This window comes from Patiria miniata, unplaced genomic scaffold, assembly GCF_015706575.1.
Source record: "Patiria miniata isolate m_02_andy unplaced genomic scaffold, ASM1570657v1 HiC_scaffold_7, whole genome shotgun sequence".
NCBI classification, from domain to species: Eukaryota; Metazoa; Echinodermata; class Asteroidea; order Valvatida; family Asterinidae; genus Patiria; species Patiria miniata.
Window position 1 is genome coordinate 27,143,156 of NW_024037074.1, and position 70,686 is coordinate 27,213,841.

The window sequence follows — 70,686 nt, forward strand, 5'->3', positions numbered from 1 at the left end:
TTCTTCTCACCGGCCTATCCAGGGGCACTAGTTATCTCTAGATTATTTGAGTTTTCGTTTGATATCGGTACATACCTGATGACCGCGGGTTAGTACTTCCATGCACGCATGCTCCGTTTGCACGAAGTAGGCCATAATAAATGGATGAGTGTGCTGTTGAAACGTCCCATTCTATGGTACAAACACTAACACATTCTGTTCACTAAACGAGTTTGCTAGCTTTGAGTGAATTTAAAATTGTTTAAACTCTAATTTTTGGATACGTGTGTTCGTACCACTGTCAATGGCAACTCCACAGCACCCTCATCCGAGGGCTTATGGGAGACATTTGAGAATTGTTTTGGTGGCAGCAAGCGTACCGGTCTTTTGCTATTGTTTGCGTCATTTTGCACATGCGCACATTGACTTAAACATGACATGAACAACTGAAAGTACCGATGGGTGTGCTGCCACCAAGCCTCTCAAAAGTCTCCTATCCATGTAAATGTTTTTTGCAATTGACCTAGCCTCAATTTTTAATTGAAAACGATATTGAAGCGGAAAGTAGTGCCCATGCAATATTGCAATAATTGGTGGGGATATGCGGGCATTTCGCACAAATCCATTTTCTCAATTTCTTGCAATGGCGCAGACGGTGAAGTCCTGCGGAGACCACACAATTCCATCGTTCCCTTCGAAGGATACCGGAGTTGCCTTGTTGGGGTTCTTCAAGGTGAAGTGGTGCAGCAAGTGTGTGAAAAGGACGAATAGCTCTTGCCTGGCAAGATGTTCTCCAATACAAATGCGGCGACCTAGATTTTTTTTCAAGAACAAAACATTTAGGAGAAAAATAAAACTCAACATGTTGTAGACATGTATCTCTCAGTCTGAGACGCATAGTATTACATTGAGAGTATCAAATTCATCGGATATCAACTTCTCAGATGTATTTTGTTGGTGGGTTCCTTTGCATGAGCCTTATGCACGAGTTTGCCATTTTGTCTAGTTCCCTGAATATATTTCATTAATTATTAACTGCTGAAAGGGCTGGCGCCAGACTTTATACTCAGGCATAATGCAGCCTTATTTTACTGTCATTTTTTTATCCGAGTTTGAACATAAAAAAGAATGTTAATTAGGGAAAATTAAGATTTAAAATTATTCATTGAAGCCGATCGACTGGAATAAATTACTTATTAATTTATTTTCATTTCTCTTCGCAAGCTCAAAAATAAGATTTATCCTCGTTTTTAATCCAATATGGCCGACTCTTGCATGCTTAAGGCCCATTGCTCTCAATTTTGTCTTATGTCTGAACAGCGGCCCAATTTATATTTATGCCATCCTACCAGCCTGATCGAGTGTTCACGGTCGTGTTCGGACTCTATCTGTGGCTTTATATTAACGTCTCAGTTTGTTGTTTAAGAAAGTCAAAGTAGCAAAATGTTCATCAAGCTAAATACAATTTGAAACTATCTTTAATGTTTACTTACCTACTCCAAATGGCGTGAGAACCTCGCGCGATTGAAACTGTCCTTCTTTGTCAAGAAATCGCTCCGGGCGAAAGCTCTTGGGCTTCGCCCACACAGATGGATCAAAGTGATTGTGCCACAAGTTGGAGATTACCAAAGTTCCCTTCGGTATGTTGTACCTATTTAAAGAACAGTGCAATACCCCATTTAGAAACCAAACGATTCCTTGAAGAACTACAAGGTAGTAGGTTCAGGAGATCAGGAAGGTCTTGATAATACTCGTCCCAACGGTTCATAAACAATATAGGGCGCTATTCATCTTGACACTTATAACTCTATTGATGAATAGTACAGTGATGTTTCAAAGTGTGATTGCATGAATTCTAAAAACATGACAAAAATCTGCCGTTTATGGACTTAAGCGAAAGTCTGCTGCTTACGTATCATGCACATTATCACATAAACGAACTTTTAAAAGAAGGGAGGGTTACCGAGACGCGAAGGTCCCAACTTATTTCACATTTGCTTTCTTACCGATTCAAAACAATGCTACACACTGCTCAATTAAAATGAATAATCTCTCGTGCCATGATCCGTGGGTTTTGTACAACGTCCACGAATATGGAGCTCCGCATTACCGATTCGCCTTTTACTACCATCGGCAATACAAAACACCATGAAGCACACCACATCAAACTATTACATAAACTCAACACTTACCCCATCAATTTGGTATCCTCGGAACACATGTGCGGTACAGACACTGGTAGGATAGTACCAATGCGCTGCACCTCACTAAGCACTGCCTCGGTGTAGGGCAGCTCAGGCTTGTCAGCGATTCTCGGCATTCGATTACGACTAGTGGCGTCATCCAACTCCTTCTGGACCCGAGTCTGTACCTCAGGATAGGCCATCATGTAAAGCATCGCCCAACGGAGCGTGGTGGCAGTGGTCTCCGATCCAGCAGCGAAAAGGTCGCCCACAATGCGCGGCAAGTTCTCGCTCTGCAGCGCCAGGGACTCAATGCCCTGTTTATCTTTCTTCTCCTTTTCGTTCAGGAAAATATCGATGAAATCGCGAGGGTTATCGTTATCTTTTTCGTGAGTGTGTTCCCCGACGAGGCGATAGATGTGATTGAAGAAATTTTCGACCGCGTGAATGTACCGTCGAACGAAGGGCAGCATTCTTAGCTTGTAAAACACGGGGGACATTTCAATCATGCCCCCGGACCCTGCCTCGACGACGTTGTCCGATAAAACCTTCAAGAGGCGTTGGAATTCTGGATCATTGTACTGAAATCTCTTCCCGAACACTACCGAGCAGATGATGTTAGATACGGCGTTACCTAAAGCGTGTTTGGGATCAAAGGCCTTGCCGTTCTGTTTGCCGATTTCTTCCATGAGGATGTCCGCTTCAGTGGATATGGTCTGCTCAAAGCTTGATTTGCCAACCCCGAGACCTCGAAGCACGGTCATGCAAAAACGACGGATTTCTACCCACTGTTCACCAGAAGAATCCAGAATGCCTTCAGTGGGTCAAAAGAAAGAACAAATATTCACTTTCATTTTAACTGATGTAATTTAACTCTGAGCGCAAAAAGACTGGTTGTTCACGCGAATAAAATAGCCGTCGGTTACATTGGACAGCCTGTTCACACTGTAACAAATTGTCATCATTATACTCCTTACATAATAAATCTTTTTAAAACCCCATATTACCCAATAAGTCGTTCTTCTCAGAGGGGTGGGGTTTGGCCTTTATTTCCATGGTACCCTGGTTCAAAGGGGCTCTCGCAGCTTTATTTAACACGTTTATAGCCTTGTTCAATGCGGTCTCTCGGCTTTTTGTCGAAGGGAGATAATCGGGCCCTGCACCCACAATCAACGCGGCTACGTGCGTGTACCGCCGACACTTGTCCGTACGAACGGTTCGGTACTAACACAACCAGCAAGCACACACACGTGAGTACGGACTGTACGCATGGTGTAAGGCAGTAAATGTAGGCCTACTGTGTTCTGCGTGTGGGTGTACGTAGGTACGTACGTGTGGGGTACGCGCCGCGTGGCTTGTCGAACGACCGCCTTGTTGGGTCTGCAACTTCCGGGTTTAATGTCTTTCTTTATCTTTACGTCCAGTTTTGGAAAAAAAATGGGCGGGCTTCAGGATATGCGGGTATTCCGTTATTATTATGTAGGTTCGTCTTGGACCAATCACACGAAACAACCTTCCCAATAGTATGATAAATTCATTTTTAAGCTGAGCAATCGTAAGCTTCACAAAAATCATGTGACGTCGCGCGGCATGCATAATGCATTAGCCATCATGGCGTCTTCCATGTCTTTTTAGCCGGAGCGAAATGTTCGTCACTTTTTCAACAATTTGACATTGATTCGAGTTTTTCGGCTCGTGTAATGAATCCATTTAAGTGGGCAACGATCGTCTAATGACAGCATTACCTGCAGAATTCGTTGGAGCCTTCAATACTGCTTCGGACAGACTGGGACTGAACGACTGTCACCCACAGCAACGGGCCGCCATTGCAGCGTTTTTTTTTCGCGGATGCGACGTGTTTGTTAGCCTATCGCGGGCTGACCAATGAGAATTCAGTATATACGTGGGGGTGGTACCTCATTACCGTAATAGGTTTTGCTGGGTCAACTCAAAACCATCAAGGCGTTGGGTTACGCGGACTAGCTCATGCATGTACTGTGTGTGCATGGCTGTTGTACGAGTACGTGTGTACGTGCGTACGTACAACTACAAGCATAGCCACTCGCTGTACAAGTTACTTTCTCACTAGCAGCGTACGGACATCGATATGTGCACGCAATTATGCCTTGCCAAGTTGATTAGGGATTTTCTTATAGGCGATTTTTTTTTTATCGGCGAATCGATAGGCCCAACGCCTTGGTCAAGGCTAACACGTTTACGGAACTTGTAAAATGATTTTCCAGACCAATAAAATAGGAATAATATCAAATAAAGTCATCTTTCTTGTTGCATGATCCGAAGTTCAAACGCAGGCATATTGTCCTTGATACAGTATAGGTCTCACCTATCCCGTGTGGACAAATCTTGTAAGTGATGTGTGGCTCAGGTCTGCCGCTGAGTTGATGTTGCGAGAATGCTTCTTTCACTGTGTTGTGCCCATGGAGAAATACAATAGATATGCCACCACCCTTGACATGAATAATATTCCCGTACCTGCATGCAAGGAAACAATTGTTCATAGAACTAGGCAACATACCGCATTGGACAATTCAACTTATCAGGGTCTTTCTATTCGGTGTTACTTCTGAAACATGAGATTACAGCTGTATGCTTCCGTTGTCGGAGGGATTTCTTTTTAAATCTAGTAAGTCTAACTCATGCGGATATGGAGGGTAATTAAATAATTGTGTTCCTTTTAAAATGTATGTTTATAAACTAACTGAAGTCAACCTTACCGCTAACCTTTTCGTCAGCTTTGAAAAGAACTCAAACATGGTGCCCTCTGACGACATCATTTGAGGGAGGTTGCCAAGTATAGGCCATCCCCATGGCCCTGGGGGTAAGTTGCGCGGTCGACGAAGAAAACGGAACAAAGCCAGAAATACCACGATGCCGATCAACAGTGTGCGCGTATTGAGAACGTCGATCTTGGCGAACATATCCATGCCGAATACTACAAGAAAATATCAATACGCATAGGTGGTCAATAAGTTCTGCTTTGATGCTCAGTATGCTACATTATTATACTCCTGCTCATTTTGCACATGAAACATTGCAATCACAATCTCGGCTAACAAAGGAGTTCATAAATCGATGCAGCCATTTGCAGCAAAAAAAAAAATCAGTCATAGTCACCATCTGTGCCCTCACATGCACCCATATACGCAGCGATAAGTGAAGAAGTGTTTTTACCCAAGCCTATATATACCACAGACCTAGGCTAGTTTTGAACTCCTGAACTTTCAATTTGAGCTCAATGCTTCGACCACGAGAGGGCGTACTCTACGAAGGAAAATATAGAAAAACATCAGCAGATTCTGCCTGCCAACAAATATACATATCGAAGTTTCCGGTGGCAGATACACGCTCAAACTTACAAACTAGATCTATGTCTGTTCGAGGAACGGAACATGTTTTGTATGAGTTTATGTGTTTGTTATGGTTTGAACATTAATGTAGTTCCATGGCGTATTTAGCTATTTTTGTAGTTCTCCACATATATGACTTTAAAATATGCAGACGTATCGGGACCCATGATGACGTCATCATGACGTCAGCCAGTTTGTGTCTGTAACACGTCCCTGTCTATGTACATACCAAGTTCAAACCCAATCTGACCTACAGTGCTCTAGATATAAAATCTTAAACATAATCACCTTTACGGATGACGTCATTAGACCATTCATTACGTCATCATAAGATGAATTGTCTGGGCCAACCTAACCTTTGGTTCTTTGTCCTTACCTAGTTTGAAGGCAATCTGGTTGCATTTTATGTCAATATTTTTCTAAAAGAACATGTAAAAGGTTTAACAATTAATAAAGCATGAGGTGATGACGTCATCATGACGTCACCTCGGGATTTGCATATCAGTAGCAGTATCTACCTACCCACCAAGTTACGAAACAATCAGACTTCGCCTTATATGTATTTTGGAAAATCGCATTAATGATGACGTCATCAAGGCCTCACACTTTTTAAAGTTTGTCGGTACATCTATAACCTAACGAACCTTATACAAAAGTAATTTTGAATTTAGCATGTTGGGTACGAGATATATAGTGATAATCTTCAAAAAGTATTTACTTATAACACATCCCAGTCTACTCACATTACCAAGTTTCAACTGACCCACGATGATTATGTCATGATGACGTCCTCTTCTACACAGGTCTTACCTATCTGGTCTTTGTCTATGTTTAGTTTTATGGGAATATGACTTAGTTTAAAGATAAAATTGTCAGGCGGAATAAAACATATACAGAGTGTATGCGATTTGTGCTGGAACAAAAGGGAAAAAAAACAGAAAAAAAAGGCTTTTCCGCTTTTACGCAGTTAAAGCAAATTAGTTGAGCAACATAATGGTACATGCTGATTGCGTTTTTGACAACACATGATATGAAACTTGTACAAACACGTCTCAAAAACAAAGATGGTGAAATCTCTACAGAAAAAAAAAACACTAAAGTCGTTTTAGACCCACTGTTACATTTAGTTTAATAATCCCGACTCTAAATCACCTTTTTCGCTGGTCATACATTTTCGTTCGAAATACAACCAATAACAACCAGTATCAAAACCCTCATGATGCCTAGTCAAGTTCAATTTTGTTTCTAGTCAAATCTTACTTCAGTATGCTGATATGAAGATCGTATACTCAGTACAGCAGGCGGTGTAAGTGGCACACTGATCGTCGATCTGTAAATGCAATGATGTGGAAGAATGACACCTTCATTCGATATAATATGCAGTCTTAACCAGCAATGATAAAATCCAGCTGATCACAACAAAACTCCTATCTCCTGTGGTAAAAACGGGCGTCTGAGATTTGTAAACCAAAACAAGTTATTATACACGCTATACAATCAATCAATCACGGGATATCTGTACCTTGTACCTTGACTGCAAAGTGCTTGAACTTCCCTTGTGAGTTTAATGGATGTATGATGATCTTAAAAAAAAAAGAGGTCACTTTACTATATACTACGCCGGTTGTGTGAAAGTCTATACCATGTTTGTGCAATGACCCGATGTCAAATACAATACATTCTGTAAAATTCGTTCACATGACATCAAGCTTGTACAAACACGTCTCAAACACAAAGATGGTGAAATCTCTACAGAAAAAAAAAAAAAAACACTCCAGTCGTTTTAGACCCACTGTTACATTACGTTTAATAATCCCGACTCTTAATCACTATTTTCGCTGGTTATACATTTTTGTTTGAAATACAACCAATAACAACCAGTATCAAAACCCTCATTATGCCTAGTCAAGTTCAATTTTGTTTCTAGTCAAATCTTACTTCAGTATGCTGATATGAAGATCGTATACTCAGTACAGCAGGCGGTGTAAGTGGCACACTGATCGTCGATCTGTAAATGCAATGATGTGGAAGAATGACACCTTCATTCGATATAATATGCAGTCTTAGCCAGCAATGATAAAATCCAGCTAATCACAACAAAACTCCTATCTCCTGTGGTAAAAACAGGCGTCTGAGATGTGTAAACCAAAACAAGTTAGTATACACGCTAAACAATCAATCAATCACGGGATATCTGTACCTTCCCTTACGGAAATGTCCTGTGGTATTCCTGTGGTACTTCTGTGGTACATATGTTTACCACAGAAATTACCACAGGAAAAGTATATATGATCAGAGTACCACACAAATGTATGTGGTAATGCCGACGCTGTCCTGTGGTATTCTTGTGGTACATGTAGGTACCACACAAAGTACCACAGAACAGTAGGATTTGAGAAAAGTACCACATAAATGTGTGTGGTATTTGCCACATATCCTGTGGTACTTCTGTTGTACTGTACTAAATACCACACAAACTAACACAGGTCAGTGGAATTACCACATAAATATGCGTGGTACCCTCGATATCCTGTGGTACTTCTGTTGTACTTACTAAATACCACACAAACTACCACAGGTCAGTGGAATTACCACATAAATGTGTGTGGTACCTTCGATATCCTGTGGTACTTCTGTTGTACTTTCTAAATACCACACAAACTACCACAGGTCGGTGGAATTACCACATACATGTGTGTGGTACCCTCGATATCCTGTGGTACTTCTGTTGTACTTACCAAATACCACACAAACTACCACAGGTCAGTGGAATTACCACATAAATGTGTGTGGTACCTTCGATATCCTGTGGTACTTCTGTTGTACTTACTAAATACCACATAAACTACCACAGGTCAGTGGAATTGAAACTACCACAGGTCAGTGGAATTGGAGGAGAGTACCACATAAATGTGTGTGGTACCTTCGATATCCTGTGGTACTTCTGTTGTACTTACTAAATACCACACAAACTACCATAGGTCAGTGGAATTGGAGGAGAGTACCACATAAATGTGTGTGGTACCTTCGATATCCTGTGGTACTTCTGTTGTACTTACTAAATACCACATAAACTACCACAGGTCAGTGGAATTGGAGGAGAGTACCACGTAAATGTGTGTGGTATCTTCGATATCCTGTGGTACTTCTGTTCTACTTACTTAATACCACACAAACTACCACAGGTCAGTGGAATTGGAGGAAAGTACCACATAAATGTGTGTGGTACCTTCAATATTCTGTGGTACTTCTGTTGTACCATGCTAAATACCACACACACAAACATGATATATTTTGGCCGAATATATGTAAATAGGCCGAATAAAAAAAAATGTTTCTCGTCCGGAATTTTGGAAAAAAAAGGAGGAAGCTTAGAGGGGCTTTTTAGTTTTCATTATTAATTTTTTTTCAAGATGGCCGCCATTTTAAAATTTCCTGCAATCGTTGGTGTTAGTCCACTGTTCAAAGACACTTTTGAAATGAAAGACAAGTTAGACAAGAGAACTGAACATATTTACATTCATTTTGAGTTGAATTGGTCTACAATGAACAGTTTGCATATGCTTTAACCTGGTTCGGTGTTTTTTTACTGCATTTTTAAAAATTAAAAAATAATAAAAACATTTGGAGGCGGCCTCCAAAAAAGGAAGCGGGCGGGACGAAAAAACATGTCTGGTTTATTTTACTTCGCCTTAGTTACATATGTGCAAATTTAAAAAATACGATAGTTAACTGAGCTACCACATAAATTACCAAAGAAAAAAAGATTACCATCCAATATACAATGTACATAAATTATAACTAAAACACAAATAAGAACACACCGTCATAAAAACATACATGAACAAATATTGCCCCAATGTGTACTGAACAGTACCTGTACATAAAGCCCATGCATACTTGTACATGCACATGTACATGTGTACATGTATATTGCAGGGCACACTGTATCCTGTTCCCTACAACCACATGTGTGACCTTGTGTGCCCTGTGCAGTGTGTGACCCGTGCATGACCCACGCGTGATTCCATATACACAGTGTATTAACCTTGCAGGGGTCAGGTTTCACGAAAGGTCACCCACACAGCTCCTCCACTGCACTGAGTGTGGGAAATTTGAAAACCAGTACAGTTTGAATCACAGTACTACAAGAAGCAGTACAGATGTGCATGGGGCTGGACATGGCAGAATTCAAGACTGAATATTTGTATGAAATAAGTGCCTCACTTCTGCCTGTCAGCAAAAATCAATTGCCAGTATAATATACTGTGTTACTGTGAGCTTGAACATGCTAAAGTAGGAGGCATGTTAAGTTTTCTGGATGATGAAAACTGGACCGAGTGGATCGAGTCATGCTGAATGGGTCTTGCAGTACGTCTGTTCATTGAGCTATTTTTATAGCTCCATGGTCTGCCTAATGTACCGGTAAGTCTGAATTATGATGTCTCTAGCTAGTGCCAATGTAGGAATTTGTTTCAAGACATTTATGTGGATCAGTTAGGAATTCTCATTACAACTTCATAGAATCAATTCCAGTTTGGACAGTTTGCATCCTCGCACATTCAACATGGAAGCTTTTTTTGAAAAATCCCATGCTCTTTATAAACCGTGTCACATATGACTTGATGACAATGCTGTATTTGTTCAGCGCCATCTTTGTTATCAGATCTGCCTCATCAAAAGTATAAACTGTTTGGGTTCTTTGTGTCAAATTGGAAAACTTTGTCTTCAAGTGATTTGACTGGGAATTTAAAAAGGGTAAGAAGATATTGTTCATGAAACGATACCAAACATTAAGATTTAAACATAGTAAAAGTAAAATGCAAACTAATTACTTTGTATATCAAGTATGGAACCGTTTGGACGAACTTCAGTAACATCATCTGCTCGTGACCATGGGAAATTACTCTCCTGGTTTAACTTCTGCATTCGTAAATTACACACAAGTTAATAATCAATTCAGAGGATGTTACCTCAAATATTCCATGCGTAAGTGATTAGTTGTTGCATGCACTCTTTGGTATTATTACAAACGTTGACTGTTCAATTTATTTTAATATGAAACGTATATAACAGAGATGTACAAAAATATTTTTGAGTTTGACTGCAACTAAAACACAACTTAAAAGGGAAACTACATCTGCTCATTTTTTTCCTTTGTTGAACACCATATTGATTCATACAAACTAACAAGTTTGTTTCTTTTCTTTTCCAGCTTTCCTGACTTAATTCCCACCAAAGATGTTGGTACATGTGAAGAGGAAACCATGGATATTCTACCTCAAGGATCCCGTTCAAGTGGAAACAATGGAATCCGATCCAGCAATTACCACAGGAACATTAATACTGCAGGAACATTATTAAATATACATTAATACCACAGCTGCAGGAACAGGTACTGCAGAAACTAACAAAGGAACATTGCCCCCCCCCCCCGGCAACATTGCCACAAAACATTATCCATGGTCAATTTACCACAGGAACAATAACAAATGCACCGCAGGAACATTTAGTTACCACAGGAACATTTACCACAGAAATAATAACAATTGTACCACAGAAACATTACCACAGTAACATTACCGCAGGAACATTACCACAGGAATGTACCACACACAAGTACCACAGGAATATGTTACCACAGGAATATGTTACCACAGGAATATTACCACAGGAATGGTACCACAGGAATGGTACCACAGGAATGGTACCACAGGAATGTTACCACAAGAATGTTACCACAGGAATTGTACCACAGGGCTGTTACCACAGGAATTGTACCACAGAAATGTTACCGCAGGAACAGTGCTGTGGTAATGTCCCAAAAAACCACAAGAACTTTCCTGTGGTAATGTCCTGTGGTACTTTCTTGTGGTAATGCACTGATCGCGGAGACCATGGGGCAGTGTTATGTGCACCACGATACTCGAAGGAAAGTCCGCTAAATGATGAGTTTAGGACGCTGAGGCAATTATTCCAAATCAGAAACAAAATAATTGGAAGCGGAAGCAAAAAGTTTCACTTCTCAGATTGGAATATCAAATTATTTTAATTGATGTCTGATTTTATATACACAAGGCAGAATTAAATAAATGACAATCAGTTCCCCCAATGGCAAGTAGTGTTATATGAAATAAACCAGTGTTACTGGAGCTAGGGTATAGAATTTGCGTACTTAAATTCCAGTACAAAATGCCGTTATCTTTAACTCAATACAATCCTGTTTAATAGAATTCCCTTTGACTTTTATTCATTTAAGTTGAGTTTCACTAAAGTTCCTACCTGTTGCTTAATTTCCCTAAATTTCCTACAGTTCCTAAATAAATTTCCCTTATAAATTTCCTTTATAAATTGCTAAATTTCCCCGAACGCCAAGCTGGGATGGGTTATGGCATCAGACAGGCCAACCTATCACACAAAATATTTTATGGAGCAAGAAACCAAAGCTAGAATTAGACATACAACATTCACTGTAAATTACAGACATGAAACAGTCAACGTGTACGACCAGGTGATTCACTCACGAAAGTTTACAACAGATCGAGAGGACAAATGAACCTTAAGTTACTCTTTTTCCAATCAACACATGAATTCAAGATTTGTCCAGTAGTATCAGGGACAGTGATGTGAGACTATGAGACACAAACCATGCAATAGATCTCAGAATATAACCATCAAAAGCTGAGTTTTGGGACACAAACTATTCTTCAATGTACTCACACATTGGCAGCTGATCCGAAAAGGACGGTATTGCACATCACTTTCCAAGATGGCAAAACACACGTAGATTAATGCGCCTCGATCACAACCCCTCTCCTGATACTATTAGCTCAGCAAAAGTGTCTCTAACAGTTACAGGATACATTCTCACATATTAATAGAATTTTACAAATAAGTGAATTCAGGATTGATGCGTCCAAACTGTTTTAAATAATTACTTTTCTCCAAAGGAACCATTTGCAATACATGTGAATGAATAGCGGTGACATGTCGCTACACGCTATGAATAGAAATGATGAAATCACGGTCTCACACGAAGACTACGGAGTCTCTCAAAAGACACGGACCCCTACAGTAATACCACAGGACATTTTCGTAAGGGTTGTACCTTGACTGCAAAGTGCTTAAACGTCCCTTGTGAGTTTAATGGATGTATGATGATCTAAACAAAAAGGGTCACTTTACTATATACTACGCAGGTTGTGTGAATCTCTATACCATGTTTGTGCAATGACCCGATGTCCAATACAATACATTCTGTAAAATTTGTTCACATGATATCAAGCTTGTACAAACACGTCTCAAACACAACGATGGTGAAAACCCTCATTATGCTTAGTCAAGTTCAATTTTGTTTCTAGTCAAATCTTACTTCAGTATGCTGATATGAAGATCCTATACTCAGTACAGCAGACGGTGTAAGTGGCACACTGATCGTTGATCTGTAAATGCAATGATGTGGAAGAATGACACCTTCATTCGATATAATATGCAGTCTTAAACCAGCAATGATAAAATCCAGCTGATCACAACAAAACTCCTATCTCCTGTGGTAATAACAGAAGTCTGAGATTTGTAAACCCAAACAAGTTAGTATACACGCAATACAATCAATCAATCACGGGATACCTGTACTTTGTACCTTGACAGCAAAGTACTTGAACTTCCCTTGTGAGTTTAATGGATGTATGATGATCTAAAAAAAGAAAAGAACAAAAAGGTCACTTTACTATATACAAAGTGCATACTTATCGTTTTAGCGACAACGTTTGTCATTCAAATATTATTTTTAAAACTGTACATGGGAAAAAGCCACAGAAGAAAATACTACGCGGGTTGTGTGAAAGTCTATACCATGCTTGTGCAATGACCCAATGTCAAATACAATAGATTCTGTAAAATTCGTTTACTGTAAACTCTCGTTATTTATACTCGCCTATATAACTTGATCGTGCACAGGGACCTTTTCGGCCAAAAGCTACAATTGAGGGAACAATAATAGAAGATATGAGAACTGAAGTTTAATTTCTTGCTGGAGCGAGCACCTTTAATGTTTACTATCCAGTGAATGTATGGAACGTCACTTCACAACATGTAATTTAAGCCACCCTACCCTCACAACCAGCCCATTCACCCCTGATTAACCTCTGGCATGTCTGGAGTATCTCTCAGGCCCCAAACACAGCCGTTAAAACCACAGACATAACCCTATTTGACATTCCATTTTGGTCACAGGGGTGATCGAAATAATCCCAATGTTTATAGTGCATTTGTACACAAGCCTATGTAAATGTGCACAAGCACACAGGGTTTTCCCGCCAATTGTCAACCCCTCCAGTAGGATCACAAGACTGACACCCCCTCTGAAGGACGTACTATGGTCCATACTAGGATCTGGTGATAGATGGCTCCGGGTGTGTTTACCACGTGGCCAGGACAATATAAAACATAACAATGCGTAGAGTCAACATTCCCTTTTGAATCCAGGTAAGGAGTCGACCATAAACAGGGCATATACTTACCTATCCGTGACAACAAAAGGAAACAGTGTGGGTGGCATGTCTCAGTGGTGGCGGTTGTGAACAAAGCTGATCAATTGTGTACCGATAAAGAATCGAGAATGACCCCAAAGCTACCTTAGGCGTCTGTTGAACAAATTGTAGGCCAGGTTACCGTCAGATTAAAAACAAAACTATATGAAACAGCATAGTCAGCATTTATCACTGCCCTCGTCATAGTGGCACTCTCGAGGCAACATGTCTGTGTAGCGGTAAACATTTTGGGGACGGGGGACCAACAGCTTGGAAGTTCGGAAGGAAGTGGGGCATAGTGGACTACCCTCCCGGGGGAAGAGGGGAAGGAAAGGGGGGAAAGGAGGGGGGAAAGAGAGAAGTAAGAGAAAACGACGAAAAATGCTTTTTTTTTGCCAGAATGGTTTTGAATCGTGTTGAAATGTAAAACGAGTACTTTTTGGTGTAATTTTTTTTAATTTAATGGATTTTAATGCAATGTTAGGTAAATTAATTGTTCTTTTTTGTATATATATTGCAAAATTAATGTAAATTATATTTTTGTTGGCGTAAATTGAGAGTAAATCTAATAAATTTAGTGCAAACCAGTAGTTTTCGATTAAATTGATGAAAATATATTTATTTATTTTTTTTATTTGGCATAAATATTCATGGCGTCGCCAGGATATTTTTCGGGCGGGGGCCGAAAGCAAATTTTCCCCAAAAATTCCTTAACTTTTTCATTATATTCTCAATTTATATCGAGAGCATTTGCCCTACCCCCCCCCCCATCAAATTAACAGCAAATTAGTGACTCTTATTGTTAATTATTAATATTTCAGTATAAATCAGATCTTTGCAATAAGTATAATTTCATAATTATACAGTTTGGGATTCAAGTTGTCTTTCTGAACATCGCGCTCTTCTATTGGGAACTATTCTGTATGTTTTCTATAATGGTATTATGTGTAAAATGGGGAGGGGGTGTGAATGGACACAAAAAGGTAAAACAGAAGAATTTGTGTAGTGTAATACCAAACATTTATTAGTTAATGTGATCAAATATGCAATGTACCAGCATAAAGTAAAGAGAGGGTACATAATGCCAGGCCAGACAACGATTTGGCTCTCTCAAGGTGGGTTCTTTGGTGCACTAAAATGAAAACCATTGTTTTTTTTACAGAGGGTTGCAGACGCCACAGATCGAGAGAAAATGTCCAAACATGATGACAATTTTTTTTTTTTAGAAATGGGCATGCATCTTTAACACCACTTAAAGCAATTTCAACAGTTAAAGAAAATCAAAAGTTAGATCACAGTACCCAAAAAATACAAAATTTCTGAAATCGGAAAAAAATCCTGACAAAAAGTTCCTGAAATCAAATAAATTGGTCTCTGTATCGACCAATGGAAGATGGCAAAAAGGGTGATATTTATCAATAACTTGTCAAGGAGGCTTTTCTCCAAATTGTTACTGCACACCATAATGGATATTATAACCTTATTATATTTTGTCATGCTTAAAAAGATTGACATATATTGCAAATGCCTGTGTTCCAACTTTCAAAATACACGTAGCCAGGCCTATTTTTGAATGTATCACACGATTTTTAGCACATACAATGTACTTGGATCATTGTAAGAGAACCCTGAAAGTTGTATGAAGAAAAGGTCTTCCAAACTGGAGAAATTGATTGTTAAAGATGTCACCAGCCAACGTGAACATGTCTGTATACATGTAGTTTCATTCAAAATATAGTGTTACGTAACCTTTAGAAAAATCACCCTTTGCAACCACATGACTGTACAAATTCACAAGAGTTATTTCAATAGTATTTTTAGGATATTTCTTTCCTATACCTCATATTTTTCAACACTCTCCAGGAATGCCCACGGAGTGATATTTGCCATCACACAGGCCACTTCATGCATTCTTAAAACTGTCTTTCCATTCCTGCAGGGTTTGTCGTGAACCAGGGCAATACCACTTGCCCCGGAACTGGGAGTGGCCAGTCATTTTGGCCTTTGGCTGCCTGCAATGATGGCACATGTACGGCTCACTTCTCTTTTTATATATATTTTTTGGAGGGCACTCCCCTTTCTTGCTGCTCTCTGTCTTCCTTTTCAGAAACATGCTGTCTCCACCTACCTTGGCGAGACAGTGGTGGGTCTGAAGCAGTAGGGGGCAAGGGCAGCTGCTGAGGCTAGCTGGGGCTGGGCGGCTGGGGCTGGGGCAGCAGCGGCTGAGGTGGTTGCAGCAGGTGGGGTATTTGCAGCTGATGAAGTGGTTGCAGAGGCTGGGGTGGTTGCAGCAGCTGGGCTGGTTGCAGAGGCTGGGGTGGTTGGGGCCAGCCATACAATGGCGGTTTCCCAGACCAACCAAACTGTTGGGGATATGGTTCGGGATATGGTCCCCATCCATATGGTCCATGGGGAACGTCTGTGGTGGAAGTTGAGGGGTCTGATGAGGTTGTAGTGGCTGAGGCTGTGGCCCTGGATGAGACGGTGGCGGTTGTAATTCGTGGCATTCGGACTCGTCGCAAGACCGCCTCTCCTTCCCTGTTGACAGGCTTGTCAAACTCGAGTGGAGTATGACCATGCTCTACTGGATAAGACGGCAAAGCAATCGGAGAAGCCAGGGGCTCACCTGCAACCTGGATGGTGTCTGGCAGGCTAACCCCTCGCAACAAGGCGTCACGATCCGCTCGTTTTTGTCGTGCATATAGCCTGAAAAGATGCAAGGTTAAATTTATTATTATACAAATATTGAGAGGCTCAGAGTGAAATGGGAGGTTTATCGTAAAATAAAATCCGGACTTTTCCACTTCACAAGGCGAAGCCGAATGAACTGGAAAAGCCCCGATTTTACCGAGCGATAATATTCCTCCCACTTCACAATTAAAAGCTACTCTATATTTGTTTTATATAACTGCCCTATAGATCTTTGTCATTTGATATTTGGACTTTTATTTCAATACAAAATTGGTGTTAATGTCTTTCTCTCTTCCAAGCCATCCCTTCACGAAAATGTTTGAACCCAACGCTGTAGCGCCCTCTCTTTGGAACAAGATGCACTATGGGCAACAATGAATGCACACACCAGCATGCATTGTACACAAATATTGCGTCATGGAACAAGAATTATCCAAACTGTTGAATAATATTTCCAATTCCCCATGGGCGACTAGGATTTTTGAGCCCCGGCGTGAATGGGAGCAATAACGAATGTCACATGATGTGAGTTTCAACAATCAGATGACAAGGATATGTGTGTCGGTTATATAATCTGCTCTTTTGTGTGACAGTGTTAGAACAATGGAGCTAAATTAAATGACTAGAGCGCTAACTCCTCATCTGCCACTGATATGTGCATGTGTCGCATTGTTTTTGCAGATTTGCTGATTGTGCGTTTCGGTTTCGGGTGTATTGGCTTCGGTGATGATTTTCAAATAGCTGTACAAAAGCCATAAAAATTTTGGGTTTTCCATAGGTTTGTGTAAAACCATGGATGCGTCCAGCAAGCATAACTTTGTACATTAGTCAGTGCTCTGGTAGTTTAATATGAATAAATGGTTACTACATATCTCACCAAGCACAGACAGTGGTGGTGTTGATGGTGACTAGTACTTAATTTGTCTTCGACTGCACAACCTCGCAGTCTTCGACCAGCTGCTGGATGTGCGAATATGTCTGTACAATGGACTGGGGTATGGGCAGCACCTTGGAACTCCTGTCCTTTGGGCGGTTTCTCTTCTGCTTGTACTCCTTGGCCAAGTGCAAACACACGCACTCAGAGACTCTGTTCGTGTCTGGCTTGTGTGCCGCAACCCAACTTGACAAGTACAATCTGAAACATAGATGAGGAATCATATTGCGACGTTAAAAAAAGTGTTATATTACAAAAAAATATCTCTGCTAGGAGATGTTACTCTTGTTTTTAGCCATAACCATAAATTGTAAACTATTCATCAGATGGAATTTTGTGTTGGGTGATGTAGATCAATATTAGGTTACTTTTTGCTCTTCACCGACATATAACACCCTATACTCAGCGTGTTAGCTCCGAGTGAAAGTTGGGAAAAAATCACTTCAGTGGGACTCGAACCCACGACCTAGTGCAGACGTCTGATGTACATTTAGCAGTGGGTACAGCAATTAAACTGCATTATAAATTTTAACATCAAAATAATTTTGATTTTACCTTTCTGCAGCCTGCTGACCAGGCGCTGACCCGCTCCGCTTACGCGAAGCTCGCCAGGGCCCAGGCAGGTGACGCTTCTTGGTCTTTAAGCTGTATTTGACGGGGGACCTGTCCATTGCCTCCAACTTGCCATACAGCCTCACAACTTCCTCTGCCTCAGTATTTGTTATAGTCCTGTTGAGGCCGACCAGGAATTTGGCTAGATTATCTACAGCTCCCCAGCCTCGGAGACCTCGAGAATCGGGTCGGATATCCTGGAGAAAATATGGATAACAAAATCACACTCATATTACCTGCAGCAATCAATTGCATTAACACAATAATATTTAGATACTATTGAAAAGTTGAATTGTATTATGTGCTACATTAAAGTATCATACTTGAACAAATCAACAGTAATTAAAAAAATAGTCTGTTCACGACTAATTGGTGCCTTACCTCAGGCGGAGATGCGGAGTGGCTTTCAGGGGATGGGGATCGATGAGATGGGGACGGTCCTGGGCCAGTCGGGGATGGCGTGCGGCTCTCCTGGAATGGGAAGCGAGCAGGACGGTATGATTTTGGGGATGGCGAGCGATACGGCGAGCGAGACGGTGAATGACGAGAATGTCTAGGGCTAGATGACTGGGCCACAGGGACGTTCATGTTCACGTCACTGGCCTCACACACAGTGGCATCCAGGACGTCATCATCTGGTGGTTCGTCTGACTGTGGTGCTGGCAGTGTCGAACCAATCTCCTCGTCCGCAACTGCTGTCTGAAGATCCTCCTTTCCAGTCTGGGCCAGGAGATATTGGACAGCAATTTGCTCACCTAAAATGAGTATTTTTCAAGAATACAGAATTTTAGAAATTCATGGGATTTCAATGTTATAGACATATACACTGACAATGAGGTCAGCAGTGCACGTCTGTCCACCCCGAAGGAATGTGATTAACCAGAAGAGGGTCCTTTTTTTCGAGGCCGAAGGCCCAGGGAAAAAGGACCCTCTTATGGTCACTCACAGGATAGGGGGTGGGGGGCATGACCTGCACCAAATTATGCCAGTCCATATGCGTTTATACTTCACCTCTGTCCAAAATTTAGAATAAGGGGGAAAAAAATCGTTTTTATAACTGAACTGTTTAATTCAACCAACCCACAACTCAACTATGAATTCCTTTAGTTTCTCTATATTCAGTTTTTATTCCTGAGTTTTTTTTAAGAGGGCGCTGTAACTAGTCAACAAACGTTGAGGTGCCCGATATCTTGATGCACGTCTAGTTCACGCTGACGTGAATGTTATGTACTAGCTGATATAAGTGACCGTGACCGTGTTTCAGCTAACCAGAATAAAGAACCAGCAAGAGGTGTGTTAAAAATAAAATATGTATAAGGAATTATGCTTTGGTAACTATTCTCAAACTTACCAGTAGGTTTTCCAGGAGGTATCAACGCAGGCAGGAGCTTATGTCCAAGGACACGACTGTTGAGAGCATTGATGCTCGACATCAACCGCACGTCATATAGTTTCGTCTTGGACGTCTTTCCCATCTCCATAGCGTCCTGCCTGCGGTTCAGGTTCCATCTGGAACAGCCCTCCAGCATATACATCTGTGTATGTACAGCATTACACCTAAATCCTGAGAAAAGAAATGTGCATGATAAAGTACGTCAGGCATACAACTGTGGAGTCACAAAAAAGTGGAAAATCAAACTTTTTGAAGACTTTGTACAGTGTTTTTCTTTCATTGTAAATGGCACACAAGTCAAGTAAAAAAAGAGGAAATCAGCTGATCCAAGTTAGAGTTGCATGCCTGGTATGTCCGTTAAAAAAATGCCAAGACAATTTACAAATAAACTTTGTTTATCTTTACATAATATATATCAATAACTAGTGCACTTGTAACATGTAAATTACCAGGAATGAAGGTGCACTGGTGGCGATAAAAACTCTCCAAGGATGAGGAGCCCCTTCCACATCGCAGGACATCCAGGACCTTGCCCCCCCCCCCTTCTCCAGTTGTCCAGTCTTGGTGTAGAGGTCCACCCCGGGGACATCCTGGATGCAGCCAAGGTGTTTTTGCTGCACCTCCCACACGTGCGCCATGCTGTCTGGGTTAAAAAACCGCAGACCAGTGGAATCTGTTAAATCCCACATGGCGTCCAGGAGCCCCTGTATCATGCGGCGGGTGTCCCCCACTCCTCGAGTTTTCCGGCGGCAGTGCCTCGCCAACTCCCCCGTCGTGATGTTGGCAGTGATCTGGGCCTCCGAGGGGGCATGCCCACCAAACTGCTTTCGCAGCTCCTCCCTCTTGGCGCTGCGAAGCCGGGCGATGTCCTGCTCGTCCCACTGGAAAATGCAGCTGGAAAGCTTTGAGCAAAATGTCCCGTAGAGGGGATGGTGCTCAGTGGTGAGGCCGGTGGTGAAGCGATGCAAAAAATGAAATACATCCAGCTTAACCCTACATCTCCATGGCCTAAACCAATGGAGGATTGGCGGTACACCTGTGTTCAATGAGATAAAAAAATTGACAGTTAATGTAGGGACATACTAAAAGTATGACAAGATACAAATTAACCTTTTATAAATCTACACAACATATTACAATCTTTAAGTTACACACCTGACCCACTGCAACAATCCCGGTCAACATAGATGATGTCCGGCTCTGGCTCACCAGCATCTCTATATCGCTTTACAATCCCCTGGCACAATGCCTCCAGACCAGCACCCTCGCTAGTGGTTAGGACGCTGTTAAGAACCTCGCCGTACTCATTGCCCACGTTCGTCATCCATGTGGCAGTGGCATCAACATCACCAGCCAGCTTCTTCGTGATCTGTATTACAAATTTCAATAAATTCTTTATTACATGTAAAAAACAAAAAATATATTTAGTCACCTAATTTCAGTTGTAAAATTTCAATATGTGGGATTTGAAGATTTGGGATATGAGGTTTTGAACGTTTTTGTGAAATGCGTACGTAGACGTACGCGTACAGTATGTACCGTACGCACAAAGTCATAGCACACTCCCTGTGGTATATTACGTCACAGACAGTGTGACAGGGGGTGTACTATGACTCTTTATAAACTAAACACGTGATTGTTCTAGGCCAATGAAAATACAGTATTCAAGACAGAGGTATAACAATAATTGTTCTTACCTTCTTAGTTGAATCCAACTTAAGGATTCTCCCATAGGTGGAGGTTATCACGCCCTTCATCTCCTCCATGTGGCTGAGGATTTCATTGGTGTGAATCGTCTCGAACCACTGGGCCAGGGGTATCGTGATGTAGGGTGGTGGCGACTCATAAACCGTCTCAGCTTGAGTCAGCCTAGTTCCCTTCCTGTGGAGCTCACACTCGGAGAAATACTCTACTGTGCGCCGTGCCCATTCCTCGCTGTGCATTTCCTCCAGGGCCTGGTGCAGGTAGCTGGTGCTGTTGCCCACAGTCCGCGGCTTCATGAGTGTCACACACTTTTTGTCAAGGGCCAACTTGGCTGTGAGTATGGCCGGAAACCTGCTCCTGTGGCAGGGGTCAAGCTGGTCCAGCATGTCAGTGCTCCATGGACAGACAGGAATTTTGCACTTTACGCACTTGAGGTACTCGGCACCGACCAGGTAGTATCTGCTGTCGATATCAATGACTTCCCTCGCCCTTGGGTAGATGCCCCCTTGGTGCATCTTTAATTGGCACTTCGGGCATTTAAATGGGATTTTCCACATCCGCATCGGCGCCCACACAAATAGCCGTCTGCGGAAATAGTGTGTGGGGTCTGGCACAGAGAATTTAGGTTTGGTTGGTGCTGGTGGATAATGCCAGTTCTGGGGAAAGTCGGGTTTCAGCTGTCCCTGGCCGTCGTATAGGCATCTGCCTACCCAATCTTGGTCCCCCTTCTGGAGCACTCGCCTAAACTGGCTGGGTAAAAACCTGCCCCAGTCCAATGAAGGCTGCCTCATCTGGATAGTTGGTGATACAATTGGTTGGATAGGAGGACTTGAGGATGGTGGGGGGACAGAGGGCCTGCTCTTTCCTGTTTGGCTCTCCTGGGGAGAGGGGGGCTGGCTCACCTGACGAGAGGGCGGAGGGACAGTGGGCCTGCTCTTTCCTGGATGACTCTCCTGGCGAGAGGGGGGCTGGCTCACCTGACGAGAGGGCGGAGGGACAGAGGGCCTGCTCTTTCCTGGTTGACTCTCCTGGCGAGAGGGGGGCTGGCTCACCTGACGAGAGGGCGGAGGGACAGAGGGCCTGCTCTTTCCTGGTTGACTTTCCTGGCGAGAGGGGGGCTGGCTCACTGGACGAGAGGGTGTGGTTTTTAATTGCTCACTCTTGTGGTGCACTGTTTTTACATGCTCCACAAGGTTTATTTCTCCCCTGATCTTTTTTCCACACAGTGAACACTTAATTTCTGCGTGGAAATATGCCAGGTGGTCAACAAATGCATCAACTCCGACTCTTTGGAAACATTGTGAGCATTCCAAAGTTGGTTGGCCTGATTTGACATCTGGTGGCTGGCCTTGACAGACGGCGTGCAGCGGGGTGGGACGCACCACTTGTGGCTGGGGAGGACGCACCGCTTTTGACTGGGGGGGACGCACCACTTCTGGCTGGCCTGGAAGCACCACTTGTGGCTGGGTGGGCTGCACCACTTTTGACTGGGGGGGGGGGACGCACCACTTCTGGCTGGCCTGGACGCACCACTTGTGGCTGGGTGGGCTGCACCACTTTTGACTGGGGGGGGGACGCACCACTTCTGGCTGGCCTGGATGCACCACTTGTGGCTGGGTGGGCTGCACCACTTTTGTCTGGGGGGGGGGGGGACGCACCACTTCTGGCTGGCCTGGACGCACCACTTGTGGCTGGGTGGGCTGCACCACTTTTGACTGGGGGGGGACGCACCACTTCTGGCTGGCCTGGACGCACCACTTGTGGCTGGGTGGGGTGCACCACTTTTGACTGGGGGGGGACGCACCACTTCTGGCTGGCCTGGACGCACCACTTGTGGCTGGGTGGGCTGCACCACTTTTGGCTGGGGGACGCACCACTTCTGGCTGGCCTGGACGCACCACTTGTTGCTGGGTGGGCTGCACCACTTTTGACTGGGGGGGGGGGGACGCACCACTTCTGGCTGGCCTGGACGCACCACTTGTGGCTGGGTGGGCTGCACCACTTTTGACTGGGGGGGGGGGACGCACCACTTCTGGCTGGCCTGGACGCACCACTTGTGGCTGGGTGGGCTGCACCACTTTTGGCTGGGGGGACGCACCACTTCTGGCTGGCCTGGACGCACCACTTGTGGCTGGGTGGGGTGCACCACTTTTGACTGGGGGGGGACGCACCACTTCTGGCTGGCCTGGACGCACCACTTGTGGCTGGGTGGGCTGCACCACTTTTGGCTGGGGGGACGCACCACTTCTGGCTGGCCTGGACGCACCACTTGTTGCTGGGTGGGCTGCACCACTTTTGACTGGGGGGGGGGACGCACCACTTCTGGCTGGCCTGGACGCACCACTTGTGGCTGGGTGGGCTGCACCACTTTTGACTGGGGGGGGGGGGACGCACCACTTCTGGCTGGCCTGGACGCACCACTTGTGGCTGGGTGGGCTGCACCACTTTTGGCTGGGGGGGACGCACCACTTCTGGCTGGCCTGGACGCACCACTCGTGGCTGGGTGGGCTGCACCACTTTTGACTGGGGGGGATGCACCACTTCTGGCTGGCCTGGACGCACCACTCGTGGCTGGGTGGGCTGCACCACTTTTGACTGGGGGGGATGCACCACTTCTGGCTGGCCTGGATGCACCACTTGTGGTTGAGTTGTAGCATCCTGTACAGAAAAATAAAACACCAAAATACGTTTATGACTGAAAAATACCCTGATATTGTGTGCTGGAGAGAGATTAGGGGGTGGGGTGGGCTTCATTTAACTTTGCGTGAACAAGTTATTTATTGATAATCCTTGCTCTATTTGACACTCCAAGGCACTTCAATATTCGCCCAAAAAAAGGGCCTATGTTTTTTGCACACCCTTCCCACATTGGCCAATGTACATTGGGCAACAGAGTACACTCAAACAAGGACACTCAAACAAGGACTGTCAAACAAGGACTGTCAAAGAAAGCTTTGCCTTGCTATGGAGGAAACTCAAGAATGATTTGTAAATAGCATACCTCATGGTAAGAACAGTTGCAGACGATTCTGCGCCCCATCAGATCCGTGGTCTGGGGGGTGTTGTGGCGCGGGCAACTCTCAACTTTCTTCAGTTCTGCCTTCCACCTCTTACTCCCCGGCTTTTGGCCAATGCCAAATTGGTAGTGACCATTGGCATATTGTCGCATGATATGCGCCCAATATCCATCACCTCTTCCTTTCTTAGGCATAGCTATAAAGAAACAAACATAAAGATTATGTTATTACGGAATGAAAGTATTATTATTATTGTTATTATTTATTTGGCCAATTTTGCAACAAAGAATAAACATACAGAGAATGTGACAAGTAGAACAAGTGTTCAAGGGTCATGTACATTTTCTAAGCATTAGAGACTTTCTTAAATTCTTGACCATGTGCTTTGATTTTATCAAAAGTTTTTTCCCTCATTCTCATGGTTCACGGGCCTCAGCACATAGTTTGGAGCCAGTAGCACAGTTTTGTTACCTGCTAATCCTTCACTTTGGAGATAAGTGTCTCTCACTTCCTTTGTATCTTAAAACTTGTTTATTGTGTCATGAATATTCATTATTCATAACACTGGGTTGGGGTTTAAGGGTTTCAGTCTTTGGTTGCTAGGGTTTATTAGTCATTAGTTTGATTTTAGGGTTTTAATTTCTTTGGTTTTTAAGTCTCAGTTTTCTTGATTGAGTTTTTAACTTGATTTTCAGTTTTTTCTTGGTCCATTTTGGGTTTCCTTTGGAGCTCTTGTAAGTAAATGCTTTTTGACTTTTTTGGGGTTTCAAATCTAGAATTTGTCTCTGGTCATTAAATTTCCTTGCGACTGTCGGCTTTTTTAGAAACGAAAAACAATATTTGGGGTCTTAATAGCTTGCCTCAGACATTTCAAATTTCACTTGGGCACACTGTAAGAACTAGACAGTTTAAGAGAGATTTATTTTTAGGCAAAATGTGACTCACAAATCGAAAATGTATATTTTTTCTGTGTAGGCACTTATCCAACCTTGCTAACCGAAGAATGCCCACATTTTCAATCTGCAGGTCAAGTTTTTCGTCTAAAAATCTGTCCAAAAGACCTCGTCCAGACATTCCTTACAATGCTCAAATGAATTTTTAATATCTGAGGTACAAGGTAAGCCAAAACAATTGTGACTGTTCTGTTTCTAAAATAGCATGACATTAGGTTGCAACATTTTTTTCCAAGGAAAAATGGGAAGCAAGAACTATTGTTCAGCATGTCTACCGACACTTTATCTCATTCTCAAAGAAGCTCAAAAAAAGTTCTTTTGAGAGAAGTTCTTAGTCATTCTATTTGTGTTTAACCTTTGTCTTACTTAAGGATATATTTTCTGGCCTAATTGTTTTATTAAGAAAGGTTGAAAGCTCATTGGATTCTAGATTGTTTATGTTTTTCTTGTACATTTTCTTAGCATTAGAGACTTTATGAAATTCTTGACCATGTGCTTTGGTTTAATCAGAAGACATTGAATTTATTCTCATGGTTCACGGGCCTTAGCACAGAGTTTGGAGCCAGTAGCACAGTTTTATTACCTGCTAATCCTTCACTTTGGAGAGGAGTGTCTCTCACTTCCTTTGTATCTTAAAACTTGTTTATTGTGTCATGAATATTCATTACAACATTTTCTTATGTGTTTTCTCATTTGGTATTGCTTCATTGTTATATTCCTGCTTGAGTGTTCTTTGAGAGATCAACTATTCACACTGTGTTAGTTTAAGTCTTTGCTTCTAGAGTTTATTAGTCATTAGTTTTGATTTGACGGTTTTAGTTTTTGGTTTTAAGTCGCAGAATTCTTGTTGTTGTTAACTTGCTTTTCACTTCTTATTTGGTCCATTTCGGTTTTCCTTTGAAGTTCTTGTAAGTTATTTCTTTTTGTCTTTTTAGGGTTTGAAATCTAGAATTTTTCTGTGGTCATTCAATTTAATTTCCTTGCGACTATTTTCCTCTCAAAAATTCTGAGTTTAGTTTAGTTTTGTTTATTAATCCCAATAGAGTTTGTTTTAGTGCGAGTTTTCCATAGTGCTTCATTTTTCCAGGTTACAAAAGGACCATAGAAAGGCATGGTTTATGGTAAATGCATGGGTCTGTCTGTCTATGTAGAGGCAAATGTAGCAAGTCAAGGAAGACGAAGATAATTTCAGAATGCAAGAAAAAAAAGAAGAGTCATAAGCAACTTAAACCAAAAACAAAACTATTGAAGGAGAATGTATGTTACAACCTGACGCTTTTTAATAGAAACTGGAAAACAATATTTGGGGTTCTAATAGCTTGCCTCAGATATTCCAAATTTCAATTGAGCAGTGTAAGAACTAGACAGTTTATAGAGATTTATTTTTAGGCAAAAATGTGACCCACAAATTAAAAATGTGTCCTTGTGTAGGTGCTCCTCCAACCTTGCTAACCCCAGAAGGCCTACATTTTCAATTTGCGGGTCAACTTTTCGTCTAAAAATCTCCCCTAAAGAAAGACTTCGTCCAGACATTCCTTACAATGCTCAAATGATTTTTTTTTATATCTGAGTTACAAGGAAAGCCCTAAAAATTTGGACTGATCAGCGTCACATTAGGTTGCAACATTCTTTCCAAGGAAAAATTGGAAGGCAAGAACTATCATCTAGCATGTCTAGAGAAACTTTATCTTATTCTCAAAGGAGCTCAAAAAGAAGAATAATGAAACTGGGTAATATGATATACAACTGGATTTATACAATAACAAGAAATAGTAATGAAAACTCACCAATGACTTGAAAAGTAGAAAAACACAAGCAGAACGGTAGGAGGAAGATGATGATGTATATTGTGAAATTGTATCTCTGCTGGTCAGCCGAATGAATCACTGAGGCTTGACCATGTGGCAGCTTATATAGGGGGACTTGTGGGCTAAAATGAACAAACAGTGGGGGCACACTACCAAGACTAGGAGGGGAGATCTAAACTAAAACTAAAATGATGCTCATTTTTATGGGGGGGGGGGGAGGGGGACTACTCCTTTTTAATACACTATGAAAATTTACAAGTACAACTTGGCCCTACCACACAGGGTCTTTTAACATGACAAAATAGGACTCACCAAACACGCTGAACACCAACATCACTACGTCTATACATGCAGCATGTAACCGCCCCATCTTAGACATGATGACCTCGCCTCACTTGTCACTTGTGTATAGCCAAATTCTGAATTTCTGATGCAGGGATGGAAAAAGGAGGGGAAATTACTTATATAAGATTTTTACAATGTTTCAGGTTTTCCATATGTTTGTGTACAAACATGAATGCACTAGCAGGCAGCAATTTGTACAAAAGCCGTTTCGCAGATACCGCCATCTTTGAAATGTGGTAGGGAGTGGGGAGTTGGGAGGGGGGAAATCACAATGAAAATACACATCCCATCAAGTTCAGCTACAGTTGCATGATGGGAAGTATTGTCGTTGATATGACCTAGAAAATTGTTATAACCACCCCCCCCAAAAAAAAAAAAAAATCAAAGAGGGCGGTATCCGTGAAACGGCTGGTACTAGTTGTAGTAGTAGGTCTAGTATCATGACAATGACTGCTAACATAATAAGTAATAGAATAACTTTATCATTCTATGGTTAGAACATATCTCACCAAACACAGACTATCACCAAATCTAGGTTTATCTCTACTAAAAAGTAAAAAAGAAAATTTGCAACCGGACGCCATGCACTTCCGCGATTGTGTGCAAAATCTATTATGTCTATGGAGAGTCAAGAATTTTTTTAAGGACATGTGGTACTTCCTAAAAAAAAAATGGAAATGTTTTCAGTCCCACTGATTCAAGTCTTGTCATCATTTTCGCACTGAATGACCTTCATTGAGAAGATGTATGAAGAAAAAAGTGGCATCAGGTTGCAACATCTTTCCCCAAAAAGTACCATGCGACTGCTGACAATAAAGAATCATGTAGGCCTACAACTAAAGTAAGTACAAACGGCAGGATCACCAAAAAAGAGCAGTAAAGTTCATGTCCATTCCATAAAAACAACAGCGATTCATGTTCCCGATATCGTCAATCCACCTGAAGCTACGCGGTACTATTTCTACGCGCTCACCTAAGGCTTCATTGCGTTATGCGCGCTGATTTACACCGCAGCATTACTTTAATTTCCCTGCAAAAACATCGCTCTTACCTATCCTCAAAATCTCTGCATATTAGTACCCCAAAATTACATCCAACAATATCCCACCGGATAAAAATGAATCCTGATGTATTTGGAAGTGTGAAAATTTAGTTAAAATATATACGTTCTCACCTGAATCACGGAGCAATTGCGGACTCATGGAGCAATGGCGGACTCATGGAGGCCGCCATCTTTTACCCGGGTTAAAGGTCACGTTTGCCGAAATCCGATATCACTTTCCTAACACCCACTTGTAATTCCTGACCAATTCCTAACCAATTCCTAACCAATTCCTAACACATTCCTAACACATTGTTAGGAAAGCGTTAGGAATCGGTTAGGAAATTATTAGTCGTCCATCTCCCATTCATCACCAAAAAATGTATAAATACATTAACAAATAAACCAATATAAACGCCCATAACTTCACATACATGTGCACGTATCCCATCAATCACAATACATGTGTGAACAATTAATAAATTAATCCTAGAAAATTGCATAGTCCAACCCAGATACGAAGAGCTCCATTGCAAATACAAAAGCCTTCCCACAACAATGAACATTTATAGTCCAAATGTTAGACTCAAAGGTACGAGTACAGACATGTGAACATAATGGTTATATGCTAGGGGTACTACACACAAGCACAGTCCCCTACACCTCTGACCCGGTCGGTATCATGGAAGTTACACTTTCGTTGCTAGTAAAACCCCCAAAATAACAGGAAAAAAATCAATCAATCCCATACCAGCCAGTGCACGGGCTCCAGGGCTGTCTCTTCTTCCTCTGGTGTCTAAAAATACATTCCGGCCGTCGGCTGTAGGACTAAATCGGTCTGATATTGATAAAAACAAGATATCTGCCGCTGATGAACGTACTATTTCTATATCCTCCGAACCCCCAACAAATTTCCGGAAGTTTAACCGGTTAACTTTAACAGCGCCCTGATTTGACTTTATGGGCACAGTAAATACATTATTTCTAATCAATACACATGTATGCGGAGGTAGTTTCGGAAAAGAAAATTCGCAAGCGGGGGGGGGGGGGGGGGGGAGGGGGGTCTCTTTCTTTTGAGGGTGCTGTTCATAGCTATGTGGGTGGTGGAGTATACTTTTCTTTCTATTTTACACTCTATTTGAGACTCCTTGTTAAATAGGAGTATAAGATCCTTTCTTATTAGAATAGTATTTTGTTTCCACTTGCTTCTTTAACTGCTTATTTTTGAGGGGGGTCAAATACATTTTCTTAGTTAAGAGTGTCACACAAATGAGCCAGTCAATGAGCAGCTTACAAGTGAGTGAGCACCTCCATACACTAGCTCAAGCTCTGAACAAAATGCCTGATGCCTCATCCCACTCCTGTTTTTTTTTTTTTTTTTTGGCAGAACTTCAGAGGTGTTGTGATTAAGTGCCATCAGAACGACCCTCTATTGGTGCTGTTTCAATGTTGGTATTATTTCTTTTTTTCCCTAATGAATTTTTGTTTCTCTCCTTGGTTTTCTTGTCCATTTCTTTTTTTTGTTCTTCTCTTCTATTCTTCTCCTTTTCTCCTTTCTGCTCGTCTTATACGGAAATTATTATTGCTTTTAGAGGCCAGGTGCTTAGTTGTTTCAGAGAGGTTTTAACGAACGACTGTTGATTTGTTTGATATTGGATCTACCATTGTACGACCTTCAAATTAATCTGTTAAGCAACCAAAACTTCATTGGGGGGGTGTTGTAAAAAAGGTATCAAGATTTGTCTAGTCCAGTCGAATAAAGTTTTATTTTCCAAATTGTTTGAAATCAACTCAAGTGTTTGAAACGAAAATCTTCCAAAACAGAACAAGTTTGCTCTCCCAACATGTATTTAAAATAGGTTCAAAAGGCACACATGTACGTATTAATCTGTGCATATACGCCCATTATGTAAATTCCCGTGAAAAAAAGTGGTGCACGAACAAAATATCTCACAGTTATTTCACCTTTGGAGGACAGGAACAGTACAATTTAAGTACATTGGGTTAAGACTGAGATACAATATTGGAGGAGTGGCAAGCATTAACATTCCTCGACCAAAAATGTTGGGGAACATGTCGTCCCTCCACCACCTCCATCCCTGGGATCAAACCCATATGGTTTGATGAACACACATTTTCAGGACTGATGACAAGTGAAAAATGTTATTGGTAACTGTAATTGTACCATACTGTCGACTTGGCGCGGTTCTACCGGGGCCAGGGGGCTTGAGCCCCTCCCCAGCAAAAACAAAACACAAAAGTCTACCCCCTAAAAAAAATTAAATAAAACAAGAAAAAAGAATTGGCATACAAAATGGCAGTAGCAAATGTTAGAAGGTGACGTCACATGCAAACGTTCTACCCCCATAAAAAATACTCATGAGAATTGGGCGTCTGTAGTACATTGTAAATGACAGTAGGATTCTGTAAGTGCTCCCAAATGAAAATATGATACACCCAGTGCGCATACCGTTATTTCGTTTTACCGTTTTGGATTTCCTCAAAAACAAAAACAGTAAACGAATCATCGACCGTTTTGTCGTTTTACAGTGTTATAAAACGACAAGCGGTATTAAGATAAATACGGTTTCTCCGTTTTATAAGTTTAGTCACATGCAAACGTTCTACCCCCATAAAAAATACTCATGAGAATTGGACGTCTGTAGTACAGTTTAAATGACAGTAGGATTCTGTAAGTGCTCCCAATTGAAAATATGATACACCCAGTGGCGTACGCAGGATTTTTTCAAGGGGGTGTTTCAAAATTGGATGTCGTCATTTATGACGTTAGAAATGAAGATGGTAAATTGTGTTGGCGCCAGAAATAAAAAATAGTATCAGTGGGCTAAACTTTACGCTAAAATAAAAGTCAGGAGTTTGTGTTGGCGCCAGAAATAAAAGAGGGTATATTTGGACGGGTTAAACTCGAAGGGCCGGGAACCCACGACCATCAGTTATCTTTTTGAGCTAAAGCATAGTAAATCGGGAAAAAAAATGTTCTGTGTCTTTAGAGTATGATGAACATATGAGTAAAGGGGTCAATGTGGGCAGTCCCCTCCCTCAACAGCATTTAAACCAAACAAAGAAGAAATTCAAGAAACAAAGTGACACGGGCTGCGGAAGTGCTAGGATCTGTTCTTGGTATTGGCTAAAATCACTCAGCTTCGTCCCCTGGATCTCATTATTCTCATCCGTTGGGAATCTTTGTGTAAACCGCCCCCACCCCTAAGGCCAAACTTCAGATACTGGATACATATGCGCTCTGGTCACAGGAGCGGATTCAGACTGCCATTTGCCGGGGGGCCTAGAATTATTGTAATGAGGGATCCAGGACCTGCGAAGCCCTCACGGCGAGGGGTCCTAGGCCCGCTTAAGGGCCCCGGAAAAATTGGGATTTTAGATGCTCTGTGGTGCAATCTGAGGCGATTCTTGGCCACTTCCACCGTTTAGAAATCGTTTTAAACATCGAAAATTCCATTTAAATTTGTTATTTTTTTTTTATAAAGTTTGTTACGTACTCAAAGTTGAGAACCATGTTCCATCTCCGTATTTTTTCACAATTTTCTATTTTGAAAAGGGATTTAAGCCACTTGTAGAGCCATTCGCTGCTGAAGGTACAAAATGGTGGGGGCACCGCTAGGGTGAAATTATAGCATAGAGGGAATTTGAATCCCAGGACATACCGTGATTTCGTTTTACCGTATTGGATTTCCTCAAAAACAAAAACAGTAAACGAATCATCGACCGTTTTGTCGTTTTACAGTGTTATAAAACGACAAGCGGTATTAAGATAAATACGGTTTCTCCGTTTACACAAATACAGACTGTTTTTTTTATTCCAGTGTCATGGTTAACAGTCCGTGGTGCATTTTGTGGCGGTGGGCAAGGGGGTGGAGGGGACCATGTTTTACACGAAGAAGTGTTACCTCAGCATAATTAATGCGTGATGTGATTCCTGGCGCGGACCCTGACCCCTTTCTCATGCGACTCAGTCAAGTTGGTGGGGCTTAAAGAGTTCCAAGCAAAATGGCGCTGGAAAACTTCAAGGGAGGACATTACATTTCACAATGGAAACAGGATGGTAATAAGACGTTTGATGAAGTTGCAGACATTTTGAAGGAAACTGGGGTTCAAGTCGACGCGGCTCTTCAATAGCCAATTCGCAAATTTTGTCGTGAGAACGAAATGTAAGGAGCGGGGCCCAGGCAATGACTCGATCCCAAGGACGCATTAATTAACATTCCGGTGCATTGCTTAATTGCCGAACCTAAAATCAAAAAAAATGTTCGGCAAGACTATTGACCGTTTTGTTATTGTCATGATTTTGTAAAACAACACTCTAAAAATAAAGCAACTAACTGTTTAACGCTTTCTACAATTAAAAACAACAACAAGTATTTTGTGTGTGTGACTTAATACCGTTTGACCGTTTTACAAAACTGTAAAACGAGAAAACGGTCAATGGTTCGTGTACTGTTTTTGTTTTTGAGGTAATCCAAAACAGTAAAACGAAATAACGGTATATCCCGGGATTAATTTGGCCGGAGAACCAATGCGAGCGCGGAGCGCGAAGCACTTACGGCGTGGGTCCGGGGCCCGCTTAAGGGCCCCGGGAAATTTTGGATCGTAGATGCTCTGTGGTGCAATCTGAGGCGTTTCCTGGCCACTTTCCCCTGTTTTTTTTAGCAGAATTTTTTTAAATTATGAGGGGATATTTTGTTTCATTTGTTTCAAATACATATAGGCCTATATACTCTTGCTCTTATAAAGTGTCTTCTGTATTCAAAGCTTAAAGTTGAGAACATGCACATAATTTGTAATTGTTCCGCGCTCGGTCACATAACTCTCTTTTCCCTCCATATTTTTACATGGCAAAGGGGGATGTTTAACAGCCAAAACACCCCCCCCCCCCCCCCCCCCTGCGTACGCGCCTGGATACACCCCAAGGGTCCGGAGAAGAAAATCCACTTCTAGCCCCTCTAAAAAATTATGGGCTTCGAAATCGCGCCTGCTGTCAAACAGACAACTCAATGACGCTTGGAACAACTATGGTGGTAACTAGTCCTTGTCCTAACTAGAGTGGACAATGTCTAGACCAAAAGAGTGATTCCCAAAAGGAATCAGTGAATCTGTTGGAACATAAACCGACTACTGTCAAAAACATTTGAGGATTTGCAAGGCACCATTATCATGCATTATGGTAAATATGATTTTCAAGGGCCATTGTGATGCTTTCGGATCTTCCTTTTTTTTTTTTTTTTTTTTTTTTTTTTTGGGGGGGGGGTTCATTTCAGAACTATTATTCAAATATCTTTCACAAAAATTCCCCGGTGGGGGGGGGGGGGGGGGGGGGGGGGGGGGGGGGGGGCAAGGTCCAACCACTTGTGGATACGCAACTGCGGTAGTGTGGAAAAGATGACAAAGTCATTTTATCAGTAGGCCCTACGGGAAGACTTTTTTGACCATGTTTGAACAAATAAAAAGTCCGTTTTGTCATATACCGAAAAATCAAGTAATCATTCTAATTTAATTGACAGTTTAATGTACATGTATAGTAGTCGACATAGGCTTGCTTTGATGTAACACTTTTTTGATTTCAAATAAAAATAACAGTAACTATTTTCAAAAGCGTTGCGAATCAAACTATCTATGCTTTCAGCGTTTAATTTCTTAAAAAATGCTATATTATGTCCTTATTGGTTTCTTTCATTCACATTACAATTTTATGCGCTGGTCGGGAGTTTTACGTTGAGTGATGTGAACTACATGCGCATCAACGGTCGCACTCATTGTGTGGGTTTCATTTGATCTCTCTACAATATCTTTAACTAAATCGTCGAATATTAAAACGTAAAAAGAAATCAAATATCTCAAACATTTGCTCATAGAGAATTAAGTTCTAAAGAGGAAATTGCTATTTACAGTATTGCCGTCATTCTTTGAAATGCGCTTAAAAAGCTTCAGACTGTAAAAAGCGACTAATATTGGCAGGCAGTGTACTTCAGGGTGGCTTACATCCATGTATATGTCATAGTACTTTTCACATTAAGAAGTTACATTTTTCCTGTTGAGCTCATTGTTTCCAAAATTATAACAAAGTTATGTTTGTGGCTTCTACGTGAATCAATATTCAATAAAAACTAAATGTTATTTTATAATGTTGGAAATCACATTTTAAACAGTTTCAGAAATATACATAAATGGTGTCTTTACATGGCAATCGTTGAAGTGTATTTTTGCTTATTATTATTATCATTATTTTATTTTTTATATTTTTATATTTTTTTTCGGGGGGGATAGCACATTTTATGATTTATTCTCAAACTGATGATGTTCATATCAGTTCTTCCACCGGCCTATCCAGGGGCACTAGTTATCTCTATATTATTTGAGTTTTCGTTTGATATCGGTACATACCTGATGACCGCGGGTCAGTACTTCCATGCACGCATGCTCCGTTTGTACGAAGTAGGCCATAATAAGTGGATGAGTGTGCTGTTGAAACGTCCCATTCGTTGGTACAAACACTTACACATACTGTTCACTAAACGAGTTTGGTAGCTTTGAGTGAATCTTGTTTAAAATGTAATTTTTGGATACGTGTGTTCGCACCACTGTCAATGGTAACTCCACAGCACCCTCATCCGAGGGCTTATTGGAGACTTTTGAGATACTTTTTTTTTCTGGTGGCAGCAAACGTACCGGTCTTTTGCTATTGTTTGCGTCATTTTGCACATGCGCGCACATTGACTTAAACATGACGTGAACAACTGAAAGTACCGATGGGTGTGCTGCCACCAAGCCTCTCACAAGTTTCCTATCCATGCAAATGTTTTTGCAAGTGACCTAGCCTAAATTTTTAATTAAAAACGATATTGAAGCGGTCAGTAGTGCCCATGCAATATTGCAATAATTGGTGGGGATATGCGGGCATTTCGCACAAAGGCCATCTTCTCAATTTCTTGCAATGGCGCAGACGGTGAAGTCCTGCGGAGACCACACAATTCCATCGTTCCCTTCGAAGGATACCGGAGTTGTCTTGTTGGGGTTCTTCAAGGTGAAGTGGTGCAGCAAGTGTGTGAAAAGGACGAATAGCTCTTGCCTCGCAAGATGCTCTCCAATACAAATGCGGCGACCTAGATTTTTTTTCAAGAACAAGAAATAAAATAAAGCTAAACATGTTGTAGACATGTATCTCTCAGTCTGAGACGCATAGTAAAACATTGAGAGTGCTCAGGGTCGTGTTCGGAATTTATCTTTTGCTTTATTGAATTTAGTCACGTCTCAATTTATTGTTTTAGAGAATCAAATTAGTAAATTTTAATCTAGCTCAGTCAGACTTCAAACTATCATTAATGTACACTTACCTACTCCAAATGGCGTGAGCTCCTCGCGCGATTGAAACTTTCCATCTTTGTCCAGAAATCGCTCCGGGCGAAAGCTCTTGGGCTCCGCCCACACAGATGGATCAAAGTGGTTGTGCCACAAGTTGGAGAATACCAAAGTTCCCTTCGGTATGTTGTACCTATTTAAAAGAACAGTGCAACACCCAATTAGAAACCAAACGATTCCTTGAAGAACTACAAGGTATTAGGTTCAGGGGTTGAGGAAGGTCTTGATAATACTCGTCCTTAACAACAGTTCATTAACAACATAGGGCGGTATACATCTAAACATGTTGCGTGCGGTGAGCCGATGTATTGGGACATTTTGAACCCTATTGATGAATAGTACCGTGATGTTTCAAATTGTGATTGCATAAATTCTAAAAACATGACAAAATTCTGACGTTTATGGACTCGAGCATAATTTTGAAAATAGGAAGGGTTACCGAGACGCAAAGGTCCCAACTTATATCACATTTGCTTTCTTACAGATTCAAAACAATGCTACATACTGCTTAAATAAAATGAATAATCTCTCGTGCCATGATCCGTGGGTTTTGTACAACGTCCACGAATATGGAGCTCCGCTTTACCGATTCGCCGTTTACTACCATGGGCGATACAAAACATCATGAAGCACACCACCTCAAACTATTACATAAACTCAACACTTACCCCATCAATGTGGTATCCTCGGAACACATGTGCGGTACAGACATTGGTACGATAGTACCAATGCGCTGCAACTCACAAAGCACTGCCTCGGTATAGGGCAGCTCAGGCTTGTCAGCGATTCTCGGCATTCGATTACGACTAGTGGCGTCATCCAACTCCTTCTGGACCCGAGCCTGTACCTCAGGGTAGGCCATCATGTAAAGCATCGCCCAACGGAGCGTGGTGGCAGTGGTCTCCGATCCAGCAGCGAAAAGGTCGCTCACAATGCGCGGCAGGTTCTCGCTCTGCAGCGCCAGGGACTCAATGCCCTGTTTATCTTTCTTCTCCTTTTCGTTCAGGAAAATATCAATGAAATCACGAGGGTTATCGGTATCTTTCTCGTGAGTGTGTTCCTTGGCGAGGCGATAGATGTGATTGTAGAAATTTTCGACCGCGTGAATGTACCGTCGCACGAAGGGCAGCATTCTTAGCTTGTAAAACACGGGGGACATTTCAATCATGCCCCCGGACCCTCCCTGGACGACGTTGTCCGATAAAGCCTTCAAGAGGCGTTGGAATTCCGGATCATGGTACTGAAATCTCTTGCCGAACACTACCGAGCAGATAATGTTGGATACGGCATTACCCACCGCGTGTTTGGGATCGAAGGCCTTGCCGTTGTGTTTCCTGATTTCCTCCATGAGGATTTCTGCCTCAGTGGATATGGTCTGCTCAAAGCTTGATTTGCCAACTCCAAGGCCTCGAAGCACGGTCATCGAAAAACGACGGATTTCTACCCACTGTTCGCCAGAAGAATCTAGAATGCCTTCAGTGGGTCAAAAGAAAGAACAAATATTCACTTTCATTTTAACTTATGTAATTTAACTCTGGGCGCAAAAGGACTGGTTGTTCACGCGAATAAAATAGCCGTCGGTTACATTGGACAGTCTGTTCACCTTGTAACAAATTGTCATCATTATACTCCTTATATAAAAAAAAAAAATCGTTTTTCTCAGAGGGCTTGGGTTTGGCCTTTATTTCCATGGTACATGGTTTAAAGGGGCTCTCGCCACTTAATTTAACTACGTTTACGGAACTTGTAAAATAATTTTCCAGACCAATACAATAGGAATAATATAAAATAAAGTCATCTTTCTTGTTGCATGATCCGAAACTCAAACGCAGGCCCATTGTCCTTGATACAGTATAGGTCTCACCTATCCCGTGTGGACAAATCTTGTCAGTGATGTGTAGCTCAGGTTTGCCGCTGAGTTGATGTTGCGAGAATGCTTCTTTCACTGTGTTGTGGCCATGGAGAACTACAATAGATATGCCACCACCCTTGACATGTATAATATTGCCGTACCTGTATGCAAGGAAACAATTGTTCAGTTTAACTATGTCCATAGAACTAGGCAACATACCGTATTGGACTTTTGTCAATTCAACTTATCAGGGACTTTCTATTCGGTGTTACTTCTGAAACATGAGATTACAGCTGTATGCTTCCGTTGTCGGAGGGATTTCTTTTAAATCTAGTCAGTCTTACACATGCGCATATGGAGGGCATTAAAAAAAATTGTGTTCCTTATAATATGTATGTGTATAAACTAACTGAAGTCAACCTTACCACTAACCTTTTCGTCAGCTTTGAAAAGAACTCAAACATGGTGCCCTCTGACGACATCATTTGAGGGAGGTTGCCGAGTATAGGCCAGCCCCATGGCCCTGGGGGTAGGTTGCGCGGTCGACGAAGAAAACGGAACAAAACCAGAAATACCACGATGCCGATCAGCAGTGTGCGTGAATTGAGAACGTCGATCGTAGCGAACATATCCATGTCGAATACTACAAGGAAATATTAATACGCATACGTGGTCAATAAGTGCACATATTATTTCTGCTTTGATGCTCAAGATGCTACATTATTACACTCCTGCTCATTTTGCACATGAAACATTGCAATCACAATCCCAGCTAACTAAGGAGTTCATAACTCGATGCAGCCATTTTGCTGCAAAAAAAATCAGTCATAGTCACCCTCTGTGCCCTCACATGCACCCTTGTACGCAGCGATAAGTGAAGAAGTGTTTTTACCCAAGCCTATATATACCACAGACCTAGGCTAGTTTTGAACTCCTGAACTTTCAATTTGAGCTCAATGCTTCGACCACGAGACGGCGTACTCTACGAAGGAAAATATCAAAAAAAAACACCAGCAGATTCTGCCTGCCAACAAATATACATGTCGAAGTTTCCAGTGGCAGATAAACGCTCAAACTTACCAACTAGATCTATGTCTGTTCGTGGAACGGAACATGTTTTGTATGAGTTTATGTTTGTTATGGTTTGAACATTAATGTAGTTCCATGGCGAATTTAGCTATTTTTGTAGTTCTCCACATATATGACTTTAAAATATGCAGACGTATCGGGACCCATGATGACGTCATCATGACGTCACCCAGTTTGTGTCTGTAACACATCCTTGTCTATGTACATACCAAGCTCAAACACCCAATCTGACCTACAGTGCTCTAGATATAAAATCTTAAACATATACACCTTTACGGATGACGTCATTAGACCATTCATTACGTCATCATAACATCACTTGTCTGGGCCAACCTAACCTTTGGTTCTTGTCCTTACCTAGTTTGAATGCAATCTGATTGCATTTTATGTCAATATTTTTCTAGAAGAAAATGTAAAAGGTTTAAAAATTAATAAAGCATACATCCCAGTATACTCACATACCAAGTTTCAACCGACCCATGATGATTAGGCCATGATGACGTTACTCTTCTACACATGTGTTACCTATCTGGTCTTTGTCTATGTTTAGTTTTATGGGAATATGATTTTGTTTAAGGGTAAAATTGTCAGGCGGAATAAAACATATACAAAGTCTATGCGATTATGGGTGGAACAAAAAGGAAAAAAACAACAGAAAAAAACAAACGTTTTTCCGCTTTTACGCGGTTAAAGCAAATTAGTTGAGCAACATAATTGTACATGATGATTGCGTTTTTGGCAACACATGATATCAAGCTTGTACAAACACGTCTCAAACACAAAGATGATGAAATCTGTACAGAAAAAAAAACACTCCAGTCGTTTTAGACCCACTGTTACATTACGTTTAATAACCCCGACTCTGAATCACCTTTTTGGCTGATTATACATTTTCGTTCGAATACAACCAATAACAACCAGTATAAAAAACCCTCATTATGCCTAGTCAAGTTCAATTTTGTTTCTAGTCAAATCTTACTTCAGTATGCTGATATGAAGATCGTATACTCAGTACAGCAGGCGGTGTAAGTGGCACACTGATCGTCGATCTGTAAATGCAATGATGTGGAAGAATGGCACCTTCATTCGATATAATATGCAGTCTTAAACCAGCAATGATAAAATCCAGCTGATCACAACAAAACTCCTATCTCCTGTGGTAAGAACAGGCGTCTGAGATTTGTAAACCAAAACAAGTTAGTATACACGCAATACAATCAATCAATCACGGGATACCTGTACCTTGTACCTTGACTGCAAAGTACTTGAACTTCCCTTGTGAATTTAATGGATGTATGATGATCAAAAAGAAAAAGGTCACTTTACTATATACAAAGTGCATAGTTATCGTTTCAGCGACATCGTTTGTCATTCAAATATTATTTTTTAAATTTACAAGGGAAAAAGCCACAGAAGAAAATACTACGCGGGTTGTGTGAAAGTCTATACCATGCTTATGCAATGACCCGATGTCAAATACAATAGATTCTGTAAAATTCATTCACTGTAAACTCTCGTTGTTTATACTCGCCTATATAACTTGATCGAGCACTGGGACCTTTTCGGCTAAAAGCTACAATCGAGGGAACAATCATAGAATACATGAGAATTGAAGTTTCAAGAGTCGACCTTAAACAGGGCATATACTCACCTATCCGTAACAACAAATGGAAACAGTGTGAGTGCCATGTCTCAGTGGTGGTGGTTGTGAACAAAGCTAATCAATTGTGTACCGATAAAGAATCGAGAATGACCCCAAAGCTAACCCTTAGAGGGAAAATACAACATTTGCAAACATCAAAAAATAAAACAACCAAATCATTTTGAAAAACCTTGCTGGACTGTTAGTGAATGACAGTGTAAAGTATCCTGTAAAATCATGGCACCTTGTATACTGTCATTTTCAAGAAAAGTGGTATTTTTGTATCAATTTCCAATACTGGCCCCAATTGACCATCGCACTTGTTTGCAATCGATTACACACCTATGAACGGGTACAAGCCAGCTAGACAGGTTCCCTGACCTTACAATTCCCCAATGTATGTAAACTGCTCTGTTTCTTCTTATATGGAGTCAGGGAACCAGACTACAGGAAAATGATTGTTTTTGCTTGGTTTTTATAGCATTTTCGAACCCCAAACCTCAAAAAAGTCAGTGTAACTATATTTGCTATATATTTCCAAACCCCCAATTCCATCCATTTCTGAAAATTACAGCAAAAGCAAATGATGTATATTCCCTTTAATTGGCGTCTGTTGAACAGATTGTAGGCCAGGTTACCGTCAGATTAAAAACAAAACTATATGACACAGCATAGTCAGCATTTATCACTGCCCTCGTCACTGCCTAGTGGCACTCTCGAGGAAACATGCCTGTGTAGCGGTAAACATTTGGGGGACGGGGGACCAACAGCTTGGAACTTCGGAAGCGGGGGGGGGGGGGGCATCTGCATTTAGAGGGCACGGTTGACAGATGTATGTGTATGGAGGAGTATTTTTGCGCTCTATTTGAGACTCTTTGTTAAATATAGGTGTAGGACACTTTACCCATTAGACTAGTATTTTGACTCCACTTCCTTCTTAAACTGTTGATAATTATATACCTGCGTACGTATCATAAAAATATCGTAGAGGGCGCCATCCATGCGTAGTGAAACTCGGTGTGGAGTCGAGGTTCAGGGGTGATGATTCGGTCACATCAATTTTTTTAGTCGTCCATCTCCCATTCATCACCAAAAAACATAGTAATCAAATACATTAAAAATAAACCAATATAAACGCCCATAACTTCACATACATGTGCACGTATCCCATCAATCACGTTACATGTGTGAACAATTAATAAATTTATCCTAGAAAATTACATAGTCCAACCCAGATACGAAGAGCTCCATTGCAAATACAACAGCCTTCCCACAACAATGAACATTTATAGTCCCAATGTTAGACTCAAAGGTACGAGTACAGACATGTGAACATAATGGTATATGCTAGGGGTACTACACACAAGCACAGTCCCCCACACCTCTGACCCGGTCGGTATCATGGAAGTTACACTTTCGTTGCTTGTAAAACCCCCAAAATAACATGAACAAGAAATCAATCAATCCCATACCAGCCAGTGCACGGGCTCCAGGGCTGTCTCTTCTTCCTCTGGTGTCTAAAAATACATTCCGGCCGTCGGCTGTAGGACTAAATCGGTCTGATATTGATAAAAACAAGATATCTGCCGCTGATGAACGTACTATTTCTATATCCTCCTAACCCCCAACAAATCTGCGGAAGTTTAATCGGTTAACTTTAACAGCGCCCTCATTTGACCTTATGGGCAAAGTAAATAAATTATTTCTAATCAATACACATGTATGCGGAGGTAGTTTCGGAAAAGAAAATTCGCAAGCGTGGGGGGGGGGGGGCTCTGTCTTTTGAGGGTGCTGTTCATAGGTATGTGTGTGGGTGGAGTATACTTTTCTTTCTATTTTACACTCTATTTGAGACTCTTTGTTAAATAGGAGTATAGGATCCTTTCTTATTAGAATAGTATTTTGTTTCCACTTGCTTCTTTAACTGCTTATTTTTGAGGGGGTCAAATACATTTTCTTAGTTAAGAGTGTCACACAAATGAGCCAGTCAATGAGCAGCTTACAAGTGAGTGAGCACCTCCATACACTAGCTCCAGCTCTGAACAAAATGCCTGATGCCTCTTTCCACTTCTGCTTATCTTTTTTTTTTGGACCGAACTTTAGAGGTGTTGTGAGTAAGTGCCATCAGAACGACCCTCTATTGGTGCTGTTTTAATGTTGGTATTATTTCTTTTTTCCCTAATGAATGTTTTTTTTTTTCTCTCCCTTCTTTTCTTGTCCATTTCTCTCCTTGTTCCGTTTCTTCCATTCTTGTCCTTTTCTCCTTTCTGCTCGTCTTATACGGAAATTATTAGGTTTTATTGAACTACTCTTGATTTGTTTATTATTGGATCTCCCATTGTACGACCTCCAAATTAATCTGTTAAGCAACCAAATCTTCATTTTTTTTGGGGGGGGGAGGGGGGATGTTGTAAAGACGTTATCAAGATTTGTCTAGTCCAGTAGAAGAAAGTTTTATTTTCCCAATTGTTTGAAACCAACTCAAGTGTTTGAAATGAAAAAGTTACTTTTTCGGTCCAAAACTTCCGAAACAGAACAAGTTTGCTCTCCCAACATGTATTTAAAATAGGTTCAAAAGGCACACATGTACGTATTAATCTGTGCATTTACGCCCATTATGGTACACAAACAAAATATCTTACAGTTATATCACCTTTGGAAGACAGGAACAGTACAATTTAAGTATATTGGGTTAAGACTGAGATACATTATTGGAGGAGTGGCAAGCGATTAAAATTCATCGACCAAAAATGTTGGGGAACATGTCGTCCCTCCACCACTTCCATCCCTGGGATCAAACCCATCTGATTTGATGAACACACATTTTCAGGACTGATGACAAGTGAAAAATGTTATTGGTAACTGTAATTGTACCATACTGTCGACTTGGCGCGGTTCTACCGGGGCCAGGTGGGCTTGAGCCCCTCCCCAGCAAAAACAACAAAACAAAAGTCTACCCCCCCCCCACACACACAAATAAAAAAAAACAAGAAACAAGAATTGGCATACAAAATGGCAGTAGCAAATGTTAAAAGGTGACGTCACATGCAAACGGTCTACCCCAATATAAATACTCATGAGAAGTGGGCGTCTGTAGTACAGTGTAAATGATAGTAGGATTCTGTAAGTGCTCCCAATTGAAAATATGATACATCCAAGTGTCCAGAGAAGAAAACTGTATACATTTCAGCATGCCTCCCTGCAAAAAATCTGGATCCACTGCTATGGGCTTCAAAATCGCGCCTGCTGTCAACCAGACAACTCAACGACGCTTGGAACAACTATGGTGGTAACTAGTCCTTGTCCTAACTAGAGTGGACAATGTCTAGACCAAAAGAGTGATTCCCAAAAGGAATCAGTGAATTTGTTGGAACATAAACCGACTACTGTCAAAACATTTAAGGATTTGCCAGACACCATTATCATACATTATGGTAAATATGATAGGTCCATTTTCAAGGGCCATTGTGATGCTTTTAGAGCTTGCTCGAGGGGGGGGGGGGTTCATGTCAGAACTATTATTCAAATATCTTTCACAAAAATCCGCCGGGGGGAGGGGGGGGCAAGGTCCAACCACTTCTGGATACGCAACTGCGGTAGTGTGGAAAAGATAACAAAGTCATTTTATCAGTAGGCCCTACGGGAAGACTTTTTTGACCATGTTTGAACAAATAAAAAGTCCGTTTTGTCATATACCGAAAAATCAAGTAATCACTCTAATTTAATTGACAGTTAAATGTACATGTATAGTAGTCGACATAGGCTTGCTTTGATGTAACACTCTTTTGATTTCAAATAAAAATAACAGTAACTATTTTCAAAAGCGTTGCGAATCAAACTATCTATGCTTTCAGCGTTTGAGTTCTTAAAAAAATTCTATATTATGTCTTTATTGGTTTCTTTAATTCACATGACGATTTTATGCGCTGGTCGGGAGTTTTACGTTAAGTGATGTGAACTACATGAGCAATCAACGATCGCACGCATTGTGTGGGTTTCATTTTATCTCTCTACAATATCTGAAACTAAATCGTCGAATATTAAAACGTAAAATCAGATCAAACATCTCAAACGTTTGTTCATAGAGAATTAAATTCCAAAGAGGATATTGCTATTTACAGTATTGCGGTCATTCTTTGAAATGCGCTTAAAAAGCTTCAGACTGTGAAAAGCGACTAATATTGAGCAGGCAATGTACTTCAGGGTGGCTTACATCCATGCATATGTCACTTTACTTTTCACATGAAGAAGTTACATTTTTTCAGTTGAGCTCAGTGTTTCCAAAATTATAACAAAGTTATGTTTGTGGCTTCTACGTGAATCAATATTCAATAAAAACTAAATGTTATTTTATAATGTTGGAAATCACATTTTAAACAGTTTCAGAAATATACATAAATGGTGTCTTTACATGGCAATCGTTGAAGTGTATTTTTGCTTATTATTATTATCATTATTTTATTTTTTATATTTTTATATTTTTTTCGGGGGGGATAGCACATTTTATGATTTATTCTCAAACTGATGATGTTCATATCAGTTCTTCCCACCGGCCTATCCAGGGGCACTAGTTATCTCTATATTATTTGAGTTTTCGTTTGATATCGGTACATACCTGATGACCGCGGGTCAGTACTTCCATGCACGCATGCTCCGTTTGTACGAAGTAGGCCATAATAAGTGGATGAGTGTGCTGTTGAAACGTCCCATTCGTTGGTACAAACACTTACACATACTGTTCACTAAACGAGTTTGGTAGCTTTGAGTGAATCTTGTTTAAAATGTAATTTTTGGATACGTGTGTTCGCACCACTGTCAATGGTAACTCCACAGCACCCTCATCCGAGGGCTTATTGGAGACTTTTGAGATACTTTTTTTTTCTGGTGGCAGCAAACGTACCGGTCTTTTGCTATTGTTTGCGTCATTTTGCACATGCGCGCACATTGACTTAAACATGACGTGAACAACTGAAAGTACCGATGGGTGTGCTGCCACCAAGCCTCTCACAAGTTTCCTATCCATGCAAATGTTTTTGAAAGTGACCTAGCCTAAATTTTTAATTAAAAACGATATTGAAGCGGTCAGTAGTGCCCATGCAATATTGCAATAATTGGTGGGGATATGCGGGCATTTCGCACAAAGGCCATCTTCTCAATTTCTTGCAATGGCGCAGACGGTGAAGTCCTGCGGAGACCACACAATTCCATCGTTCCCTTCGAAGGATACCGGAGTTGTCTTGTTGGGGTTCTTCAAGGTGAAGTGGTGCAGCAAGTGTGTGAAAAGGACGAATAGTTCTTGCCTCGCAAGATGCTCTCCAATACAAATGCGGCGACCTAGATTTTTTTTCAAGAACAAGAAATAAAATAAAGCTAAACATGTTGTAGACATGTATCTCTCAGTCTGAGACGCATAGTAAAACATTGAGAGTGCTCAGGGTCGTGTTCGGAATTTATCTTTTGCTTTATTGAATTTAGTCACGTCTCAATTTATTGTTTTAGAGAATCAAATTAGTAAATTTTAATCTAGCTCAGTCAGACTTCAAACTATCATTAATGTACACTTACCTACTCCAAATGGCGTGAGCTCCTCGCGCGATTGAAACTTTCCGTCTTTGTCCAGAAATCGCTCCGGGCGAAAGCTCTTGGGCTCCGCCCACACAGATGGATCAAAGTGGTTGTGCCACAAGTTGGAGAATACCAAAGTTCCCTTCGGTATGTTGTACCTATTTAAAAGAACAGTGCAACACCCAATTTAGAAACCAAACGATTCCTACAAGAACTACAAGGTATTAGGTTCAGGGGTTGAGGAAGGTCTTGATAATACTCGTCCTTAACAACAGTTCATTAACAACATAGGGCGGTATACATCTAAACATGTTGCGTGCGGTGAGCCGATGTATTGGGACATTTTGAACCCTATTGATGAATAGTACCGTGATGTTTCAAATTGTGATTGCATAAATTCTAAAAACATGACAAAATTCTGACGTTTATGGACTCGAGCATAATTTTGAAAATAGGAAGGGTTACCGAGACGCAAAGGTCCCAACTTATATCACATTTGCTTTCTTACAGATTCAAAACAATGCTACATACTGCTTAAATAAAATGAATAATCTCTCGTGCCATGATCAGTGGGTTTTGTACAACGTCCACGAATATGGAGCTCCGCTTTACCGATTCGCCGTTTACTACCACGGGCGATACAAAACATCATGAAGCACACCACCTCAAACTCGTCGGGTGCCCGGCAGAAGGGCATATGAGCGTTCTGACGCGAAAATCATTTTCAAGAAAATTGCATTGAAAGGTTCCATTGTTCCCGGCCGCCCGCATTTTGTATCCAATGTTCTCCCACACGTAATATAAATCGTACAAATTTGAAACTTGTTGCAAGTATGAATCACTGATAAGTTTTGGAACAACTTGTATTAATTTCTGACGAAAATGTTTAAATCTAATTAAAATGGAGGCAGTTTTCTACATATGCCCTTTTGCTGGAAACATTTTGGTTATTACGCGCTATTGCATAAGGGCATATGCACATATGCCCTTCTGCCGGGCACACGACGAACTATTACATAAACTCAACACTTACCCCATCAATGTGGTATCCTCGGAACACATGTGCGGTACAGACATTGGTACGATAGTACCAATGCGCTGCAACTCACAAAGCACTGCCTCGGTATAGGGCAGCTCAGGCTTGTCAGCGATTCTCGGCATTCGATTACGACTAGTGGCGTCATCCAACTCCTTCTGGACCCGAGCCTGTACCTCAGGGTAGGCCATCATGTAAAGCATCGCCCAACGGAGCGTGGTGGCAGTGGTCTCCGATCCAGCAGCGAAAAGGTCGCTCACAATGCGCGGCAAGTTCTCGCTCTGCAGCGCCAGGGACTCAATGCCCTGTTTATCTTTCTTCTCCTTTTCGTTCAGGAAAATATCGATGAAATCGCGAGGGTTATCGGTATCTTTCTCGTGAGTGTGTTCCCCGACGAGGCGATAGATGTGATTGTAGAAATTTTCGACCGCGTGAATGTACCGTCGAACGAAGGGCAGCATTCTTAGCTTGTAAAACACGGGGGACATTTCAATCATGCCCCCGGACCCTCCCTGGACGACGTTGTCCGATAAAACCTTCAGGAGGCGTTGGAATTCCGGATCATGGTACTGGAATCTCTTCCCGAACACTACCGAGCAGATGATGTTGGACACGGCGTTACCTACCGCGTGTTTGGGATCGAAGGCCTTGCCGTTGTGTTTCTTGATTTCCTCCATGAGGATTTCTGCCTCATTCGATATGGTCTGCTCGAAGCTTGATTTGCCAACTCCAAGGCCTCGAAGCACGGTCATCGAAAAACGACGAATTTCTACCCACTGTTCGCCAGAAGACTGCACAATGCCTTAAGTTGGTAAACAGGATCAACAAAAATGTGTTGTTTTTTTGTTAAATTAATTGATTCATCTCTAACCGCAACAGATTGTTCAAGTGAACAATATAATAGCTGTAGGCTACATACGATAGTCTGTAAAGCCTGTAAAAAAAAATCATCATAATGCTCCCTACCTAATTTTTAATGTCAACGAATGTTTTAATACATTCAGAACCCCATTGAATAATACAAGAAACCAGTGTTTACACACAAGAGTGTACCCACTCAAAATAACGCCCTATTGTGTCCACTATGGCTCAAAAAGACAACTTGTCAATTGTTTTCTTAATGTGATTTAACTTTTCAGTTCAAAGAAAAGCCCAGTAATTATCCCTCGATGTTAGTATATTTTTTTCCCGTGCGTACTGCAGTTTCTAGTGCACGTTGTAATAGGAGTCAAATTCACCCGATTATTTTGCTGTCTGTCAAATTTAAGTTGTTATGTGGTCATACGTCAGAAGACTGCAAATATAGCCGTTGTTTGAGCTTGATGACTTGTCATATGGGAGGAGAATAGATTACCCGGCCTTGTGACTGGCTACACTATAATGATTGCACAAACACGTGGTTGTTGTCAGAGGGACTGGGGTTTAGCTAGGATTTTCAGAGTTAATCAATATTCTTTGGTTAGAGAGGTTCTGGCTGTTTTTATTTGGGCATAATTTGAGTGAAGAATTTGCGAAATTGGATTTTTTTACCATAAGCAAAACGTGATAGTTCTTGATAGATTAATGTCTCTGGTTCAAACGAAGGCCCATTTGTCTTGATATAATGGTCTCACCTATCCCGTGTGGAAAAATCTTGTTAGTGATGTGTATCTCAGGTCTGCCGCTGAGTTGATGTTGCGAGAATGCTTCTTTCACTGTGTCGTACCCATGGAGAACTACAATAGATATGCCACCGCCCTTGACATGTATAATATTGCCATACCTGCAGGGTTAAACTTGTTCAGTTGAAATCTTTTATCCATCAAACTAGACTACATGCATACCTCATTAGCTTATTTGAGATACGACGGATACAATAGGAGGGCGTTAGTTGGTATGATATATCCGACATACAGATCCTTGTCATTTGATTGGTGGAAATCACATCACGTGACATTCGTTATTGCTCCCATTCACGCCGCGGCTCAAAAAGTACTATTCGCCCATGGGGAATGGGAAATACTATTGAACAGTTAGGATCATTCTTGTTCCATGACGCGGTATTTGTGTGCAAATGCATGCTGGTGTGCGAGTTCAGCACTGCGCGTAGCGCGTATTGTTCCAAAGAGTCAGCGATACAGCGTTGGGTTCAAACATTTTCGTGAAGGGGTGGTTAGGAAGAGAGAAATACATTTTCTTCCAGTCTTTATTGTGATAAAAGTTCAAATACATCAAATGACAAGGATCTATATGTCAGTTATATAAAACAAATATTAGGTGGCTTTAAATTGTGAAATGGGAGGAATATTATCGTTTGGTAAAATCTGGACTTTTCCAGTTCACACGGCTTCGCCTCGTGAACTGGAAAGGTGAAGATTTAACCTTGCGATAATATTCCTCCCATTTCACTCTGAGCCACTCAATATTTGTATATGGATAAAAAAGAGAGTTGAATACCCAATAAAAATGGGCCCACCTGTTGTGTCTGCCATATCTCAAATTAGCTAATAGGTCTCTCGTCAATTGTTTTATCTGGCTCCCCCCCCCCTCTCTCCCCCCCCCCTCACCCTCTCTCTCTCTCTCTCTCGGGGTGAAGGTTTTCTTTCTTAGACATGAGATTAGAAACCTGAGATTTTGATCATATGATTCCATAGGTTAAGGCATTTCGTCCCTGAATAATCAGTCTTATTTAAAGGCGAAAGTATTTAAAATACAGTGTAGACTTTCAGCTTGACGTTGATGCGCTTGATGTTCCCTCTCCCATTGTATATGTGTATAAACTATAACTATAGCCATCACTTCCACTAACCTTTTCGTCAGCTCTGAAAAGAACTCAAACATGGTGCCTCCTGACATCATCATTTGAGGGAGGTTGCCAAGTATAGGCCAGCCCCATGGCCCTGGGGGAAGGTTGCGCGGTCGACGAAGAAAACGGAACAAGACCAGAAATACCACGATGCCGATCAGCAGTGTGCGCGAATTGAGAACGTCGATCGTAGCGAACAGCTCCATGTCGAATACTACAAGAAAGCATCAATAAGTAAACGTTTTAAAAAGTAAATGGTATGGATATTGTATTGTTCCAGGTGCTACGGGTTCGAGTCCTGACGGGGTCATGGTGCGTGTGCCCTTGGGCAAGGCACTTTGTCACTCATTGGTTCTCTCCACCCAGGAGTAAATGGGTACCTGTGAGGGTAGAGGTGGTTATTGTGATTGAATTAGCTTCCTTGCGCCTAACAGGCTGCATCGAGCTGCATACTCCCCAGGGAGCTGAGACGGTATTTGGAATGTTTCATGTGCCCAATGAGCAGGGGTAATAATGATGTAGCGCCTTGAGCACCAGTCCTGGTGGATACGTGCGCTTTATATTACATCATGATCCAAATACCATTTAGGTACGTAACACATTCCAGTAACCATCTCAGCTCACTAAAAAAAATGATAAGGTCGATGCTGTTATTGTGTAGTAAAGTAGTCAACAAATAGTCATACTCAACTTCTGTTCCCTCACAGGTACCGTTTACACCTGGACGGGGATGATCAATAAGTGACGAAGTGTCTTAACCCAAGCTTATATACACCACGTCCCCAGGCTGGATTTGAAACCCCGACCTGCAGATTTAGCAACAGATCATGAGCCCAATGCTCCAGACCGCGAAACCATGGCATCTACGAAGGAACACATATTATTAACCAACCAGCAAATTTTTCTTTCCAACAAAATATACACGTCTAGGTTTCCAGGGCCCAAACGCTCAAAACACAAAGAAATACATGAAGTTGAGCAAAACGATTTTTCATTCGATCGCGTTATTGGCAACACGCCAAAATCAATATTGAAACGGGTGTTTCCAGACACTTTTTTACTTAGTGATAGTTGTACCAAAAGGGTTGGATCTCTACTGAAACAAACCATAAAAACGCGCCAATTCTATTCCCAACTCTAAAAAGACCTTATCGCTCATTACAGCTTATATAAAATTTCAACCAATGGCTCCTATCAACACCCTGTGATACTTAATCAGGCCAGTCTAATTACTTCGGTATGCTGAAATGAAGATCGTATATTCTGTCCAGAAGGCAGTGTAAGTGGCACACTGATTGTCGGATTCGTATCTCCCTTGGTAATGACAGGAGTCTGAGATTTTCAAACCGAAACAAGTTGGTTTACACGCGATGTATTAGATCATTCAAGGGATACGTGCAACGTTGTACCTTGATTGCAACGTACTTGAAATTGATCTAAATGTGATCAATTTACATATAATGCACGGTGATAATCATCGTTTTAGGGGCAATGTCCTTCAAATGTTATAACATTTTGGACAACGGAAAAAAGCCACACTAGTAAAATGGTTTTGCTTTTTCCCTTGTCAAAAATATTATACTACGCGGATTGTGATCTATGCGAGCCGTGCTTAACCCTGACGTCCACACGTATGCCATTATTAAACTGATGTCATGTGCAACGTGTATTCTGTGAATTATCGCACTCGTACTTGTACTCGCATGTCAAAGCACTCGTACTCGAAATGACAGTACTCGTACTCGGGCAGCAAAGTACTCGTACTCAACATGTCGAAATTGTACTCGATCATTGGAGTACTCGAACTGGAATAGCAGTACTCGGGGGAAAATGGTATAGCAATTACTCACAGCGGCCTTATTTTATCGATACTTTCAGTTTGAAATGGTTGATTGACTTGCAGAGAAATCGAAGTTTCCTGATTTTCCTCTGTGAACGTCCGGACAAACACATTTAACTAGTTTTAAAACTACATTTAACTAGCCGTGAGTGTGTTTGTGTACATCGGTCTGACTGGGCCTGGGCCAATTACGCACAATGAACCAGTTTGCCGTATGGCCGTATTCGGAAGTACTCGTACTCGTACTCGGAAGTAAAAACACTCGTACTCGGAGACCTGTTCTTGTACTCCGAAGTACTCGTTCTCGTACTCGTACTCGGTAACCTAAGTACTCGGTACTCGTTAAAAAAGTACACTACTACAACACTGCTTAAAACATAAGGCTAGGTTATTCTACATGGACACAAATCAAGGTCCATTTTTGTCGGGGTGGGGGGGGGGGGGGTTAAGACATACACCACGCCGCTTGAAGACAAACACCGCGCCGTGTTACTGAACTTATTTGTACACCATATGAAAGTGTGGATGGACCGTTTCGAATAAAAGTTGAAGTTGAGGGGGAATATTTAAAGAGTCGTCCTTAAACCGGCCGTGTACTTACCTGTCCTGACAAACATGGAAACGCTATATGGTGGCATGTATCAATGACGGTGATTGTGAACAAAACCAGGCAATTGTATACTGATAAAAATCGGGAATGACCCCAAAGCTAACCATAGAGCGTAGGCCAGGATACCGTCTGATAAAACAAATAAACCATGACACAGAATGATCAGTATCTATTATTACCCTCGTCAAAGTGCACTCGCGAGACACAACGGGTAAATTGGACATTACGTATTTTGCTTGCCTGGCGGCAGTGTATCAGTTTGGAAAACACTGGCAGACAGGGGACCTGCAGCTTGAAAGTTCTAAAAGCGGATTGGAGAACAAACCATGTCATTTTGAAAATGGGGCATGAACGCAATGATGTTACTAGTCGCAAACAAATGCTGTACTATAGGACCGAAAATATTATGAAGATGAATTTTCAATATTTTTTTTCTTTTTTTAGTAAGCTAAGGATGATGCTTTGTTGTAATATATAGATTTCCCCTCAAATTGGACTAGAATGCCCAACTACATGGTCCGTTACCATGACGACGGATCTTTTATACATTCCAAGTGTTACAAAATATTTTTGACAATGCATATATTTGATTGGGATTAAGCATATCTTAATGTTATAAGCAAAGTTTAAAAACTCAAATGAGGCTACAATGCATACATAGTCTTGCACCATTCCAGTTAACAGTTCATAATTTCGCAATAAATGTCTTTGTTGTGAATAGGTCAATTATTAAATAATTGCACTAAATGACCCTCACCTTAAGAACGTGTATCGCGACGCTTAAACGACTCTTACCGCGCCGTTGCACGCCGCACCCAGACACACCAAACCAAAAACTGCCTCTTAACCTGTTTCCAGAGAGTTGGAAACCTTGTGTGGACGTGGGCAAGTCCCCACAATGTATCTGTAAATTGGTTTAGGGTCATCTTTTATTTTTGACATCGCGTCAAAAGACACGCTGCGCTGTTTGAGTGACCTGAATAGTACACCATATGAAAATAATCTGGGACTTTTTCGACTAAGAGCTACAGTTAAAGAAAACATCATAACAAATATGAAAACTGAAGTTTAAAGAGTCGACCTAACACCGTTCCTGTACTAACCTATCGTGACAACAAAATGGAAAGGCTATTGCAATAGTGGCATGTCTCAATAGCCGTGGTTGTGAAAACAACCAGGCAATTGTATACTGATAAAATGCGAGACTAACCCCTAGCTTATCCCTGGTGTATGTTTAACAGAGCGTAGGCCAGGTTACTGTCAGGTAAAACAAATAGAACGTGACACAGCATGATCAGTATGTATCCGTACCCTCGTCAAAGTGCACTCTCGAGGCACGACGTGCAAATTGACATAAGGCATTATGCTTGGCGAGTGCCAGCATATCTGTTTGGCAAACAATTGGGAACAAGAGACCTTGCAGCTTGAAAGTTCGAAAAGCGGATGGGGGAGGTTGGGCGCCCCATGTGACTTTAGAGGGCGCTGATCAAAAACGCTGAAGTGTGTGGAGGATTATTAAGGTTTGTTTATGGTCTTTTGGGCTTTTTTGGTGGAACTCTATTTCAAACGCTTTGTTAAATAGTATAAGGACCCTTTCCCTATTAGATTCATACTTTGATTCCATTTGCTGCTAATTTTTTGAGGGCTCAAAGACCTTTCCTTTTGAGTTTCATCCAAGTGATCATGTCAGTGAGCAGGTTGCAAGGAATCATTGAGTGAGCACCCCCACCCACTAACTGTTGAACACATGCCTGGTGCCTGATTCCTTCATTTTTCTGAACTTTAGAGGTGCTTTCATTTAGTGCAAGTACATTGACACTCTATCGGTGCTGTGTTAATGTCGGTTATATTTCCTATTTTTTCCCGTGTAATTTGTTCTTTTTCACCTCCTTACTTCCTTGACCATTCAAAGATCATTGACCATTCGCTCTTTTTTTTCATCTCCTGTTTAATCCTTCTATTGTTATATCAAAATGCACTGCCGAAGCCATCCCCTCCTCCAATATTTTGAATGAAAAGACTGCCCTTTTGAATACACGTGTCCTTTTTTTTTTTACAGCGTTTACTCCACCCCAAACAAATATTTAAGGAGTGCCCTTCTGTTTAACAAGTTCCCTTTTATTTTACCAGCGGCCTTTCAGATGCCAACTTCGACAATTGTGCCGACCTGAAAAGCGCCACTTACATTGTCCCATAGTATCTATGACCGTCGAGTTTGAGCAGCGCCCCCATAGAAATATGTTACCAGCCATAGTATGCCAAATATCCGAACTAGGACAATCGCTGTGTTTGGGAAAATACTACGCCATAAAACAATTTAACTTGCTTAAACTACTGGCGGCTACCAAAAAAACTCTTTGGAGGCTCCGCACGAGAAAAAAATGCGTATACCAGTAAAAAAACACACCAAAATACCAAGAAAAATAATTATGCATCCATTATTGCTATGTGAGGCTTTGTGGCGCGAATCAAATTTTCTCTTATTAATTTCAGAAATACCACGTTTGGGCGTACAAACTTTATAGTTTAATGAGATTTTAGGTCCATTATTTCTCCTATATCTTACCATTATAAAAATTGTTATTCGTTGTGTTTGGGAATACATATGGGGCGGTATCTAGTATTTAAAAATTGCTTATAACAACAAATTGTAATGAAACAGTTCCTCTGTGGCACATCAACATCCCATTCTAAATCAACATTCAATGCGCGAGTGCGCGCACAACTGTGTGCTTTCTGATATGGGGTTTGTTGCACTCAATACTGTGCGAAGAAAGTGATAAGGATTAACGGTGACCACGTCGTTTTATAGTGCGCCATGGGAACGATGAAGTAAATTGGACTCTCGAGAGCATCACAAGACATGCTTCGCGCTTTGCACGTTGAGGTTCAAAAAAGATAGACGACGGTATCGAACTAGAAGGCAACATTGAAGGGTATGCGCAAAATTAATGTGTATGCGTCCAGAGAGGATTGACTGAATTGCCAGAAAGATTTAACCAGAAAATGTTACAATGCATTGTTGTGTAAAAGATAAAGAACGAGATCCTTGTATGGAAAAAAGACCTAAATTTCTAAAAGGCAAAATCACCTAATGCTCAGGAATTCCTTTGAGATATCTAGGGGATGTGCTGGAAACAATAGTTTAAAGTGCACAAGCATTACATTCACCCTGTGGACTTCTGAATAAAATATGTCCACGTTAACCACGTGGTTAAGACATACACCACGCCGCTTTAAGGCAAACACCGCGCCGTTTTACTGAACTTATTTGTACACCATATGAAAGTGTGGATGGACCGTTTCGAATAAAAGTTTAAGTTGAGGGGGAACATTTAAAGAGTCGTCCTAAAACCGGCAGTGTACTTACCTGTCATGACAAACGCTATATGGTGGCATGTATCAATGACGATGATTGTGAACAAAACCAGGCAATTGTATACTGATAAAAATCGGGAATGACCCTAAAGCTAACCATAGAGCGTAGGCCAGGATACCGTCTGATAAAACAAATAGACCATGACACAGCATGATCAGTATCTATCCTTATATAAATTACCCTCGTCAAAGTGCACTCGCGAGACACAGCGGGTAAATTGACACGACATATTTTGCTTGCCTGGCGGCAGTGTATCAGTTTGGAAAACACTAGTAGACAGGGACCCTGCAGCTTGAAAGTTCAAAAAGCGGATTGGAGAGCAAACCATGTCATTTTGAAAATGGGGCATGAACGCAATGTTACTAGTCGCAAACAAATGCTGTACTCTAGGGCCGAAAATATTATGGAGATGAATTTTCAATATTGTTCTTCTTTTTTGTAAGGCTAAGGATGATGCTTTGTTGTAATATATATGTTCCCCTCAAATTGGACTAGAATGCCCAAATACATGGTCCGTTACCATGACGACGGATCTTCTATACATTCCAAGTGTTACAAACATATTTTTGACTGTGCATATTTTTGATTGGGATTAAGCATATCGTAATATATAAGTAACGTTTAAAAACTTAAATGAGGCTACGATGCATAAATAGTCTTGCACCATTCAAGTTAACAGTTCACAATTTCGCAATAAATGTCTTTCTTGTGAATAGGTCTAATATTAAATAATTGCACTAAATGACTCTTACCTTTTGAACGCCGCACCTAGACACACACTAGCACGTTTGTTTATTGTGTAAATCTAGGATTTTCTTTTATTCCTATTCCCTATTTCTTTGTTTGTACTTAAACTTTTTTTCGCAACATATCTCATTGGTTTTGTACACATATCCTCATCGAGGTCGTCCTCGATTTGGTTCCTGTCCTCGATTCACAAGTGATGCTGCACGTGCGTATCCTCGATTTACACTATAAACAAACGCGTTTGTTTATGGTGTAAATCGAGGATTTGTGTTTTGTTCCTCTTCCCTTTTCCTTTGTTTATAGTCTAACATTTTGCAATAGCTCTCATTGGTTTTGTACACGTTGTCTAGCAGAGGAGTCCTCGATTTGGTTCCTGTTCTCGATTAATCGATGACGTTTCATGTGTGAGTCCTCGATTTACACCATAAACAAACGTGCTTAAAGACATACACCACACCGATTAAAGACTCAGGCATGTTTACGTTACATCTAGCGGGGACATACCTTTGTTTTCGTGTAGTTAAGAAATGTGTAAAAAAAACCTCAAGTGATAACTCTTTCGACCCCATTTTTCCTTTTTTTTGTACTTTGATTCTCTTGAGTGTTTCTTCTCATTTTGCGACAAATAAAACTAACCAAAAATTGCCTCTTGACCTGTTTGCAGAGAGAGTTGGAAACGTTCTGTGGACGTGGGCAAGTCCACACAATGTATCTGTAAATTGGTTTAGGGTCATCTTTTATTTGGAAGTCCCCACAGGGAATGTCATGCTTGTGCACACCACGCCACTTCAAAGCACACATCGCGTCAAAAGACACGCTGCGCCGTTTGAGTGACCTGAATAGTACACCATATGAAAATAATCTGGGACTTTTTCGACTAAAAGCCAAAGGTAAAGAAAAAATCATAACAAATATGAAAACTGGAGTTTAAAGAGTCGACTGTACTTACCTATCGTGACATCCAAATGGAGAGGCTATTGCAATAGTGGCATGTCTCAATAGCCGTGGTTGTGAAAACCACCAGACAATTGTATACTGATAAAATTCGAGACTAACCCCTAGTTCATCCCTGGTTTATGTTAAATAGAGCGTAGGCCAGGTTACAGTCAGGTAAAACAAATAGAACGTGACACAGCATGATCAGTATGTATCCGTACCCTCGTCAAAGTGTACTCTCGAGGCATGACGTGCAAATTGACATAAGGCATTATGCTTGGCGAGTGGCAGCATATCTGTTTGGCAAACAATGGGGAACAGGGGACCTGCAGCTTGAAAGTTCGAGAAGCGGATGGGGGGGGGGGAGCGCCCCATGTGACTTTAGAGGGCGCTGATCAAAAACGCTAGAGTGTGTGGAGGATTATTAGGGTTTGTTTATGGTCTTTTGGGCTTTTTTGGTGGAACTCTATTTCAAACGCTTTGTTAAATAGAATAAGGACCCTTTCCCTATTAGATTAATACTTTGATTCCATTTGCTGCTAATTTTTGAGGGCTCAAAGACCTTTCCTTTTGAGTTTTATCCAAGTGATCATGTCTGTGAGCAGGTTGCAAGGAATCATTGAGTGAGCACCCCCACTCACTAACTGTTGAACACATGCCTGGTGCCTGATTCCATCATTTTACTGAACTTTAGAGGTGCTTTCATTTAGTGCAAGTACATTGACATTCTATCGGTGCTGTGTTAATGTCGGTTATATTTCCTATTTTTTCCCGTGTAATTTGTTCTTTTTCACCTCCTTACTTCCTTGACAATTCAAGGACCATTGACCATTCGCTCTTTTTTCATCCCCTGTTCATCCTTCTATTGTTATATCAAAATGCACTGCCGAAGCCATCCCCTCCTCCAATATTTTAAAAAGACTGCCCTTTTGTATACACGTGTCCTTTTTTCACCAGCGTTTACTCCACCCCAAACAAATATTTAAGGAGTGCCCTTCTGTTTAACAAGTTCCCTATTATTTTACCAGCGGCCTTTCAGATGCCAACTTCGGCAATGTGCCGACCTGAAAAGCACCACATATATTGTCCCATAGTATCTATGACCGTCCGGTTTGAGCAGCGCCCCCATAGAAATATGTTACCAGCCATATTATGCCAAATATCCGAACTAGGACAATCGTTGTGTTTGGGAAAATACTACGCCATAAAACAACTTAACTTGCTTAAACTACTGACGGCTACCAAAAAAACTCTTTGGAGGCTCCGCACGAGAAAAAAAATGCGTATACCAGTAAAAAAAAAACACCAAAATACCAAGAAAAATAATTATGCATCCATTATTGCTATGTGAGGCTTTGTGGCGCGAATCAAATTTTCTCTTATTAATTTCAGTAATACCACGTTTGGGCGTACAAACTTGATAGTTTAATGAGATTTTAGGTCCATTATTTCTCCTATATCTTACCATTATTAAAATTGTTATTCGTTGTGTTTGGGAATACATATGGGGCGGTATCTAGTATTTAAAAATTGGTTATAACAACAAATTGTAATGAAACAGTTCCTTTGTGGCACATGAACGCAATGTTACTAGTCGCAAACAAATACTGTACTCTAGGGCCGAAAATATTATGAAGATGAATTTTCAATATTTTTCTTCTTCTTTTTGTAAGGCTAAGGATGATGCTTTGTTGTAATAAATAGATTTCCCCTCGAATTGGACTAGAATGCCCAAATACATGGTCCGTTACTTAGTGCGCCATGGGAATGATGAAGTAAATTGGACTCTCGAGAGCATCACAAGACATGCTTCGCGCTTTGCACGTTGAGGTTCAAAAAAGATAGACGACGGTGTCGAACTAGGAGGCAACATTAAGCAATTCTGTCACCATGGTTTTGAAGGGTATGCGCAAAATTAATGTGTATGCGTCCAGAAAGGATTGACTGAATTGCCAGAAAGAATTAACCAGAAAATGTTACAATGCATTGTTGTGTTAAAAATAAAGAACGAGATCCTTGTATGGAAAAAAAAGACCCTAGTTTCTAAAAGGCAAAATCACCTAGTGCTCAGGAATTCCTTTGAGATATCTAGAGGATGTGCTGGGAAACAATAGTTTAGAGTGCACAAGCATTACATTCACCCTGTGGACTTCTGAATAAAATATGTCCACGTTAACCAGGTAGAAGCGACGTTGTGGGGCATTTTGGGGTAGGTTTATCCGTCGCAAAATGAAGAGAAACACACAAGGGAATCATAGAAGAAAACATTGGGTTGCAAGAGTTTTTAATAGTATGAGTAACATAAGTAATTTTCCCAGGCTTTTCTGAAACTACACAAAGACATGTCCACACTATGTATGTGGCGTAAACATGTATGTGTATACGGTATTGTTACACGGGTTTGTTATTCTAAGGATATAAAAAAAAAAAAATACAAATTTAACAGGTTCTATAAAAAACGGGGTTTAATTTATACAATATGAAAAATTCATTGTATGCATACCCATCCGATAACGATTTTGCTTTTGAGTTTTGAAATATTGATGAGTAATTTACATTCTTGATCAACTATTAACAAGACACAGACAAAACAATTTGTGCGATACCAGCATGATAATTAATGCATGCATAATGCCATCTGTTATGCAAACAAAAGATTATTGTGCACGGCTATTAATATGCAAGAAATAAAAAGCAAGTACAGACAGTGGCGAGCGCTAGTAAAACATTTTGAGTTAAACGACTACGACACCAACCGGTGCACACCACCTATCTGTGAGTCTTTCTGGCCGCTGGCAAAATGAAATCCAGTTCGGCAGGTGATGGTTTGTACAATGTGTATGTGACCTAAAAAAAAGAGTTCATTTCGGGAGTAAATTGCTGCAAATACATTACTTTAAAAGGTCGTGTTTAACACTCAACGCTATCAATCAACAATTTGAAGTGTTTTTAGGTGAACCATTTTATGTTTGTTTACAAAAGGCCTACTTTTATATTTAGAGCAACCAGTGGAATTAACATTTCGAACAACCAGTGGAAAATGTGCTTCGCATTGCTGATACAATTTCCGTCAACCTGTCGCAAGCATCGTTACCAAAGCAGAAAAAAGTGTAACATGATCATACATACAATGTTTCCAGTTGCACTTGGTTAATTATATATCATGTTCTGTTCTTAAGGGAATTGAAGTATCACATAAGCCTGTATTGTCTTGTATGTTCTTTTTGTTGAGGTAGGGAAAACGCCATATGTTATGCAAGAAATATTAATGTGCATATTTTAATGTGGTTTGAAATAATTTTTCAGCAAATTAAAAAAAGTACAGCAGCGCAATTCCATTGTGTTCGAGTATAAATAAGCAGAGGCTGCGCTCAAATGTTGCGCTCTATCAGCCGTTGTTCGACATACGTTTGACGAAGTTGCGCACACATCAATAAAATAACTTGGAGAGTGCAATTTCTCAGGATTGAGAATTCATATTGACGCATCACGATCGTGAGAGGTAAAGATATTGGTAGTTAAACAGTTGCGCGCAGGCGCAACATACGTGGTGGACTAACTGCTGATCGACCAATGTTTCTCGATCAAGCTTGCCCTATGTACTAAATAGTTCACTTCCCCCAGGAACGGGTTTTATTCTGCTTGACGGAGTTGGAACCGCACAGACAGTCTTGAGCGCAAGTAAAACATTTTTGATTTAAACAACTACGACACCAACCGGTACAAACGATGTATCCTATCTTTCGGTATGCTTTTCTGGCCGCTGGCATACTGATAGCGAGTTCAAAAGCTGAAGGTTTGTACAATGGGACCTTAAACGTTAATTGAAAAGTTCGTGTTAAAAAGTCGACGCTGTTATGCACTTTATGTGAATCAATCATCAATTTGAACCATTTTGTGTTTCAATCACCGTTTACAACAAACCTACCGGTTATTCCTCTTTTTAGAATTGCCAGGGAAAATTCTGTTTCGCAGTGCTTACAAAAACTTTCCGTTATTCCGTTGCAAGCATCGTTACCAACACGAGAAGACTAACTGTTATATGCAAATAAATAATTTGTTTGCAGTTGCATTTGCTTTATTATATCATGTTGTGGTCTTGTTTACATTTAGATGATCAAGAAGGAAAGTTGATAGAAACATAAGTATGTATTGTCTCGTACATTTGGTCTTTTCAAGATAACGTGACGGCAAAAATTAACGCGGAGAGTGCGAAATACATCCAGCTCTGTGAAAACAACGACATTGACGGCGTCCTCGATTTGTTTACCGATGACCTGATTGTCATGCAAGAAGGGTACCCCACTGCCATAGGGAAAAACGGTAAGCAGTTTTTTGTTTGTTTCAGTGTTTTAAAGCGACATATTATCTCAATGACTTATTGTTTCCCGTGTGCCCCCAAAAATGCCATTTCTAACGTCAGAAGCCCTAGAAAGATGTTAATATTTGGCAATCTTACAGTCGGCACATGATCTCCCAGGTGTGGGTGTTTTTTTTTGGATTGAAGTTGGAAGCAGAAAATAAAAATACTTCAAATTTGGTGTGAAGATACAGACATCCGTGTTTTGTACATTATTGCAAAGTCAATACAATATCCAACAATCCACAAAACGATGCAAAGTGGACGGAGGGGCGAAAGTATTCAATTGTGTTTCATTTTTCCCATAGATGCAAAGCAATACTTCTCATGGATTAACGATGTCAAGACGATGACCATCGACACTAAAGAAGGTCTCCGCTGAACAGCTGCTCGGGAGATAACTTCGTCTTTGAGCGCACGGAAATTAAGTCCATCAGCAGTACAGATCAAGTCAGCAAAGGAAAGTCAGTACATTGAAAACTGTGTTTATTAGGATGGTACTAAATTTCGAAATCCGGTGCGAATCCAGTTGACTTCAGTTAAGGCCGTAATATTCCAGTACTAGATAATCTGTCACACAGACATATCATGATTGACCTGTCTTTAATTTTGATTTGTTTTTCTTTTCTCTCTTTTAGGAGTTTGGCTATTTGGAAGAAAGTTGGTGACAGTTACAAGATGTACACCCACATGTACAACTCTGACTAAGGTAACGATACATTCGTAACGCAAGTGCTAAATTGACGTGAAATTAATTCAGAAGTAAAACTTATAGTGATTTACTCGTTACACAATTTTAGTGCACCACTTATACATGTATAAATGGATCTCTAATCATTGCGTTCAAACACCCCAGCCTCCCCATTGTGGACAATTCTGTATCTGATACTGCTTTGCACTTATGTAATTAGAACAAATTTGGAAAAATGAATAAATTATAGAAACAAGCGCAGGACCTGTGGGATGCCTAACCGGTATTACATTCCAAATTGTTGTTACAGTTTATCTATCAGATTTTCAAAATAGTTGGTTTCTTATTGGGCTTTATTTGGGGTCTTGGTTTTTAATAACGACTATATTATATAAAAGATCATTTTGGCGATAGATATGCGTCATTTCAGGTAGCGATTTAAACATCTTAAATGTTAAAGTATTCTCCGATAAGTGGTACAGGGATTAAAAAATAGGTTTTTAAACTTTTCTTTGTTTAACACAAATATTTGAAGTTAAGATATTAAACATGTCTTCATTAAATTATAAAGGTTTAATCTGTTCAATCTTCTGCGTGTGGGAATACTGTGCGGCGTAGACCTTCGTTTTCAGCTACTTTTCACAGTTTATGTTTCAGTAAACAGAAAACTGTTTGATCGAGACATTCCCGGCACAATCCCGGCCACTAGCATACTACTGATAGCCAGCTCAGTTTATGTTTTGTACAATTTTACCTGAAAAAGTAAAGTTCGTTTTTGACAGAATATTGCTGCAAGTGCTATGAATTTAAAAACTCATGTTGAAAACTTGAAGCTGTCGATCGACAATTTGAACTGAACTAATTTTGTGTAGGCCTATCAATATCGTTTACAACATTGGTATATGTGCATTAAACGAAATATAATTTGATCGATAAATTCTCTACTTTTCAATGTTGGTGTAAAGTGTTATATAACTGCCAACTACATCGGCTAAGGCAACCTTTTGCTACACGCGAATTGTCAGCTTGTACTAATGACTCCCTGATCGACTGCGTGAGTGACTGCCGCACTGACTGACTGACTGACTGACTGACTGACTGACTCCCCTACCTCCCCGACTCCCCGACTGACTGACTGACTGACTGACTGAGTTACCCAGCATGACTAATGTCATAGCTTTGACTTTAGGAGCTAGCAGCACTAAGTACACCTTGTCTTGATTTGAAATGTAAATGTAAGTTTGAGTTGGGAAAATACAATATAGGAGTTTCTCCATGAGCCTTGCCTAATCAACATGGTTTTATAAGCACAATCGGCCTGATAGCCCTGAGGAGTAAGTTTGAATTTCCAAAAACATCCACAATCTGCGTAAAAATGTCGGGGTTTTGGACTTTGTTACACATTCGAAGCTAGGAACAGCGACCACATTGATGCCTGTTGTAGTCTTGTGAATACTACATATTGGACTGTACATGTTCATCCGTAGGTCATGAGTTGGAATCCCACTGGGTATTTTTGGCTGTTTTGGCAACTTGCCGAAACAGCCCGATTGGGATGAAACTTGATTTGTACCTAGACCGGGAGGTGTTAAAGATGTAAATTGAAGTGATGTCATGATGACGTTATCACATGACATGTGGCCTACATTAATGGTGCATTTTTCTAAGGCCTATCAAAAGAACTATAGGTCCGATTTTGCAGTAGCTTGGTATGTACCTACATTGGGATGTGCAATAACTATCAGTGTATAACATGACTTGAACATGCATTAACAAAATGCCGAAACATAACAAAAAAGTCCGAGAGCCTTACTTGCAACTCAAAGTGCTTCGATATATGTTGAGTATGTTGTTATTAATAGGCCTAAATGATATGATTTTATTCGATCACAAGTGATCATAGGCAAATATTAAAGATTTAGTTCCAGTATGCTCTTTTAATAGCTGGTTGTCTTATACTGTGTAGTAGGCAAATAGTTTGTTTCGCATGCCTGTTTTACAGTAGCCAAAAAAAAGAATCAAAATGAAGACTTGGTGGTGGCTACAATTTGTATTAATCTGTTCATTACTTTACGCGTGAGTGTCACTCCTTGGTATCTACTACCGTACTGCATATCATCCCTATAACTGCTTTGCGTATCCTAACAGTAGCGGTTGCCTGTCACTTTGTTGATTGCGACTATACTATCAGGGAGTTACTGACGATACGAAGCAGATATTTAGTGTGTGGAGACAGGAAGACAGCGAGAAAGCCTGGAAAGCATACCACGGGTAAGACAAACCTAAGTTGAATCTACTTTCTTTCTTTTTTTATTTGATTAGGTTTGTTGGTGTGTAAGATCTGAGGAGGTTAATAAATAATGGTGCAATTTTTGATATCTTTGTGTCAGTGTTGTATAAAACATGCTAAATGATACACGAGGCCAATTCGCAGGTTATATAAATACACATTTTTTTTCTCGAAAATTGGCAAATATTTGGAGCTGCAGGTACGACTTGACTCGGGTACGACCTGACTTGGGTGCGACTTGACTGGGGTGTACATTTTGGGGTACGAGTTAATTCGGGAACGAGTTTAATAACTCGAGTACGGGTTGACCCATTTCCCTCCCATTAATGCAATTTATCAGCGTATACAAAAGTCTAATATGATGATAGATTCATTATGTTTTCTCATATCTTACCATTATTGAAATTTTTTACCAATATTGTGTGAATACTCATGGTGGAAAACAGTATAACGATTTAGTTTGTGTTGGAAGAGCAAATATCAACCAAATTTTTCCTCAAATTCAAATTCTTTTCCCAAAAAAATGATACCGTAAGTCTTGTAACAACAACAAGAAAAGTAAAATTAAAAAAAAAAACATGCACCTAGTCCCCGAGAAGAACGCTACCAATAGTTGTTTTCACGTACTCTGGTGTAGTATGGCTTCATTTATTCCGATTGGCTACTGTTATAACAAGTACATGTAATGGGTTTGTAATTTGGAACAGGCAGATTTTAATTATCAACTAACGTCATATGTTTTAATGTAACTTGCAAATACATTATTATGCCCAATCCTCCTGAAAAATAACTGTCCCTTCTCCATATTGCGTATTTTCATTTCCAATGGGACACTTCAGGTTTGGATGGTTACAAGTATTTCACACTTAGTTTGAACAGGTTCGGATGATACGATCAATTGTTTTATTCTAGTATACCCATTCATAAACAAACTTTGAAATAACTTCCAGTGTTGCAAATGCATCAGACTATTCCGCACTTTGTAAACTCAACAAGATGGTTTTTAGACACATCGGCAAATCCAATATTATAATTAGATAGAGAAGCAAGTAGTAGCATTAAGCAGATTGCCATCGGAACAAGGATGATTAACAAAGTAGAGGGGATTGTCCTCTGTATCGTCATCAACTAAGGAATGAGTCGTAACCACTGAGGCACGAGCAAAACTGGTAATTAGCTTTATCGTAGGATGGAAAGATATGAGTTATGACCTGCGTTGATTGCCGTAAGGCCAACCATTATGGTCGTTTATAAAGGCGCATTTCAGCTTGTACTAATGACTCCCTGATCGACTGCGTGAGTGACATGCCGCGCTGACTGACTGACTGACCGACATACTGACTGACTCCCTCCCCGACTGACTCCCCGACTTACCTCCCCGACTCCCCGACTTACTGACTGACTGACTCCCCGACTGACTGACTGACTGACTGAGTTACCCAGCATGACTAATGTCATAGCTTTGACTTTAGGAGCTAGCAGCACTAAGTACACCTTGTCTTGATTTGAAATGTAAAGGTTAGTTTGAGTTGGGAAAATACAATATAGGAGTTTCTCCATGAGCCTTGCCTAATCAACATGGTTTTATAAGCACAATCGGCCTGATAGCTCTGAGGAGTAAGTTTGAATTTCCGAAAACATCCACAAACTGCGTAAAAATGTCGGGGTCTTGGACTTTGTTACACATTCGAAGCTAGGAACAGCGACCACATTGATGCCTGTTGTAGTCTTGTGAATACTACATATTGGACTGTACATGTTCATCCGTAGGTCATGAGTTGGAATCCCACTGGGTATTTTTGGCTGTTTTGGCAACTTGCCGAAACAGCCCGATTGGGATGAAACTTGATTTGTACCTAGACCGGGAGGTGTTAAAGATGTAAATTGAAGTGATGTCATGATGACGTTATCACATGACATGTGGCCTACATTAATGGTGCATTTTTCTAAGGCCTATCAAAAGAACTATAGGTCCGATTTTGCAGTAGCTTGGTATGTACCTACATTGGGATGTGCAATAACTATCAGTGTATAACATGACTTGAACATGCATTAACAAAATGCCGAAACATAACAAAAAAGTCCGAGAGCCTTACTTGCAACTCAAAGTGCTTCGATATATGTTGAGTATGTTGTTATTAATAGGCCTAAATGATATGATTTTATTCGATCACAAGTGATCATAGGCAAATATTAAAGATTTAGTTCCAGTATGCTCTTTTAATAGCTGGTTGTCTTATACTGTGTAGTAGGCAAATAGTTTGTTTCGCATGCCTGTTTTACAGTAGCCAAAAAAAAAAATCAAAATGAAGACTTGGTGGTGGCTACAATTTGTATTAATCTGTTCATTACTTTACGCGTGAGGGCCACTCCTTGGTATCTACTACCGTACTGCATATCATCCCTATAACTGCTTTGCGTATCCTAACAGTAGCGGTTGCCTGTCACTTTGTTGATTGCGACTATACTATCAGGGAGTTAATGACGATACGAAGCAGATATTTAGTGTGTGGAGACAGGAAGACAGCGAGAAAGCCTGGAAAGCATACCACGGGTAAGACAAACCTAAGTTGAATCTACTTTCTTTCTTTTTTTATTTGATTAGGTTTGTTGGTGTGTAAGATCTGAGGAGGTTAATAAATAATGGTGCAATTTTTGATATCTTTGTGTCAGTGTTGTATAAAACATGCTAAATGATACACGAGGCCAATTCGCAGGTTATATAAATACACATTTTTTTTCTCGAAAATTGGCAAATATTTGGAGCTGCAGGTACGACTTGACTCGGGTACGACCTGACTTGGGTGCGACTTGACTGGGGTGTACATTTTGGGGTACGAGTTAATTCGGGAACGAGTTTAATAACTCGAGTACGGGTTGACCCATTTCCCTCCCATTAATGCAATTTATCAGCGTATACAAAAGTCTAATATGATGATAGATTCATTATGTTTTCTCATATCTTACCATTATTGAAATTTTTTACCAATATTGTGTGAATACTCATGGTGGAAAACAGTATAACGATTTAGTTTGTGTTGGAAGAGCAAATATCAACCAAATTTTTCCTCAAATTCAAATTCTTTTCCAAAAAAAATGATACCGTAAGTCTTGTAACAACAACAACAAAGTAAAATTTAAAAAAACCATGCACCTAGTCCCCGAGAAGAACGCTACCAATAGTTGTTTTCACGAACTCTGGTGTAGTATTGCTTCATTTATTCCGATTGGCTACTGTTATAACAAGTACATGTAATGGGTTTGTAATTTGGAACAGGCAGATTTTAATTTTCAACGAACGTCACATGTTTGAATGTAACTTGCAAATACATTATTATGCCCAATCCTCCTGAAAAATAACTGTCCCTTCTCCATATTGCGTATTTTCATTTCCAATGGGACACTTCAGGTTTGGATAGTTACAAGTATTTCACAGTTAGTTTGAACAGGTTCGGATAATACGATCAATTGTTTTATTCTAGTATACCCATTCATAAACAAACTTTGAAATAACTTCCAGTGTTGCAAATGCATCAGACTATTCCGCACTTTGAAACTCAACAAGATGGTTTTTAGACACATCGGCAAATCCAATATTATAATTATATAGAGAAGCAAGTAGTAGCATTGAGCAGATTGCCATCGGAACAAGGATGATAAACAAAGTAGAGGGGATTGTCCTCTAGCTATATTGTCATCAACTAATGAATGAGTCGTAACCACTGAGGCACGAGCAAAAACTGGTAATTAGCTTTATTGTAGGATGGAAAGATATGCGTTATGACCTGCGTGGATTGCCGTAAGGCCAACCATTATAGTCGTTTCTAAAGGCGCATTTCGGCGCACGACATGGCTCGCCCAACGAGACCACTAATCTCTATTATACAGACTGGATAATGCTTCGCCCTATGCGTGCGCACCCTCCCTCAAACAGGCAAAGAAGTGGGGTACTTCCTTTGTTCTCGTGTACTATATTTTGCAATATCGCGCACAAATTTCAAAATGCTCATATTATAAACAGAATTAATTTCGTGGGCTGAAATTCGGACTTTATATCCCGTTCCTAAAACTCTTCCATTTCCGACGAATCAACCCACCTTGGAAATTCCTAGTTTTTGAGTAAAATCCATACATCTATTTCGTGAAAAAAACTTGTGGGGTACCAGTTTAGTACCCCACAAGGTCACAAACTGGACTTGTGGGGTACCTCCCATTGTTTAGGTACCCTATAAACGTTCACATAAACCGTGTCGCCCTTGCACATACACGGCGGCCATTTTGAAGCTTCATAAAACGCCCCACACGGCACGGATCCGCATATAATAAGCATGGAATTACAATAGTTTTAGAAGAAATTTTGGATCAACAAACGTGTTTTTATTTATTCATTTTGCCTAAAGTTTTATTTTACTAACGTTCATATTTGTTCAAATATTACATTTATTTAATGTATGTGCATATACTTTTACGTGACCATAGGGAGCGTCAAAATGGCGTCCAGTGACTTCATCCCACACGGCCCAAAGCGTTTCCAGTCAGTATAATAGAGATCAGTGAACGAGATCAATAAACAAAATCTACAAAACAACGCGTATGTTGCTATGGTAACTTTATTACAATCGGCAAGGCTGCAGCAGAAAGGCTTTCATAATTTACTGCAGATCACATGTACATAATAATGCAAACATGGCATTGAACAAATCTTCGCGCCACTTTAGGAGCCAGGCTTGTTTAAGATTGTAATTGAGTAAAAAAAATGATAAGAAATATCTGATTATGCTTTAGCTAATGTCTATCCTAAGGGAACAAGTTCACCAAATTAGGTTTTTTTGTGTTTCGAAAAAAAAAACGATTTAAAGTTGGTCATTTTTTGTAGGCTCATTCCATATACTCCCTGTGTTAGAATTCAAGCTGTTTCATCTTTGCTAGTAAATTATAGATTGAACTTTATTGTGTGCAATCCGTGTGCATCTGAGTTGATAAGTTTTTGAGAAATTCAGCTCCAAAGTTATTCGTCACTTCGTGAAACAGATTTTTATCATGTTTATCGTATGTCATACAACGCGCGTAATAGTGGCCGTGAAACGTGAAACGCCAAATTCCAATTTTTCATGTCGACGCTCCTTTGTGACGTCATAGCACTGTGGGAATGAGCGTGTAAAGCGGCGTATCGGGATACGCCACTTCGTGGTGCAGCATTTTTCATTTTTTAGAGATACGCCGCACAGTCTAATTGGCGTGCTTAGTTAATTAGAACTCCGATCGGAATAAAACTTTCTGAGAATGAGCACTTTGATGAAATAATAACGTTTATGACAAAAACTCAATTTGGCAAAATCGAGATACGCCGGTTCGTGGTGCAACCGACGCTTTATTATAAGTTTTTTCTTCCATTTTGGGGATTGGTTTTAAAAAAAGTACTAGACTATTCATTCAGTATAGCTTAATTAAAATAAATTAGACTAAAGTAAACCGATTTATTTCAATCCAAACGTTCAATACTGGCCTCAACAAAAAATAGTTGTTTCAGATTCTACTAAATCAGTCGAACAATAACAAAAGTTAAATTCAGACACATGAGTCTGTGACTAAACAAGTCAGTGTTTTGTTCCAATACGTCTACATAAAGTGAACTTAAATTGGCGAAACTTGCATGCTCTAAACAGCTTGTCATTTCCTGGTAAAACAATAATTCTGAAAAAGTTGTGATGCATTTGAATGCATGTTATTCCTCGAAGACAATTGGCATCTATATCTCATCTCCTTCAACAGTAAACTACGACTTTTCTCTCTTAGAAATCAATCATTGTTCGTGTTTTACCATTCATCTCAGGCTTCACCATAAGATACTTAACTTAATCTTGTAATTGGTGACCTCCTTAAGACATTTGCTACCCATTCACCTCAAGTAT

The 70,686-nt window shown here is 40.7% G+C and overlaps 6 protein-coding genes across 11 annotated transcripts in view; all 6 read right to left on the minus strand.

Annotated features, from left to right (window-relative positions):
* The window catches only part of LOC119745318 (cytochrome P450 2J6-like), a 13,959-nt gene extending 878 nt beyond the window's left edge, over nt 1-13,081 (minus strand). Inside the window, exons 1-8 of one of the 3 annotated variants that reach the window (XM_038221604.1) lie at nt 12,903-13,081; nt 7,469-7,538; nt 6,791-6,860; nt 4,905-5,115; nt 4,507-4,655; nt 2,172-2,976; nt 1,473-1,630; nt 1-791 (exon numbers count right to left, since the gene is read on the minus strand). The exon at nt 1-791 is cut by the window's left edge and continues 878 nt beyond it. In XM_038221604.1, the coding sequence (XP_038077532.1) occupies nt 610-791; nt 1,473-1,630; nt 2,172-2,976; nt 4,507-4,655; nt 4,905-5,107 (1,497 nt within the window). In that variant the 5' untranslated portion in view covers nt 5,108-5,115; nt 6,791-6,860; nt 7,469-7,538; nt 12,903-13,081 and the 3' untranslated portion in view covers nt 1-609. Of the gene's footprint in view, nt 792-1,472; nt 1,631-2,171; nt 2,977-4,506; nt 4,656-4,904; nt 5,116-6,790; nt 6,861-7,468; nt 7,539-12,250; nt 12,327-12,902 lie in introns of those variants that run through there. The other 2 variants (XM_038221605.1, XM_038221606.1) reach the window with 2 other exon arrangements.
* Nucleotides 13,082-17,631: 4,550 nt separating this feature from the next.
* LOC119745321 lies at nt 17,632-20,188 on the minus strand. Its single transcript, XM_038221608.1, has 5 exons — nt 20,141-20,188; nt 19,650-19,862; nt 18,680-19,053; nt 18,242-18,495; nt 17,632-17,887 (listed from the first exon to the last, which is right to left on the minus strand). Exons 2-5 carry the CDS (start codon nt 19,831-19,833, stop codon nt 17,668-17,670), a joined length of 1,032 nt encoding a protein of 343 aa, XP_038077536.1. The 5' UTR covers nt 19,834-19,862; nt 20,141-20,188; the 3' UTR covers nt 17,632-17,667.
* A 122-nt stretch (nt 20,189-20,310) lies between these two features.
* Nucleotides 20,311-21,012, minus strand: LOC119745322. The gene is made up of 2 exons (XM_038221609.1): nt 20,847-21,012; nt 20,311-20,727 (listed from the first exon to the last, which is right to left on the minus strand). The coding sequence occupies exons 1-2, from the start codon at nt 20,904-20,906 to the stop codon at nt 20,401-20,403; spliced, it is 387 nt and encodes a 128-aa protein (XP_038077537.1). The 5' UTR covers nt 20,907-21,012; the 3' UTR covers nt 20,311-20,400.
* Nucleotides 21,013-22,136: 1,124 nt separating this feature from the next.
* LOC119745066 (proteoglycan 4-like) lies at nt 22,137-28,841 on the minus strand. Its single transcript, XM_038221289.1, has 5 exons — nt 28,693-28,841; nt 27,486-27,600; nt 24,397-24,608; nt 23,713-24,053; nt 22,137-22,521 (listed from the first exon to the last, which is right to left on the minus strand). The coding sequence occupies exons 2-5, from the start codon at nt 27,550-27,552 to the stop codon at nt 22,137-22,139; spliced, it is 1,005 nt and encodes a 334-aa protein (XP_038077217.1). The 5' UTR covers nt 27,553-27,600; nt 28,693-28,841.
* Nucleotides 28,842-34,908: 6,067 nt separating this feature from the next.
* LOC119745323 (cytochrome P450 2J6-like) lies at nt 34,909-40,657 on the minus strand. Its single transcript, XM_038221610.1, has 6 exons — nt 39,873-40,657; nt 38,237-38,447; nt 37,817-37,965; nt 36,621-37,425; nt 35,928-36,085; nt 34,909-35,696 (listed from the first exon to the last, which is right to left on the minus strand). The coding sequence occupies exons 2-6, from the start codon at nt 38,437-38,439 to the stop codon at nt 35,515-35,517; spliced, it is 1,497 nt and encodes a 498-aa protein (XP_038077538.1). The 5' UTR covers nt 38,440-38,447; nt 39,873-40,657; the 3' UTR covers nt 34,909-35,514.
* Nucleotides 40,658-44,252: 3,595 nt separating this feature from the next.
* Nucleotides 44,253-57,560, minus strand: LOC119718780 (cytochrome P450 2J6-like). Of its 4 annotated transcripts, none has more exons than XM_038188198.1 (6): nt 57,447-57,560; nt 49,925-50,135; nt 48,750-48,898; nt 47,134-47,938; nt 46,101-46,258; nt 44,253-45,869 (listed from the first exon to the last, which is right to left on the minus strand). In XM_038188198.1, exons 2-6 carry the CDS (start codon nt 50,125-50,127, stop codon nt 45,688-45,690), a joined length of 1,497 nt encoding a protein of 498 aa, XP_038044126.1. In that variant the 5' UTR covers nt 50,128-50,135; nt 57,447-57,560; the 3' UTR covers nt 44,253-45,687. The 4 variants fall into 4 exon arrangements, with proteins under 4 accessions (XP_038044126.1, XP_038044125.1, XP_038044124.1 ...); XM_038188197.1 differs by lacking the exon at nt 57,447-57,560 and adding an exon at nt 53,475-53,579; XM_038188196.1 differs by lacking the exon at nt 57,447-57,560 and adding an exon at nt 52,363-52,466.
* Between the last annotated feature and the right edge of the window lie 13,126 nt (nt 57,561-70,686).

What these genes read in the sequence shown, in the direction of transcription:
- LOC119745321 (XM_038221608.1), bottom strand. Translation starts at nt 19,833, where the DNA reads ATGTATATGCTGGAGGGCTGTTCCAGATGGAACCTGAACCGCAGGCAG. An exon ending in ACCTCCTGGAAAACCTACTG is followed by an intron (nt 19,054 to 19,649) that starts GTAAGTTTGAGA and finishes TACTCATTTTAG; the next exon opens with GTGAGCAAATTGCTGTCCAA. An exon ending in GGTCAGCAGGCTGCAGAAAG is followed by an intron (nt 17,888 to 18,241) that starts GTAAAATCAAAA and finishes TCTATGTTTCAG; the next exon opens with ATTGTACTTGTCAAGTTGGG.
- LOC119745322 (XM_038221609.1), bottom strand. Translation starts at nt 20,906, where the DNA reads ATGCTGGTGAGCCAGAGCCGGACATCATCTATGTTGACCGGGATTGTT. An exon ending in GGATTGTTGCAGTGGGTCAG is followed by an intron (nt 20,728 to 20,846) that starts GTGTGTAACTTA and finishes CATTGAACACAG; the next exon opens with GTGTACCGCCAATCCTCCAT.
- LOC119745066 (XM_038221289.1), bottom strand. Translation starts at nt 27,552, where the DNA reads ATGTCTAAGATGGGGCGGTTACATGCTGCATGTATAGACGTAGTGATG. An exon ending in GCAACTGTTCTTACCATGAG is followed by an intron (nt 24,054 to 24,396) that starts GTATGCTATTTA and finishes TTTTCTGTACAG; the next exon opens with GATGCTACAACTCAACCACA. An exon ending in GTCCAGGCCAGCCAGAAGTG is followed by an intron (nt 22,522 to 23,712) that starts GTGCGTCCCCCC and finishes CCTCTCGTCCAG; the next exon opens with TGAGCCAGCCCCCCTCTCGC.
- LOC119745323 (XM_038221610.1), bottom strand. Translation starts at nt 38,439, where the DNA reads ATGGATATGTTCGCTACGATCGACGTTCTCAATTCACGCACACTGCTG. An exon ending in GATTTGTCCACACGGGATAG is followed by an intron (nt 37,426 to 37,816) that starts GTGAGACCTATA and finishes GACCCACTGAAG; the next exon opens with GCATTCTAGATTCTTCTGGC. An exon ending in GCTCACGCCATTTGGAGTAG is followed by an intron (nt 35,697 to 35,927) that starts GTAAGTGTACAT and finishes AAAAAAATCTAG; the next exon opens with GTCGCCGCATTTGTATTGGA.
- LOC119718780 (XM_038188196.1), bottom strand. Translation starts at nt 52,399, where the DNA reads ATGCCACCATATAGCGTTTCCATGTTTGTCAGGACAG. An exon ending in TTCCATGTTTGTCAGGACAG is followed by an intron (nt 50,136 to 52,362) that starts GTAAGTACACGG and finishes GCTTTCTTGTAG; the next exon opens with TATTCGACATGGAGCTGTTC. An exon ending in GAGGATACCACATTGATGGG is followed by an intron (nt 46,259 to 47,133) that starts GTAAGTGTTGAG and finishes TCTTTTAAATAG; the next exon opens with GTACAACATACCGAAGGGAA.